Below are 72,089 nucleotides of genomic sequence, written 5' to 3'. Positions count from 1 at the left end.
AGTAGCCAGCTGTTGGCTAAAGCAACATCTGTGAACTTCTTGGTACGGACACTCATTCTGTAGTAGCTGATCATCCTGTCTGTTGTACCAGGATGGAGAGTTTCAGACAGACGATCAATGACCAAACCCTTTTCACCTGGTTCCTAGACCTGTGCAATCAGTGCATCCGCACCCTGATATAATTCAAAGTCCAGCATGGTGCCTTCTGCTGAAGTACAAACAAAGTTTTTTATGCCAGCTGGATTGGGCTTCATTTGCAGATATTGTCGAAAACGTAAAATTAACCATTTGCTCATCAATCCTCGTCCTTACTTGGGTTGTCCTTGAAAGCTTGGTCCTTGTGTTGGTTCTTGAGGGTCATTGTTTGAGCCATCAGACTCAACTGCTGAGTGCAACGTCTGGGAGTGCGCAAAATGGCAATGCTATGCTGGATGACGACAATTAGTTTCACCACGGCGACATTTACGTCCTCAGCTGGCCACAGTGGACTGTGGAGTGGGATCTGTAGCCACACTACTACTCTCCTCCTCACTTCTGCTTGCCTGTTGTGGGGATGGTTATCAACATCCTCTATCGGGTCATCAATGTCAGATAAGTCCTCTACCTCTGAGTTGACTACAGTACTAATTCCAGTACTTTTGACAGAGGATTACACTCTGGAAATAATATCATGAGAAAAATCTAATAAAAATCAATGTAAAGTTATATATATATGCATATAAAGTTATGCAATGCAATTTATACTGTTCAAACTATTGTAAATTTATGTTCTGTAACAAATTCTTCCCAAACTATGTTTTCACAGTTACATTTTTGTTAATATTTTTATATTTTCAATGAAGCAAAGTACCATTGTCCACATATGTGGACCCTTAAGTTTATAGTAAATCTTTACTGTTACAAAAATGTGTAAAATGTTCATGCCATATTAATCATACAACACTATTATGCATAACTTAACAAGAATCAACCATTACATTTTATTAGATTTTTTACTTTGAGGACGTTTGGTCTCATGTGTCCGTCTGACTTTTCAGATGTGTTCTCCAGCATCTTGACATTTCTATGTAAAGCTTTTCTTTTCTGACACCACCAGGTGGCAGTGTAAGTGTCCACGTTTGTGTGCAAGAGACCCTTTTCACAACTTCCGTATTTATGACCGGTAATACGCAATCGTCTCGGAAATCTACTTCCTCCGCAGTCAAGGCAATGTAAAAATCTGTATCTGTTCCATCAATTCCCTGTTGATGGTGAAGTTAGATAGAAGTGGATTCAGGCTATCCGGCGAGACTTATAGGGGCGGTTTCCCGGACCAGGATTAGTTTAATCCAGGACTAGGCCTTAGTTTAATTAGGAAATATAACTAGTTTTAACAAACATGCCTTACTAAAAACATTACCTGTGTGCATTTTGAGGTAAAACTAAGGGCACTGATGTATTTTAAGATATGTCAGTGCAAGTTATTTTCAGTTTGGAGAGCTCTTAAAAGTGTTTAAGTCTAGGACTAGTCTAATCCCTGTCCGGGAAACCGCCCCATAATGTGTCGTTTTAGTTAACAGTTCAGTAACAGTTAGACTCGCTCTCTACTTACCTAGAAATTTATGGACAAATTCCTCATGGAAAAAGTTTTCCTCCATTAGTCGTGTCACATCAGCAAATGTAATATTTGGCAAATCCGTTAAGGAAGTTGTGTAGACTCTTTGATCCATTTTAAACTTGCCCGGGTTTATGTTTTTCTAGTGTGTTGACGCTTGACAGGAACTCCGCTTACACGACGATTACGTATTTCCGGTTACTGTGAGAAAGGTCTAGAGGTACCCATTAAAAAGAAATTAAGTATGATGGTAGCCTGGCTAGCACCAGACCAGTCTCATAGAGAATGAGGCGTGGTCTGGGAACCACATGCTCATTTTCTCGTATATTTGAGGCGTGGTTTACGAATGCCCAGAGCCATTTATTGGGCACTACGAATGTCTATCAAATGCGTCTGTACGTAGCTCATACCCAATCGTTTAAATTATACCAGATAACGTATGTAGAGCGACATTAATTCAAGCTGAAAAGCTATGCAACTAAACCGGTAGCTGTATATTAATATTGAAAACCAACACAACTTAGTGGCACTGTGAAACCACAGTACAGACATAATGACAATATGATATTAATATATACCACTTACCATTTATAAGTTAAATAGACTTCGTCGACACGATGCCTAGAAGGTTGGTCCTATAAAACGCTGTGGCTATTTCTTGCCATATCCAAACATCCTTCTCGGATATGAAATTGTTTAACGGCAAAAGTCTTTTTTTTTTAAATAAACTTGCGTTCAAAACTACTTAGAACACTATAAGGCAGCATTAAAAAGTAACTTTGCGTCTGCTGCCGTGTTGGATATACAAAACTACTTCAGTGTGTCACATAGATGTCGTCATTGTCTTGCTGCCCCCTCCCTGTTCTGTGAATGGTTCCCTATTTCAAGGGAAAAATAGGTCCATGTACATAATATATATACAACCATCAACGCCCGGTTCGGTTGTCACACGATGGATGATGATGATAACGAAATGATTTCGTTGACGCACCTATTTTTTATAACGCTAAAGCGACGATGACAAACTAAAAATGTCTCTAAGGTGACAAAAACATGACGAGACGCTTTCGAGTTTTCGTTGACGAGACGAGACGGAACGAAAATGATTATAAGTCTGACGTTCACAATGCATGTCATTTCTGCATATTTTGCGTGAAATCTGTTTTTGGCCAAAAACTATTAGCAATGCTGCCGCTTCCTATCCTTGTTTTGGGTCAACACAGTCTTACTCACGCCCACCACCTGGCTGCCGCCATGCTGTGCACCAGATTTCAAACAACAACACACCTGCGGCTGTATTTGAATTTAAATGGAATAATTTTTAGATATTAATATTGCACTTATGTATATACTTTATATGCATGATATGTATAAGTTCATATTTTCTGGCAAAAATAAAAGTTAATAAATAAAATATCCCCATGATATATACCCTTGAATAAGGCAATTTCAAACTTTGATGAAGTTGAGCCATAGTTCACTGACAAGCAATATCGTGTTCATATCACAAACTAATCACCTGCAATAATGAACGTGATATGGCTTAGCTTGTCTGTGAACTATGGCTCTGCACTCCATCTGAAAGCACCATAATCCCATCTGATATATCGCACATCCCTAGAACTTTACATATGAAAGGGGGGTTCTTCTCAACCACCATCAATGTGCACCATCCACCTAGATGATGCGACGGCAGCCATACTGTGCCAGAACGTCCAACACACCAGCATATTAGTTGAAAGGAGACAAAGTGCTATAGCCAATTAGTATATATGGGGATGATTAGTAGGCCAATGGGAAAATTTAGCCAGGGTGCCAGAGCATAACCCTACTCTTTTTCGAAAGACATCCTGTCTACTTACCTTACTGTACACATGTTGCCAGAAGTTTTAAGAATGACACAAATATTATTTTTCACAAAGTCTGCTGCCTTGGTTTTTATGATGGCAATCTGCATATACGAATACAAAAGGATTGCAATTAATTGCAAAGTCCCTCTGTGCCATGAAAAGAAACTTAATTAAGCACACATTTAAATGCTTTTAAGCCCTGCTGCCACAAAAGGACCAGCTGACATCATGTCAGTGATTGAGAGTGTGAAAATAAGGGAAACATGATAACTAAGTGGCTCAGGGAAAACAACATTGAGATTTTGGGTCCATGGCCAGGAAACTCCACAGACCTTAATCCCATTGAGAACTTGTGGTCAATCCTCAAACGGAGGGTAGACAAACAAAAACCCACAAATTCTGACAAAGTCCAAGCATTGATTATGCAAAAATGAGCTGTCACCAGGATGTGGCCCAGAAGTTGATTGACAGCAGGCCAAGGCAAATTGCAGAGGTGTTGAAAAGAAGGACTATTGACTGCAAATATTGACTAAAAGTCTTTGACACTTTTGAAATGCTTAAAATTATACTTCAGTATACCATAGAAACACTAAAGCAGCAGACTTTGTGAAATTAATATTTGTGTCATTCTCAAAACTTTTGTCCACAGCTCTATATGCATATCAGTTGCATTTCTCCACAGACATTTGTTACAACTTTCTACAATCCCGCAGACAGGGGGAGACAGAAGACAGGCTGCTGGTCAAAACATTTTAAAAGAAGCTACCACAAGATGGCGATCTGAAAATGTGTGTAAGACAAAGAATACAAACCAGACTCTCTTAATACAATAGATCAGAGGTTTTCAACTCTGGCCCTCGAGATCCACTTTCCTGCAGAGTTAAGCTTTAACCCTGATCAAACCATACAGGTCAACACTTTTTTTCCAGGAGTCTCCAATATTTCACACCTATCTCCTGCCCACCTCCTGTTAGTCATTTCTCCCAGGAAACTCACGTAATTTGTACTGCCCTGCCCTACCTCGTTATATAAATAATCCCATCAATATATTGTTCCAAGGTTGTCCAGTTGCCAAATCTTGTATGAAACACATCCTACTCACACAATACAATTGTACACCCATTTTTTACCTCAACCTGGCAACCTACAATTCGGTTGTGCTGTTGATATGTGCACAGGTAGACGGGGAAGCAAGTATCTCTATTAAAAATGGCATCAGAAAGCTCAGGTGGTGCTACGGCGAAAAAACTAAACAAAATATAACTGCAAATTTATAAACAGCTGGAGGAATTAATTTTTTTATTGCGAAGCAGAATCGACAATTCCCACATTTTTGCAAAGTGTGTCCACTGATTTTAGTTTTGGACATGGTGGGAAAAACGACAGAATGCAGCACGATAAATCTCAATCGCACTGTGGAGGCACAGAGCATAGACATTAAAGAAATAACTAGATCACGCGTTGGCTGCTTGATTGTGGGTCAACGGCACCACCATGTTAATGGTGGCAACTTCTCCATTAATCTCATAGAAACTTGCCTCCGTCATGTGCAGTTTGGAGGTGCACAAACCGGCAAACATTTTAAAGAGTTTTGGGGAATACCTTTCTGAACATTATTTCTGGTTGTGCTAGAACATTTTTTCGATAGAGAGTTGGCAACTGGCGGCAGACTATTAATAGCTTAAAGGCATTCCGGAGGATTACCGGAGAATTGGTCCTCCTAGTTGTCAATCAGGAGTGTTGCGGAATTGCATTTTTTAAAAAGTGGAGAAGGCGGTTCTTTTCTAAAATTCAAGAAAATCCTCAGCTACACCTTTAAGATCTTACTTTTTAGCTATGAATGTTGATACCCCTGCTGAAAAAACTATAAAACCATTACAGAAAATTTGAATGGTTTTCATTAAAATACCAATAGGAACCATTAGCTTTTATCATTAAAACTACTACACTGCAGTGTGTTATGGGCCATATTCCATTAGAACCAATACATAGAACCAATAGAACCAATACATACCATTACAGACCAACAAAGACCAATATACTGTAGTGTGTTTTGGGCCATATTCCATTAGAACCAATAAAATTCCTAATAAACCAATAGAATTTCTGTGATGGTGTCTATTGTTTTTTTTTAGCAGGGCCTTTATGAGAATTAACAATGTTTACATTTTTTTTGTTATACAATTGTGACAGTATTGGAGCTAGGCTATATAAAATTTTCCATCTTATGTTACATTCACACGAGGCAAAAGTGTTAACGCTTGACGGAAGGCTTGTCTGAAGCGTGGCCAACAGTCAGTCACAGTGGCAGCAACACGTGCTTCGGTCTTGCATAAACTTAACTGGCTGGCTCGCACTAGGTTATTTGCATAAGGTGATCTGATTGGCTGACGCACGCATTGGCGCTTGAAAAGTTGAGAAATGTTCAACTTTTGCTGCGAGCAACAGACGTGATGCGACATTGACAGATCCACAATTCAGTTCGGGTATGTTGTCACCCATTAAAAGTAAAGGGCTCATTATAGTTGTGAGTAGGTCCTATGGCGTAGCCGCGACAGCATAGGTTCCCCGTCGGTTTTCATTATACTTTTGCATCGTCGTCCGCGTCGACGCAAACACGCACGCAGACCGCTGGTGTCCATGTGTAACCACGGTAGCAGCGCGACAGTCAAAGAAGAAGAAGCTTGGCAAGTTAACCCACAAACGAAGAAGATACAGCAACTTGTTGTGTATCATAGATATGTACACTAGATGTCACATTGGCTGGCAGTTCACTGGACCGAATGCGTCAACTAGAGCAGCCATCTTGAAACAGGGGTACCCCGCATCAGCATCATTGTAGGCAATGGTGTAACGGAAATCAAATCGGCATGAACTCGATTTTCTTGGTTTTCTTTTGGTTTGTTTCAACAGTCAGACATGTATTTAGCATTGAGTCCAGAAAAAAATGTCATTTGAATATTATGAAAATGTCCTTTTTCTAACTATAATGCATAGTGCTAGTAGGCCTAACATCCAGACGCAGCACAAAAGTCTGGCATCATCCATGAATTCGAAGTACAGGCAGAGATAGCAGTTTTACCTAGCTACTTCCTATAACAAGACCCCAAGATGGTGGTGGTTTTGACGCATGCTTAGAACCCAAAGGCGACATCTAGTGTATATATTCAATTCAATTCAATTCAATTTTATTTATATAGCGCTTTTCACAATTTGGTAATTGTATCAAAGCAGCTTTACATAATAGATGTAGTGAAAAGCACAGAAAATCGACAGATAGCATAACATAATACACGATAGCACAAGCAGCTAAATTTGCTGTGGCTATAAATCAACATTATAATCAAACGTATTACTAATGTAACGTATAGAAGTTAAGCCCAAAAAGGCTGCCTCCCCGGGTTGAAAAACCCCCTAGGAGAAAAAAACCCCGGATTTTTTTCCGGGGAAGTAAAAAAAAGTCCTAGGAGGAAAAAACCCTTGGGAGATATATATATATATACACATTGAAACGGAAGGAGATTAAGCGGAGATTAAGCAGGTTCTGCCGGTGGTCTTTGGTCAGGCATCAGCTGGACATCACGTTGAAGAACAGCCAGTAGATCAGAGGTGTGCCGACTTTCACATTTACCGGAACTGGATCTGGATCTGTTTGTCTTATTGTCCTCGTGATCGAGGACGAGACAGGGAGAGAGAAACAAAAATCTTATTAGGGGCCGTTCACATAAAAAGCAAGTGTCACACAGTAATGTGGATTTTAGTCAGCTCGGTTCCGGGCAGGCTTACTATTGCTGGTTAAGTGTATTACATATAGTTGATGATTTTAGAAACAGAGCTCGTTTGACTAAGGCCAGAGGCCCCACTGCCGTCGTTAATACTAACGTACAGTGGCAAGCGGTTCTGTATGACATACTATTTTTAAGGCCAGGGGAAAAGGCCAAAAATTGCAAACCGACCATATTTGGCAATTAAGACTCAATCGACAACCAATGCAAAGTTTCAGCATATTACTAAAGAGTATTAATGACATTTACCATGTTTTGGAATGTTGACGAAAAAAAGGTTTTAATTTATTCATTAATTTATTTATTTATTAGGTTGTACAAGCTAGCTATTGGGAAATAAGTGTATTACATATAGGTGATGATTTTAGAAACAGAAACAGAACTCGTTTGACTAAGCCCAGAGGCCCCACTGCCGTCGTTAATACTAACGTACAGTGGCAAACGGTTCTGTATGACATACTATTTTAAGGCCATGGGAAAAAGGCCAAAATTGCAAACCGACCATATTTGGCAATTAAGACTCAATCGACAACCAATTCAAAGTTTCAGCATATTACTAAAGAGTATTAATGACATTTATCATGCTTTGGAGTGTTGACGAAAGAAAGGTTTTAATTTATTCATTAATTTATTTATTTATTAGGTTGTACAAGCTAGCTATTGGGAGATAAGTACTATTGCTAAAACAAACTATGCGAATGCCTTGTTAAAGAGAAAAGTTTTAAGTCTAGATTTAAAGTTATCTACCGTCTCTGATTTTCGGACGTCGGTTGGTAAATCATTCCATAGCTTAGGGGCTAAGTAGGAAAAGGATCTGCCACCTTTAGACACTTTTGATATTTTAGGGATTATTAAGAGGCCAGAATTTTGTGACCGCAATGCACGTGATGGATTGTATTCTGATAATAATTTTCTAAGATATGAGGGTGCTAGGCCATTTAAGGCTTTGTAGGTGATTAGTAATATTTTAAATTGTATACGATATTTAACTGGTAGCCAGTGTAAAGATGCCAGAATTGGGCTTATGCGGTCATACTTCTTAGATCGAGTAAGAACTCTCGCAGAAGCGTTTTGAACTAGCTGAAGCTTGTTTACCTGATTTGCATGGCATCCTCCAAGTAACGAGTTACAATAGTCTATTCTAGAGGTCATAAAAGCGTGGATAAGCTTCTCTGCATCTGATGCAGACAACATATGGCGTATTTTTGAGATATTTCTAAGGTGGAAGAATGCTGTGCGGCAGACATTGGAGATATGGCTGTCGAAGGATAAATTTCTGTCGAACATCACACCTAAATTCTTAACCGTGGAGGTTGGCACCACAGTGCAGCCATCTATGGGCAACTTGTAGTCTGTCATATTATATTTGTAGCGATTCGGTTCAATAACAAGTATCTCTGTCTTATTGGAGTTTAGCATAAGAAAGTTATGTGCCATCCAGTCACTTATATCACTGATGCAGTCTGATAGCTTAGAAAAATTGTGTGTTCCGCTAGGATGTGAGGAGATGTAAAGCTGTGTGTCATCGGCGTAGCAGTGAAACTGTATGTTATGATTCCTAATAATATCTCCCAGAGGTAACATATATAACGAGAACAGGATAGGACCTAAAACTGATCCCTGCGGTACGCCGTATTTAACCAGGGAGTGATGTGACTCCTCCTCGTTTACATAAACAAAGTGATAGCGATTGGTTAGATACGATCTGAACCAGGCTAGCGCTTGACCACTGATGCCAACATAGTTTTCTAGCCTATTAAGTAAGATTGTGTGATCTATTGTGTCAAAGGCTGCACTAAGGTCTAATAATATAAGGAGTGATATTTCGCCACGATCGGATGTTAGGAGAAGGTCATTTGTAACTCTAAGCAGCGCTGTCTCTGTGCTATGGTGGGGCCTGAATCCTGATTGGAACTTTTCATATGTACTATTATTTGCTAAGAATGTACGTAGCTGGCTTGCCACTACTTTTTCTAATATTTTGGAAAGAAAAGGGTTCTGTATATATCTAGGGTTGTGTATGATTTGAGAAGGCCAGCAATGATGAAAGTAAATAAACATCGACTTTTGTTGCAGTTTGAGTTAAATCACTCCTCAACTTGGCCATTCTTTGTTTTCACAGTCGCAAGTGGAAATACCTATGACGCATTTTTTTTACCTGACGGGAGGGGTTCTGGTGGACCAATCACAGCACTTGCGGTCCACATAGAACTGACGCCCTTTTAAAATTTTTGCGAGGTGCACGTCAGGCTACTGTACGCAGAGCTATGCACAGGCTACAATAATAATAATAATAATAATAATAATATTTTTTATTTATATAGCGCCTTTCAACACCCAAGGTGGCTTTACAAGGATAGTACAGGATAATCATATACAAACATGAAAGTCAATAATATTAGCAGTCACTTACAAGAATAATGTAAAGGACAGAGAAAAAAAAGTATTATAGACTATGAGCAGAGGAATAAAATTCAGAGAAATAATGTGTTTTTAGGAGATTTTTGAAGGAGAGAGGGTGGTTGCTTGACGAATATCTTGAGGAAGGGAGTTCTACAACCTGGGAGCCGCAACACAAAAAGCTCTTGCTCCCATAGTCACTAAATTGATCTTTGGAGTGACTAACAGTCCTGCACTAGAAGAGCGTAAGCAGCGAACTGGAGCATAAGGCTGGAGTAAGTTGGATAAATATGTAGGGCCAAGACTATGGAGAGCTTTGTAGGTCAGAATTAGTACCTTAAAGTTTATAAGGAGGGAGACAGGAAGCCAAATAAGATGATGTAGGATTGGAGTGATATGTTCATACTTTCTAGTATGTGTAATCAGACGAGCAGCAGAGTTTTGAACGTATTGTAATCTCTTGATATTTTTTGCAGAAAGGCCATAAAGTAGTGAGTTATAATAATCTAGTTGGGATGTGACAAAGGCATGTATTAATGTTTCTGAATCCTGCTGACTAAGTGATGGTCGAATGTGAGATATATTGCGTAGGTGAAAAAAAGCTGTCTTTACCACTTTACTAATGTGGTCATTAAATGAAAGAGTGGAATCAATGAGAACACCAAGATTGCGAACAGTCGTAGAAGGTATTATTAGGTCACCATCCAAATCTATCTGCTGACCGGAGAACCTAGAGACAACTGATTTAGAGCAAATCAGTATAATTTCAGTTTTTTCCGAGTTAAATTTAAGGAAATTTCCTGCAAGCCAATGCTTGAGTTCCTTGATGCAGGTTGTTAATGCAGGTGGTGGAAACACTGACGTGGGAGGTATGCTGAAATAAATCTGAATGTCATCAGCATAGCAGTGAAAGTTAAACCCATATTGTTTGATAATTTGTCCAATTGGTAACATGTAAATGGTGAAGAGAAGAGGGCCCAAAACAGAGCCTTGAGGTACATCCCAATTGCTGTAAGCCGTGACAGGAGTACCTCGTGATTTACAGTGTCAAAAGCTGAGCTGAGGTCTAATAGAAGGAGAGTGCTGAGAGAACCAGTGTCGGAAGCTATGAGGAGATCATTAAGAACCTTAACCAGGGCCATTTCAGTACTGTGCAGAGGCCGAAGCCAGACTGAAAGGGCTCATAAAGGTTATGTGCCGTCAGATGGGCCTGCAATTGAGAAGCAACAACCTTTTCCAGTATTTTAGATAGAAAAGACAGGTTTGAAATTGGCCTGTAGCTGCTTAGAGAAAGAGGATCAAGACCATGTTTTTTAAGAACAGGGGTGACAGCAGCAATCTTAAGCTTAGATGGAACAATACCAGAGGACAGTGATGTATTAATGAAATGAGTGATAGGTTGTGATAAAGCAGTCAGGGAATTTTTTAGTAAAGAGGTAGGTGCTACGGATAGCCTAGACCATAGCTACGGCGTAGAACTTACGCACGACTATAAATCGGGCTTAAATGGGAAGCATTGACGCTTTTGCCCCACGTGAATGTATCGTTACTGTATAGTGTGCTCACTGTGCTGGTTAGGGTTTCCTAAAGTGAAACATATGAGGAGGCATTGGGAGGTTACTGAAAGTAGAGAAGGGTTTTTTCTCAAATACTCCTCAAATAATTCTTATGTTGTTAGTTGTTGTTTTACATTTAATTGAATTGAATATATGCTATATTATATTTGTGATATAATATGCAGCCTGTCACTCTCATTTATTATCTGAAATAACAACAGACCACAGATTTTTTTAGATAAGCATAATCTGCACAGAACTGATGATTAGGTGCGTATTGGTTAAAAATCTTTCCGGCACAACATACCATATGCGTTATCAACTTTCAGCATCAAATAGCTTAAATGCAGAAGTAGATTGCTGGTACACTGAAAAAAGTGAAAATAGTGCGAGTTGACGATACTTTGATTGCTCCTCTGATTGCAAATGCTTCCTGTTAATCTACATTAAAATAATCAAATCCTTCATCACGCTTAATAACAGACTGTAATTGAAATAGAAAATTTTGACATTTACAAAGTCTGAATATACTGTTACAGTATGCTTGTGCATATGCAAGGGCCTCAGACACAGACAGTTTGGATATTGTGTTATCTGATAGTTATTGTGTGAGTTTAGGTGCATTTTCAATGAAAAAATATAAATTCAATTACAAAGCATCTTTGGAATATGCAAATATGTGCAAAAAGGAAATGCATTTAAAATATTTCCAAAGCCACTTCTTCAGCATATCAGTGTTTGTTAAAACTGGTGATCAGTTTGTGTTGATTCAAAGTTTCCTTAGATCTTCTGTTATCTAGTGGCACACAGTGACCTTTACTGCCTCACATGAGCAATTGTGGCTTGGAGCTGGATATTAATGTTCAGTAATGCTTAGTTAGACAGGACACTTCCTCTTTCTCAAGCATCTCTGACATATAAAAACCACAGCATGAGCCTTTTAGTAAAATTATGTGGGTAATAATGACCTTTGCCAGCAGTGCTTGATAAGCACTTTAGTAATTTGCAAATTGTTTTAATTTTAGTATTATTGTTATTTTTAAAAATCAGTGTTTAGTTTCAAATGTGCTGCTGTGGATTTGTGTAAAGGTTAATGCAATTAATGTCTTTTTAGGGATTTTATCACCAAACAACTCACCGGCTGAGCAAACCTTGCCATTTTGAGATTAAATCTGCCTTTGTTTAATGAATTTTCACAGCATGTAACCACTACTGCCCCCAATCTGATAAACTAGCTTTGTTTTTCGGGGTCCAATCTGATCAAATTGCTTGTACTGTCATTTCTGCACTTTCGAAAGTCTGTTATAGAGCTTATTCTTTGAAAATTATTCATGATATTTCCATTATTTGCACTGATGCATTGCCTTGCAATAAAAGTGCAGTTTTGCTTTGGAATCTTCCCACTTCGTTTCCACTTAAAGACTTGGGGGGGTTTCTCGGTGAACTCTGAATAACATACAGATAACAGTTACTTTACGAGTTTAATCAGATAAGCAGTGAGGTGGTCTAATATTGGTTGTTAGCTATAAACAACTGTACATTACATTCTAACATTGCATTGTTTAACACTATTTATATGTTTGGCACAGCATTTATGCAGAGAAGAGTTTTTATTAGCAAGTGTGAAAAACATGCTCAACCCATTCCAAAGTGTGAAACGCTGCTTTAGGAGAAGTGTGAACCTTTACAGAGTAAAATGACAAAGAAATGTTGCCAGTAATGTTCTTATATTATTTTTTTAAGTGTTTGTGAGCATGTAAACCTTTTTCTGTTTTTTCCTTCAGATTTTGGTTCCCAGAAAGCTTCGCATGAGGCTGTTTTGTTTTTCTATAAAGATAAAGACTTGTTGGATGTAAATAATCAATTTAAATCTACAGTAAGTTACTTGCAAACAACTGCCAGTAATACTGTAATATCTAAATCAATTTTTAACAGTGTAGATAAGATGTGCCCATTAATGATATTTTTTATATTTAAACCGGCGATCATTTATTTATTCGCAATAGCTGTTTCCTGCTTAAAGCTTATTTTCATATTCCTTGTAAGAGGGCACATATGTGGTTTGTAAGACCACTGAAACCAATCCGACTCATAATAATATGGTTAAAGTTGCCAAGAACCCATCTGCGATAAGCGTTACTTTTGGGAAATGACGATGGTGTTTTTCCAACATTGTTAGCAAAATCCTAATTGTGTTTTTTTATAACGGTCGTCTGACAGTAAACCCCACTGTTGAGACTTGAGTTTCCATCATGTAAGTATAACGGTTGTGGTGGGGTTTCTGGGGACTAGATCCTAAGGACCACCAATAACTACTATGATATAGCCCTCTCTGTTTTTGTCGGCAAACCAAGCATATTCGTCCAATGTGAGCCAACTGCCCTACTGAGAAGACCAGCTTAAACCGATGGTAGATATCTGGACTTCTTGCTGAAGCAACAGTTTGACAACATCCGTAGAAAAACTGACGTGAAGAAATAGCCAGGGAGCCGTGTTAAGGCCATGGTTTATAGGGCAATGCTGCCGTCTACTGGCCTCTTGATTTTGACCTTGTGACTAAAGTTCAAAGGCTATATTGGCCACACCCAGCCCATTGAAAGCCATGACTTGCACTGGCCGACAGTAAAACGATGCCTAGTTTAGCCTTTTGTAAGGGCCAAGCCATTTTTAACAGTTGTTCTATTATTAAAGGAATGACAATCGGGATTGAGACAAGCAAGTTATTGAGGGAGAGCAAGTGTTAATGTAAGATACCTTTAAATCACACATGTCTTGAATCCAATGGAAGATCACCGAAAGGATAAGAGGAGTGACAGGGCGACAGGGTAAGAAGAGAGAGGATCAGGCCTGGAACTTTATGTTACGTGTTATAATGAAAGTTACATTAAGGATTATGTCGCCCTGTAGCCCAAGACTGGTTACCCACTGAATGGCTGAGCCTGGTCAGTACTTGGATGGGAGACCTCCGGGGGAAACTACGATACTGCTGGCAGAGGTTTTAGTGAGACCAGCAGGGGGTATAATAATGGGCACACTATATTGTCAGGGCACCGTGCTTCAGATGAGACGTTAAAGAAAGGTCCTGATTCTCTGTGGTCATTAAAAATTCATATCCATCTGCCCATTGGCCTACTAATCATCCCCATATATACTAATTGGCTTTATCACTCTGCCCTTTTTCAATAGGGCTCTATTTATTAAAATGAATGCATTAGTAAACATTATGTTTCTACAGCTTTTATTCATCTTTGTTAAAGCTTTTTAATACAAATGAAGTTGTTTATTGTTTATCTATGTTAGCTCATTGCATATTATTGTTTGATAGATCCAGTTTTGATTTTGAAAATGACTTCAATTAAGAATAACTTATCCAACTAAATGCAGTTGCAGTATATTTTTAATGCTAGTTCCTGTTAACTAAAGTAGGTCACTTTAACCTTAAGTGTACTGTAAGGTGTTGCCACGTAAGCTAGGTGTTGCCACACTCTAGCAGTGAACTGAACAAATGTGAAAGTTGTTAACGGTTATGTCCGTTTTATGGGTTTTAAGTTTATGTGTCCCACCCCACTTTTTAGATTGTTAGGCCTTTTCATAAAATAAATACATAATCTGGATGATCTATTTTTTAAGGCAGCACAGAAAATGAGGGAATCTGAAAGCTGGAAATCTGTGGCATTGATACTCACCAGATTTTAACCCATCAGAGTATATACCAGCCAGTTACCCACAATCTAACATGTATGCTTTATTTACTTCTATCCACATCTGGAGACTCTGAGATCACAAACAGATTTGCTGTAGAATGGAACTTTATCTTGGAAAAAAGATATATTAATAATAAAAAACAAAAATTGAGAAGCGGGAACACAAAAAATAAGGTTGAAATCTCATTGGTTGAAATTCTAAACTATGAAATATATTTGTGTGCAATTATTATAATTGTGGCACACATACTTAGAGTTACAAATTAACTCCTTTTAGCATCTGATCGCGGTGCAATCTCGCTCCTTATATTACTGGACCTTAAAGCAGCTTTTAACATAATAGATCATACAACTCTACTAGTTACACTAAAAAATTATGTTTGCATTAGTTGTCTTATTTAACTAACCGCTATGTTGTTTATGTGAATGAGGAAAGTTTTGTTACGCTCAGGTTAAATATGGCGTGCCACAGGGATCAGTTCTAGGCCCTATCTTCTTTATGTTATACATGCATCCTCTAGGAGACATTATCAGGAAATGTATCAGAAATGTATCATTGTTTTAATGTAAAATGTTTTCATTATTATGCCGATAATACCCAGCTTTACATTTCCTCAGAACCTGGGGAAACCCACCGTTTTGTTAGGCTAACAGACTGTCTCAACAATATAAAGGGTGGAAGGCAAACTATTTCCTTCTCCTTAACTGAAATAAGAGAGATGTACTGAATAGCTACAAACAAAATATGGCAGAATACAACCTCAGGGCAACATTATGTTGACCCTTGGACAACATTTCAATCAACCAATCAGATTTCAGAAATAAATCAGAAATAAACTTGTTTTTTCAGAAATAAGTTTACATTTTGTTTTAAGTTTAACCTTACAACCAGGATTAGCTGTTTCTAGAGCATTGTTTTTCACTTATCGTGTTCATTTTGAGGTTCCCATGAGGAAACAAGCTTATAAATCAAACAGAATGATGTTTCTTGAAAATCTAAGGTATCAGAAAGTAAGAATTAGGGGTAAGGGGAAGGGAATAGAATATACAGTTTGTGTGGTATAAAATGCATTACGTCTATGGAATGTCCCCACAAAACATGGAAACCAGAATGTGTGTGTGTGTGTGTGTGTGTGTGCGTGTCTGTGTGTGTGTGTCTATATTTATTTTTTCATGAGTAACTAGTAACTCGCTACTTGAGTATTATTTTCATTGCATACTTTTTTACTTTTACTCAAGTAGAAGTAAAAGTTTTGAAAATGTACTTGAGTTATTATTTATTTAGTTACTTGTACTTTTAATTAAGTAAAGTTTTTGGCTATTCTTTCCTCTGTTAAAATCTTCATCAGTCCAGGCTGACAAACACATTTTCAGTTATTTAATTTGGAGAAACCTATCAGTGACTTGATAGGATATTGATAGGGATATTGATGTAGGGATTTTCATGACTCAAGACATGTTTTTCTGTGTTATTATTAGTTGTAGTTAAGGTGATTGAGTGCTGTATTTCAGTGTTTTTCTTCTTTGTGTATATATATTTTATTAAAGACCCTGTTATTCTCAGTCCTTCCTATAGGCCATGAGTTGTTGTTTTTTTGGGGGGGGGTGCCCTATGGTTCAGAGCAACTGCCCCTCAAAATTCCTGTGCACGTCCCTGGTGTGCTGGTTAGGGTTTCCTAAAGTGAAACATATGAGGAGGCATTGGGAGGTTACTGAAAGTAGAGAAGGGTTTTTTCTCAAATAATACTCAAATAATCCTTATGTTGTTAATTGTTGTTTTACATATATGTTATATTATATTTGTGATATAATTTTAGTGCTATAAAAACAAATGCAGCCTGTCACTCCTCATTTTTTTGGATTTATCTGAAATAACAACAGACCACAGATTGTTTAGATAAACATAATCTGCACAGAACTGATGATTAGGTGCGGCTTGGTTAAAAATCTTTTCGCCACAACATGCTGCCATATGCGTTATCAACTTTCAGCATCAAATAGCATAGATGCAGAAATAGATTGCTGGTCCACTGAAAGAAGTGAAAATAGTGTGAGTTGAATATACTTTGATTGCTCCTCTGATTGCAAATGCCTACTTTTATTTACATTAAAATAATCAAATTCTTCATCAAGCTTAATGTTTATTTAAAATAAAGTTTAATACCGTTATTTTTTTCGTTCTTTGACAAGATTTCTGTGCAATACTTGGTGAAGTTCACTTCCGGTCAGCTTTGACTCATCGGAGAAATGAGAAGCTTGCCACCAGCAAGTAGCCTACTCAAGCCCAAGTCTCTAATGCTCATAAGAGGTAAATATTGTAGGCTACCAAGTTTCTCCAGATGTTTGTTTTTTAATACTAATTATTGATGTAACAGATCGCACTTCATCCGTGATCCGTACAGATCACGACCCACGGTTCGGCTCGCGTGCGATTCGCAGATTAATACGCAAATTTAAATAGGGTGAAAGCTGATCATTTGCACGTTTCAAAGGCTTGCAAATGTTAACACTTAAGTGATTTTAAACAATTTCACCGCAAAAAGATGCTAAAGTGAGCAATTTTCTGTATGCACAGACGCACTTGCGGTTGAATGTGTCCAGTCCAACTCCAATCAATCGTGATTATCCCTATGCCCTTGCCCTTCAAAGATCAGAACTCTTGATGTATAAACTTGAGAGAGAGTTGCTCTACGGTGTCTCACACTGTAGTAAAATACATTACATAAAGCACTGAAAAACAAATTTTCACTTTATGTGGAGGGACTGTTTATGCTGCATCTTCTTCCTGAAGCCCCGTTTGGAATTCGTCCTCTATCTGTGTGTGTGTGCGTGTGTTTAAGTGCACTCAAAAGTGCATACACGGAGAGACGCGTTTCAAAAAGCAAGCGAATAATCTTTCTGTTCTTGACAGGACACATACAAACAAAATTATCTCGAAATACCAGAGTATTCTTTTTCTAATAAAAACATTTGTTTAAGATGTTTTCCAGTAAACGATATGGCAGAAATTGTCCTTGTCTTAATTCATGTATAATGCTGAAACAAATGTAGTCATGTCAGAATTACAGTAATGCTGCTTACATAATGTAGACTTTGTTAATGTTTGATGACAAGATAGAGACTTTAGGCCTCTATCACACTCCTACTCGAGCGATATTGATTAGATATTATTTGGTAGATCATTTTCATTATCTTGTATGTCATCTATGTTTATATCAGTCTATGCTGCATATGACCTTTGATTGTAGTAGAATTGTAACACCTAAAATGGGGGGCATATTAATCATTACAACTGTGGGGGACCTGCCCTCCCACTTTTGGAAATTTCTAGATTCACCTCCCTCAACTTCCTCAACTTTTTGAGAAATAATAGCTATTACTATTCAGTAGGACTCTATCTGTTAAAATGAATGCATTAGTAAACATTATGTTTCTACAGCTTTTATTCATCTTTGTTTAAGCTTGTTAATACAAATGAAGTTGTTTATTATTTATTTATGTTAGCTCATTGCACATAATTGTTTGATAGATCTAGTTTTGATTTAGAAAATGACTTCAATTAAGAATAACTTATCCAAATAAATGCAGTTGCAGTATATTTTTAATGCTAGTTCCTGTTAACTAAAGTAGGTCACGTTAACCTTAAGTGTACTGTAAGGTATTGCAACGTAAGCTAGATGTTGCTACGTTCTGTTGTGAAAGTTGTCAACAGCTATGTCCGTTTTATGGGTTTTAATATGTTGCTCTGACACTTGGCAAAATCTCTCACTTGGCAAAATCAGTTCAAGCGTAGATGGCTGATGGCTGCGCTGTTTTATCTTCCACAATCTAGAACCTAGGTGTTAGGTGCCTGATAGCAATCTATCATATACTATTCACATTTCCAATGTTTGTTGCACAGCATTCTTTCATCCTAAAAATATATTTTTTAAATGTGCCACATGCTGTCTTCTTTAGATTTAGAGAAGTTTATCCAAGCATATATGACCTCAAGAATTGACTATTGTAACTTATTGCTGGAGGTGTCATGCAAATCAAGTAAATAAGCTTTAGCTGGTTTAAAATGCAGCAGCAAGAGTGCTCACCACATCAAAGAAGTATGATCTTAAATCTTCAAGAGCCTCCGTTACTTTGTGAGTTACTTTCAGAGTATAATTCATCAAAGGCCAATTCTGGTCACTTAAAGTTGTATGTAATTAAAACTGGCTCATTTTTAGATAATAAAAACAATACAGTTCATTATGTAAGGCAGGGTGGGGAACCCTGGTCCTTGAGGGCCACTGTCCTACAGGGTTTAGTTCCAAATTTCCTATTGAAAAAGAATAACATCTCATCTGTATCAAAAATCAATGATTGGCCCAAAGCAGTCAGCGTGTTCTGAGCAATATGATCTCACAGAAAGTCGTGTTATAGGCAAAAAAAAATTTTTTTGTGTCCATAGCACAAAATTCAGCTTTTTTCTTGCCTTGAGCTAGCCTGGCTAACACCAGACCAATCTCATAGAGAATGAGACGTGGTCTGGGAACAACATGCTAATTTTCTCGTATTTGAGGCGTGGTTTACAAAAGCCCAGAGCCGTTTATTGGGCGCTACGAATGTCTATCAAATGCATCTGTACGTAGCTAATAGCCAATCGTTTCAATTATACCAGATGACATATGTAGAGCGACATCAATTCAAATGTAAAAGACTTTTATCTGTTCTTGTGCACACAGCTGAAAGCTTTGCAACTAAACTGCTAGCTGTATACTGATATTGAAAAGCAACACAATTTAGTGGCACTGTGACAACCACAGTACAGGCATAATGGCAATATGATATTAATAAATACCACTAACCATTTATAAGTTAAATGTTCTTCGTCGACGACGATGCCTAGCAGATTGATCCTAGAAAACTCTGTGGCTATCATGTCTTGCCATATCCAAACATCCTTCTTGGATATGAAATTGTTTAACGGCGAAAGCTGCTCTTTATTTAAATAAACTTGCATTCAAAACTACTTCAAACACTATCTAAGGCTGCATCGAAAAGTAACTTCGCATCTGATGACATGTTGGATAAACAAAACTGGCTTCAGTGTGTCGCATAGACATCGTCAACATCTTGCTGCCCCCTCCCGGTTCTGTGATTGGTTCCCTATTTCAGGGAAAAAATGGCCCATAGTTTCAATGCTAGACTTGCAGCGTGAATAAATTTGGGGAAACCCAGGGTAGCTTTTAGCATGAATGTATTTTTCGTGTCACTCGCACGATTTTCTATAAATATGTTTTCGTGTCCGTGGCACTACTTTCTTTTTCGTGTCATTTTATGTATCGTTTGATTTGGGGTTTAGGTTAGGATGTACTTTTATGTATTGGTTTCTACATTGGCTTTTCTTCGGCTTGTAAAACTATTCTTGCCTGAAGTTGGGGTTTGGGTCAGGATGTCTAAAAATGTATCATAAATTGATTCTAACCCCAACCCCAAGCAACAATGGTAAGAAAATAAGAAAAAACTATGCAGAAAACAATACATAAAATGAGGCGAAAAAGAAAGTTGTGCAATGGACACGAAAAACTATAGAAATTTGTGCAAGTGACACGAAAAAAGAGATTCGATAAAAGCTCAATGGATATGAATAAATTATGAATATGAATCAAATTTTGCGTGACTATAACACGACTTTCCGTGAGATCAATCTGGTTCTGACGTCGTCCGTTCTAAATTCCAGTAATCCTGTTTTTTGTTCACACAGTAAATTACTGGTAATCTTACAACCTCTCTTACTGGTAAATTGGTTATTGTTTATACTTCATGTAAAGCTCCTTTGGAACCATGAACCATGTTAAGAAGCACTCCATACATGCAATTGAATTGTATCATCTACCTAGAAGACCTTGAAGCATAGTTTGAGACTGCAAATGCTTACTGGAGGATTTGTGGGTGATGACTCTCCAGTGGTCACTTCCTGTGGTATGCAAAGAGCCTGTCCAAAGAGGCTGAAGGGGCTGAAAGAGTAAGTGATGTTTCCACTCACCTTTGTGGGAGGTGAAAGTTTTGGGGGCTATACCAAAGATCTAATGGACAACGAAACAGTTTAACTGAACCAATAGTAACAAGAGTAAAACTAGCTATATTGTTTACTTTTCTAACATCTGTAAAAATATCCTACTTTCAACTACAGCAGACACTGATACAATAAATACTTTGTTGGACAAGAAACTGAATGAATAAATGCTAAAGGCACATTTCTATTTCATGTTTTAACCCCTCGAACATTCTGCAGGAAGGAAGTGTGAGAATTGTAAAAGCACACAGTGTACTGTAACAGCTAGACTTGCACGGAGCACATTTATAAATCTTGAGGTGTGCTTTAGCAAAGACTGCAGTGAAGCCAACCTAGGGGTCTTTGCAGAAATGACGAGGAATGAAACCATAACCCTGCAAAGTTGCCTTTTGCGGTCTGTAGAGGATATACAAAACAGCTGACAACACAGTCCTAAATCAGTCACCTTGATAAAGAACGAAAATGCATTTAGAATGCATCAAGTTAAGGTGTAAGTGATATCTTTATTACATTATTTTACTTTATTAAGTTAAACTCAAGAATGTGGCAAGTCAGATCAAATGTTTATATAAATAACCATGGAAATATTCCACCAACAATCGGTATAATTTTGCCTACAACCTGCCCACTATAAGATGCAAATAATAGCCGTGCTATTGGAAAGATCTCACCACAAAATATTGCTTTACAAGAGTGTGAGACATCCTCTGCTTGTTCACTTTCAGTTGTGCTATCAATAACATTAAATTAATTAAACATTTATCCATGTATTAATATTACTTATCAGTCAATGTGACCATTATTCACATTAGTATACAGTCAACAGTATACAGTTTTAGTTTTTAAAGAAAATAAATACCTACATTTAACCATCCTGATTCAGCAGCATATTAGTGTTCGTTCAATCTTAAATCTCTTTTGCAAAACTTTTCTCCTCTTTTTACAAAACAAGAACTTATTGAACACAGGCAACAGATACATTCTGATCGAAATCAAATATGATTCGACAATGCCAAGCAAACAGGTCCCACTGCATCGAATGCATGGATGCTGAGGTTATCTTAGGATAGATAAGACCCTACTATAACCTCTTGACCTAAACTAAAGTTCTTCCCAAGCATCAGTAGATCTTAAAAAGGCCAAAAAAATTATTCTCAACATTTTTGCTGAGCAATTGTGGGTGTGAAACATTAACGAATAGCCAGTCTGACTCTTGGAGACGTTGAAGAGAGCTCAGATGACTTCCTGTCATCCGTTTCTGCTTGCTCGACGGCATACAGAAGCCCTCTTGGTGGTCCTCCATGATGGTTCGATTTTGCCCGTGTCTTAGCCTACTAACCGTGTGGGTGTGAGAGTCTTTGTGGCTGCATGTGTATAACAAAAACTCCACGCGGGAGTAAACAAAGTAGTAACCAGTCTCATTGATTTGAAGACCGCCGTTGATGTACTGGATGCCATTTGTGAACGCCCCACCAAGTTTAGTTTCCCATTTCAGAGTTCCGGATGATGAGCGCTGGTCTGCACGGCCTGTTGTTAAAAAAGAATCCAGGTCAGATACAAAAAAGTGTTTGAAATAATTCCCAGCTGAAAAAAATACAGGAAGGACTTTCAAGTACAGGAAGTAACCTGTGCCAGCACTACAGCAATATATCAGCAAAGGTTACATCAGGTTTTTTAAAGGGCATTTGTGTAAATCTTTGGATGTTTGTTGGCCAAACTTACCGATTAAATGTGCGGCTGTATTTTCTTTCATCTTGATCAACTCAGCAGGTAGGCCTGTTAAACAGAACAGCATTGCTATTCAGCTTATCCCAGAAAAAGATTTAGCTCATGACAATACTAATAAATGCTATGCTATATAATAAAGTGGTTTACTCACCAACTTGCTTCTGTTGAGCGATGCTTTCACCTTGTGCAGGCATTTCCTGACATTAAAGGTGAGAAAATATAGGGTCACGTCAAACTTATAGTCACATGGTCACCATATATAGTGTATGCACACAACAGAACATACAGAAATTTGTCTATAATATAGATGCTGTAAATTTACATCTACACTCTCAGATAAAGGTACATGGAGGTACAAAAGTGGTCACTGGGTCAGTAGCACACACTGGTACCCTAAAGGAACATATCTGAACCTAAATAATATATATTATTAGGACCTTTTCAGAAGGTACCAGTGACAAAAATGTACAACTTTTTAACCTTTTTTTTTTAGTGTAGTAAACTTTTAGCTGTTTGACTGCTCTGGTTGAATTAGAGGATATCCTGTAGCTTTTGACCAGTAACCACATTTTTTTTTCTGTCGCAGTTTTGTCCTACTCAGTCATGTGCATATGTCAAAATGGAAAGTGAAAAAAATATACTGAAGAGATTCATATGACAACACTTAGGAAATGTCTGACTGCTTTTCATGTGGGGTATGAGTAACCAAATTATGTATTTATATTAAGGCTTCAATATCACTAGTTGTTTAGTCACCACAAAAAGTGTTTTGCTACACAAAAATATAAAAAAAAATAATAATTGAATGACAGAAATTAGTGTCATCTTTGGGAAAAAAATTCCAAACAGGATTTTTGCAATGATATCCAACTGATCCTAAAGTAATTTTTAATAGATATGTTAGTTCCTCTTAAAATGAAATATAATAAATGTTTTTAAATCTTGTTTAATATTAAAATACATAACATAAAACTATTTTAACACAATGTTTTGTTTAAAAAGTTCCCTTGTGATATTTAAATGCATTTAGGTTTCATATATTGAAACAGTATTTTCATACATATGTAGAAAGTTAATACATTTTGGGGCAGTTTTCCAGACACGATTAAGTCTAATCCAGAGGCTTAGTTTTGTAAGTAAGTTTTTGCTTGGGACAAAACAATGACACTAATATACATTAAAATGTGTACATGCAAGATGTCTTTAAATTAAGGCAGCTCAAACATGCATTTTATTCTGGGACGAGGATAAGCCCTGTCCGAGAAACCGCCCCATAATGCACAACCCAGTCATTCTTACCTGTGTAAGTCTCTCCACTTGATTCTGTAACCTCAGGATCTGGTAGGCTCCGAGCCCCAAGGCCGCAAAAACCAACAGAAGTATCATAACCAATACCCAAGTCATTCCTTTGTTCATTATTCCCCTTCTCTTCATCTTGGCTCGAGCAGGAGGGAACGTCCAGCAGGGCACCAGGGGTGGATTTCCCTGCCCAAGCACCTGCTCATGATAATACTGATGTTCTCTGGGATGACCTCCACCAGAATCCACCAGGAACATTGGAGGAGATGAATGGCCGTATCTGTTGCCGCTCATATCTGCAAGGCTCAGAGTCGTGTGTGATGGTGTCAAGACGAAGATGGGTTTGTCTTGAGAAGACTGGCTGCAGAAGAGTTTTTTAAAAGGTCCTGCAGTGTGGTTTATCTTCCACCACCCACACACATATATAGTCACACACACTTCGTGTCTCACTCACTCATTCAATCACTACCCTGATTCTTTCCTTTAACGCTGACATATAAAGAAAGATATAAAGTAGTGAACAGGTGCAGTGAATGTAGCTTTATGAATTTTTATGCATTTTTTCATCACGATGTGCATGCATTTGTGGTAAACTACAGCTTACGGTCTTGTAATTCTCTACAGGGGGAGTGATGATGACATCATAGGCAGGAAACTTGCAATACCACCTAAAACATTTTAGCCTAAAGATAAACATCTTAAAAGTTTATTTTGGAATTTTGTGTGTGTGTGTTGTTCCAACCCTGTATTTTTTCAAAAAAAAAAAAAAAAAAACAGAAAAGATATATGTATTGATGAGGAAGACAATTATCAGTTAATAATGATTGGTTTTTACTGTACCTCACACAAAACTATGTTATGACCAGGGCCAAACGGAATCCGCGCCCGCAGATTTAGTGCCCATCATTGACAAGCACACAGTGTTGTAGTACTCGAGACTCGGACTCAGTCTTTGACTCGGTCTCGAGACCATATTTTAATGGTCTTGGGCTTGTCATGGACTCTTGAGCATTTTGACTCGGCCTCGACTCGTACTCGAATACATTTGAAATCTGACTTATTTAAAAAGTCCCTTTTAAAATATATATTACTGTTTCTTTAAACTGATGTAAGATTGACATGAACAGTGATTGGTGATTTTTTTGCGCACATCAGACTGGCGCAATGTCAGACGGTCAGACCTGAGGAGGTTTTTGCACTGCCATGACTTTTACCTCATGGCATTGCAATAAAACGCACCCGTTCAGTGAGATTTAGTTTGTAAGCGGCATTGATATGTATATATATATATATATATATATTAAAAAGAAATTATTTTAGATGCAATTTTGTAATATTTATATCTTAAATTCTCTAATATCTTCTAAAAACATTTAAAATCATTCCACAGAATTCTGCGAATTTTTCCAAAAAAATTCTACAGAAAAAGCAAAAAAGTCAGCAGATTCCGTCTGGCCCTGGTTATGACTTATATGAATCTTGCACATACACATGGTGCATAAATTTAATTGTAATTTTTCAAGTCCTTTTAAAAAAATTTTACATGTAGCAATGAAAAAATAAAGGAATTTTCATGAAAAGAGTGCCTTTGTGAATTAAACCCTAGAGCACCTTTATCCACTTTACACCTATGATGCCCTCACTATTATTGGGCATTGTTTGGTGCCATTTTCCTTTTTGGAGCCTGGCATTATAAAACATATTTATTTTCATTCAAAACTTTGTCTTTAAATTAACGCAGCTAAAGCATGCATTGTAGTCTGGGACTAGGATAAAACCTGCCCTGGTTTGTTCTGTTCAGAACAGTTGAACCTTTATCTAATAAGCCATCCATTAGTACAGTACAAAAAACCTTTCAGAGGTCAGTGCGGTGTATCATCTGCATATGAGGCGACAAATCGCATGTGACCTACTAAAAGTTCTTCAGAAGGGCCACAGCCTCTTTTATAAAAGACCACCGGCATCCTGTCTGCAGTCCAGAAGCTGCCAGTTTTGACTAGAATAGAAAGTTAACAGATTTAGTTAGTTTCAAACAGGTAACTTCCTGTAGCTCAACTGCTAGAGCAGTGGTTCTCAAACCAGTTTTATGACATTTTATAAAATACATTCATTTAGCATGCATTCTATGTAATTAAACCTAGAAAAATAAGGCTACTAGCCAACAGCACTACTTTGTATAACTTAATATGTTTGGTTTGATTAAAATGTAAAATTTTAGAATAGTTTTTTGTCCTAAATTTTCTTTGGGGGGGGGGCACGAAGAAGTGCACCATACACAAGGGGGGCCGCACGTGGAAAAAGTTTGAGAACCACTGTGCTAGAGCATTGCATCACTAGCACAAAGGTTATAGGTTTGATTTCCAGGAAACACACGCAACTTGAATGCGTCGTAAGTTGCTTTGGATAAAAGTATTTCGGAAGTGAAAAAACACAACTTTCCCAGACAGCGCCAGAGTCAGCAGCTCTGGGACGTATACAGTGCAGATCCGGCTTGGGGACGTCTATTATTTGGTTTAGTATCAAAGCCACATCCTCAAACGCAGCAAATGTATAGTGCATCATTTTTGCTAACTGAACAGGATAGGGTTAATATACCCTTAAACCTATTTGGGCCTTATTAGATATCTGCTGACTGTACAGTATTTCTATTCTATCGGATGCTTGCTTTGTATAAAAAGCTGCTAAATGTAAAAAAAAACCTATGTCTCAGATGAAGCTCGACCGCAACCAAATTAAACCAAACACATGCCAAGTCTTAACCAATCAGGTTCAATAATAATCATACGTAAAACATTTAATGCAAAACTGTCCCATGGATGTTATGTTCCTACTTGAAAGCGTTTCAGTCAAGTGTTTATAAACAGTGATGCAGCAGAAAATAGTTTCAGTAAATACCACTAAAGAACAGAAGTTGCCACATGAAACAGTCTGTCAAAGTGTATGCGTGTGTGCATGCGATCTCGGTCCTGCACCCTGCATTCTCAGGGTCTGCATGAGAATGACAAAGGCTGTGAGAGTGAGGTGAGGAATGTGGTTAAAACCAAGCGAGGCAGGAAAAGGCATTACCTTAACCCCCTCACCCTACAGCAATACCCTCTCATATGTCATCAGACGGCAGGCGTTCCTGGAAAAGTCTGCTTTTTTGGTTAGTGGCTTGCCCTCGCTTTTATAAACCCACTGTTCGTTCTCTTTAATCTGCAACCTGAAATCATTAATGGACATGCAACTGATCACAAAGAATTTAAGTGGATTGTGATAAATGCGCAATATGTTTAAATACAGTTTATGCATTTTATTTAACTCACCCGAGGTATGCATTTTATTAGTATTTAATTTCCTGGGAATTAAATCCAGAATTAATTTTTTTTACCACTTGAGCTATAGGAACATATCTGCATATCTATTTCCCATATCAGTCATTTTTCCCAGTATGTTTCTCTTGCGTTACACATGCAGCCTATCATTTTATAAACGCCCCGACAACAGAAACTCGCAGTGCAATCGTGAGCAAAAGCAAGAGTTGGCCAAGTTGTGATTTCTCTGATGTCTTAGCATCCAACGTCTGGAGCAATGATGCAGCTAAAAACAAAAATTTATAGTGTACGTGCTTGCATGAATGCCAGTAATTGCTAACGATTATGCATATATTTTGTGTTAAAATTTGTTTCCATGTCTGATTCCTGTCCAAAACGTTATTCTAATGATAATAAAGTAACAGGTTAAGTAAACAGGTTTACTTAAATGTACATACATTATAACAATTACTTAGAAAATAAACTTTACGTATATTGTAATGACAACGCTATCTCATGGAAATTCGTACGTCTTTTACTAGGTGGCTAATTCGCATAAATTTGTACAACCATATTCGTACATTTTTGTACGAGTTGCCTTGACCCCTTTGACATTCGTGGTTATGGGTGGGGTTCCGTTATTGTTCTTTAATGATAATTGTACGTTTTGCGCGATTAAAGTGAAATTTATAGTCATATGTGGGTTCTACATCATAGCTACGTGATAGATCATGCGCATCTCCGTGTAGCCTGATGTGCACCTCACACAATTTTAACAACGCGTCCATTCTACGCGGACTGCAAGCGCTGTGATTGGTCCACTACTAGATTCCTTACAGTCAAATAAAAAAACTGTCTCGCATTTCTTCATAAGCATCTGGAGGGATACTTTTTGATATACTCAAAACATTTTTGGTTTACTTATTTAATTTTACTTGTTGATATGTTTTATCGTTGTTTAAAATGTTAACATACATAAATAAACCAAGCTAATATAAAAATCTGTAATAAATAAATATTACAATAGAGACTTTTCATAGAATGTGCTTTGGAGGGCACCATGTTTGAGACCACTGACCACTGACCTATGCAGAACTGTAATGAGCCCTTAATGTCATACTAACTTATAAAATTTAGCCAACTCGTAAAATATGTGAGATCAAGCTGGTAATGACTAGTCAGATGAAACTCACGCTAGGCTCAATCATTAGTGGACCATTGTGGGAAAATTTAAAGAAAGATACCGCAAACAAAGCATTTAAGTCATTACATTGTTGTTGAGTTCATTGATGAGTACAAAACCAAAAAACTTTTATTCTGAATGCCTCAAGGGAAATATTTGCCTTATTGTCATGGTGACGTCTTTGGTTGCATCTGATGACAGGTTTCCTTGCCTATCTCTTCACAGGTATGGGAAACCCTGTCTATTGTGTGAGCAAATGCAGCCAAAGGTGCTAGAAGTGACACACGCTTACACATCTCATCCACCACTGTTGCCTGGTAACAACAGTCAGCTCTTGCTCAGTTTCCCAGAAGAGGTGCCTGCTAAGCAGTTTTTGTCGTTGATATCGAGTCATGAGGGGTTTTGGGGTCGAAACGTGGGCAGCAGCGGAGCCCCAGTTCTCTTACCAAACTATTGGAAAAATTGTATATCGTTTTGTATGCAAAGACAACTATCGCGCTCTCTCTCTCTCTGACTCAGCATCTCTGCAAAATTTAAGGTTTTAAACGGTCGCAGACAGTCATTTTTAGCAGGGTATTGTGGTAAGTGCATTAATACATTTACCCTACATCAGTCGTTCAAACTTTTTCAGCATGCGCCACCCTTTGTGGGTGGTGCATCGCTCTGTGGTCCCCGTAAAGAAAATGTTTGACATAAAATTTGAATGTAACATAACTTATTAAATTGTACAACATATTGCTGTTGGTTAGTAGCCTTATTTTTCTAAGGTTTAATTACACAAAAATATGAAAAATTTATTTATTTGATAAAATCTCATAAAACTGGCCCCCACCCGGCACCATCTTGCGGGCCCCCAATTTGAGAACTACTGCCCTACATACCAAATATGTATGTCAATCTGAAACTTTAGAGTTTTAAACTATAAAAAAGTTGAGACTCTGAAACACCTATACATAACTAAATGTTTTTAATGGTTCTTATTTATAACTTTTGAGTCCAAATGTTTAACCCAATGCTAGGTAAATATGGGAAAAACACATGTTCGGCTATAAATAAAGCTATGCTGGGTTGTTGTTAACCCAACCATGAGTTGAAACAACCCTGCATAGGTTTATTTATTAAATCAAAATGTGTTCTGTCCAATATTTACCCAGCATTTAACCCTGGTAAAAAAAAAAAGAAAGTGGACCATATTAATATTCTAGCCTTTTTATTGACAGCTAGATAATGAAAATATTGAAACTTTTCCTGTGTATCTAAAGCTGTATAATCATTTACATTTTTAAAAGAACGAGAGAAAAAAACGTATTTATTTATTCATCTAAGGTTAACTGCTCCTACCTCTTATTTACTGTATGACACTGCATTAAATAATCAGTCATTTCCCATTCAAAACTCTAACCACACCTCAAACATTTCCTCTCTTGCGAGACGCTCAAATTTGAATTTAAAACTAGGTTAACACAAACTGAGCAGACCGTGACACACCTGATTCACCGCTTTCATGTTTCATCTGAAAATGTTTTAGTTTCAAGTTTCGCTTTCATGCACAGAATCTGAAACATTTTAAATTACATTTTGAATATCAAATGCTAATTTTGTCAGTAGTGCCGTGTATTTCACAGAACATGAAAACATTTTTACATGAAAATATGTATGCTTTAAACCTCTTCGTCTGAGGAGGACGAATAGCAGCCGAGTCCAAGTACGTGTTCAGTTTTCCTCTGTGCTGATTCAGCATCAGAAGACTGATGGGTTTTTTCTGCTGCCGCTGTCTGTGCTAGTGGGAGGCTGTGAAGATTGGGCAGACCTGTGAGCAGCACTCGTGTCAGTCTACCGGTGTCCTGCTGCTGCCCTGGCAAAGGCACCCGCGAACTAGCCACCGCTATCCCCAGCCGGGTCTGATCAAAGCACAGTGGGAGGTCCTGGTCTGGAGGATCTGAGGGTTGGGTGGTGATCAGAGTCGATGGGGAGGTTGTAAGGGCTTTTTGTGTTCCTCCTGCTTCTGGGTTGGTGTCTCCAGTAACATCATCTTCTGCTCTGCTCACAGTGCTTGGTCCATTGATGCATGTTCGTTTGCCTAAGTAACCAAGACAGACGGTTTATATAGTAGCTTAATACCACAATAGCTTAACGTTTTACATACACAGATGAATGCTCAGTAAGGGTTTATAATCCAAACATCATGTTTGCAATCAGCAAAAAATTTATAAAAGTTTTATATAAAAAAAGAATAAAGTTTTAAACCCAAAGCGTTAAACAGAACCATTAAAAAAACATTTAAGTGTGTCTAAAAGTTTTAGACAAACCTTAGAGTTTTTGGATTGACATATGTACAAGTCAGGTGTGTGGGAAAATGTAAATGTTTATACCACACCCTGATTAAAATGATTGCAGCCAATCAAAAATGTTTTGGCAGAGATGCTGAGTCAGAGAGAGAAAGAGTGACTATATGATAGTTTGGTAAAAGAATGCAGCTAATAGCTAACAACAGTGTGATTAACTGTTAAATGCAGGTCCAAAAATATCAAATTTAAGTGATTTTGTGCATAAAACACACACGTAATTCAAGAAAAAATGTCTTACCCCATTGGCAGATGTTTTTGCTTGTATTAAGCACAAATCCCTTAACTTTGATATTTTTGTCTAAAACTATAGAATTATTTTCTTAGGTCATTTTTCACATCAAAACACTCTCAATTTAAAAAAAAATTTCAATATTTGCACTGAAAACAAGACAAAAATGTATGTGTGTATACCTTATATCATTGTTTGTATGGATCTGCAAGTGACTTGTTATACACATAGGTTGCAGACGTTGCATTTCTTAACACCTTCTGATTTAAGTAGCAAAGCACAAACAGCACTGTGTGGTGCCACACCCATCAGCCCGCACATCCACATGTGATGCGCGTGGCTGTTGTAGCTTTGCGCGCAGCTTGTCACCCCACTTCGGGAAGCTTTTCCTTCTGGTTTATAGACGGATATTGTTTGAGTGATATGTTACAGATATACTGCCACCTGTGACCTGCTTTACCGGAGGTGAATTTAGCAAACATCAAATACGGCCAGAGGGATTTTTTATAGAAAGACTTAAAATACGGGAGAAATACAGGAAGTTATTTAAACGGGATAATGGCGGGATAGAATGGTAAAATACGGGAGAATCCCAGGAAAAACGTTTGGGACGTTTGACTGGTATGGCGGTGAGAAGTTTTTTAGTCTACTATTTGTTGTCGAGTCATATAGACAATAAAAAAATTATAGCCTACATGTATTTAGGCCAAAAGATAGAAATTCAACATGTTGAATATTTACGATCAGAAATCTTGTTGTGTGGGGGGAACCCAGAGGACAAACACACACACACGCTGTAGATTGTCACACGAAATGAAACTAACTCTGTTAACATGGGTGCTGTCATGATAGCATAGCGGCGCTCCACACACACTATAGAAATAAACACGTTAAATTGTTAATTTTGTTTTCATCATGTTTGTGGTCTCTCGCATTTTAAAAATCTTTTTGTGTGAACCCGGCTTTACATGCGTACGCACACTTTAAAGACGAAATCTACGCAAAGTTTTATACATGAGGCCTCAGTCTCTTTTGTCCACTTTCGACTGCTTCTTCACACATTAGATCAATAGGCAGAGAACAGGCGGATTGAACGGATTTCTTATGTGGTGTAGACGCTCATATGGAGGCTGTTTACAATTAGCAGTAAGATGCCTTTTCATCGATCGGATCACAAGTGGATGACGTACATGCCAGGTGTAAATGGTGTTCAAAACGTTTTGAGCTCGTACACTTTCGACCACTTTCAATCACATTCAGAGGTAGTCGACACCCCTTTCGATCGGATTGCTTTTGTAGTGTAAACGCACATGTGGTTGAATGTGTTCTAACAGCCACACCCGACCGCCTTCCCTCCGCCCATTTATCCAATCTGAGGTACTAAACACAAGTTTTAAGTTCTTTCTGACTACTAGCGTGAACACACGGTAAACAGCGCTATTTTTAGCCTTTCATTGATAAAACTAAAGCGGCTGATCTCCGTAGTTTCGTTTTGAAAGCGTGTGAAAGTTGCGCGATCCTATTTCATCAATTGCGCTGAAAATTCAGAGAAAGCTCTTACATACACACATACAAAACTCTGTGCAGCATGTTTACTTGCTAAACAAGCAGCGGACTCCGACATAATATTAGTTCACGTCCATATAAACTCTTCATTACTCCCGCTCGCATTTGAATGACAGCAGAGAGACTCGCCCACCGTCTCACAGACCACCCCCTCACAGTATTCAGGACAGAAGCGGTCGAAAGTGGACAAAAGAGACGGATTTAAATACCAGGTGTAAACGTAATGTGTCTCTCTCGTCCACTTGTGATCCAATCGATGAAAACACATCTTAATACCAAGTGTAAACAGCCCCATGGTTGAATGCTCAAACACATTCAACCATATGAGCGTCTACACCACAAAAGCAATCCGGTCAAATGCGTTTTCGACGACTTCTGGATGTGGTCGAAAGTGGACAAGCTCAAAAGTTTTACACCACATTTACACCTTTATTTAGTGTAGTCCACTTGTGATCCGATCCACCAAAATGCATCTTAATACCAGATGTAAACAGCCCTTTAAAGAGACAATAGCAGCATCATCACAGGAAAGACTTGTAATATAAAAGCATGAACTAACAGCTGTTTTCATTGTTGATCGGCTCCTGTCTCTTTTTGGTGTATGATCTGGGTTCCCAGGGAGTGTGTTTGCAGGTGGGATCCAGGGAGCGCAGTTTTTTCAGGTAGCGTTTGTATTCTCTCTGCAGGTCCTCAATGTGCTGATGGAACTCATCGATCTTTCTCTCCGGGTAGTGAGACAACTGAGACTGCTGTGAAATGAAGATGAACAAAACAACACAAGACTGAAATCACAGTATATTGTTAAACTAGTTTAGCTATTTGTTAATTTTCCAGGAGAGATCTTTTACACGGCCACGCTATGCTTACATTCAACATGACAATGTTTTTCAAAAAGATGTGTGTTTACACTGATCCATGAACACAACTAAAAATGCTGTATTATGTGTGCCAGGCCCTAGATGGCGATGTTACTTTGTAAATAAACACTACAAGCCAGTGCATATACACATTTTTCTACATAAAAGTTACAAACAATCAAGACGGCAAAGCATCAGGCAGTTGGGGTTGGGTATCGACAATCGGATTCATTTTAGAACCGGTTCCAAAACAAAAAAGGTCCTGGCAGATAGATAGAACCGGAGAATCTATATGCCGTGACCCATTACGATTCTTTTTATCGATTCCTGACTTTTTCAGTCATTCTTGCACGGCAAACAGTAGTGAGCGTTTTACAGTTGAATCTGCCAGGACCTAAAGTTACGACGAATCTTCTCTCATTACCAGTGTTGGGCAAGTTACTGAAAATAAGTAATTAGTTACATTTACTAGTTACTTCTTTTAAAAGTCATTGAATTACTCTACCAGTTACTGTATATCAAAAGTAATTAATTACTAGGGAAAGTAACTTAAGTTACTTTTATGTCTGCTTTTTAAATGTAAATATGAACAGTACTGAACAGTCAAACGATTAAATGATAGGCTGTGGGCCACAGTGGGCGTCAATCTTTTGTTAGTTTGGTTATGTACTGCATTATTTTAGTAAAGTTTCTTATATGGATGGGCTATTTTATATCACATACTGTAGGAGCCTATTTTGCTTTAGATTCAGCCTTTGAATATTTTCATTAGAAATTATCTTAATATGTAAGCTTACTTTATTTATGTGTATTAGACCATTTCGACAAATATTATGTGTGTTTACATTGAAAATAAATATTGTTTAAAAATTGTGTACTGTCTCTTTAAGAACTTGGGGACTGTGAAGCTTGCGGTAGTGCGCTCTTTGGAATACAGTGGAGTCGCACAATTTTCTTTACCGCATCTGTGATATTTAAGATTTAAGATCATATATTGTTTGTAAATTTTTATGTTTGATTTAAATGATTAACAAGATTAAAAGAACATATTTAAACAGAAAATGGAGTATGTGGATTGTTTTGTCGGACGGACACAGAGCGAGTGGATTGTTTTGTCGGATACAGAGCGAGTGAAACCAAAACTGAAACTAAATGCACACTCCCACATACTATGGAGTTTTATCACGGGTGTACAGAACAGGGTGCATATGAAGAATTTGTTTCCAAAACGCAATAAACGCCATTTTTGAAAAAAAAATGAGTTACTGCAAAAATCAGTATTATATCAGGTCAGTATTTAAAAGTAAATTCTTAATTTTACGCAAAATACAATATCCGTGTTATTCTGTCATCTTTTCTTCCTTTTTCCCAAAACGCAATAAACGCCACTCCTCCATTTCTACGGAATGCAATAAATCCGCTCCACAAATTACAGCGCACCACTCCACGCAATCCCACCTCATCTACTTTGTACTTCGTGATCAACAAACAAACAAAAACGAAATAATATTTTAATAGCATTGATAAACCTGTGGTTTTCTGTGACAGGAAAGAAACGTAATCCATCAACATCTAATAATTTAACCGAGAGGCACTCGGGAGACGATCGCTTGTTCTCCCGACATCATCTAGGTTCTCCCGTGCTAACACATTGACCCCAGGGATCTTATGAAAAACTTTCCATAATTTTACTCAGTCAACGAGAATCACAGCTGATTGCTGTGAAAAATGTTAAGCAACGACGTCAAGTATAACCGCAGCAATGACAGTGTTCCTAATATGACAAAGTAAGTGTTTTGATTAATGTCATTAATGATTATTTTTTTAATCAATGTGTAAAACTGTTCAACTAAATGAATATAACATGGCAAAAATGAATGCACATTTATACTCCTCATATGAGGAGTCTTATTTGAAATCGCTCTTGCACTACTCTGATGTCGCACAAACACACACGGCAAGTTCTGCTTGTATGTGTACACAGGGTTGCTGCAGGTTTCACCAAGTCAAATTTAAGACTTTTTAAGACCATTATGAGTGAAATTTAAGACCAACACGACACAATGATCTCAGAAATTCTCAACACATTATTTATTTTTCTTTTTATTATATCATTTGTTTTTGTTTTTTGACAAATAAAATCCACTAATATGGGAAGATCAGTATGGTCAGCTGCTGATATGTGCCTTGTTAACATGTTTTAGACTTTCTCCACCCATACGTTATATGCATGAATATGCACTATACCGCCATAACATTTATTGCTAGAACCCTGGTACAGTATGTACATTGAGCATCGCTGTTCAGCTGTCTTGTTTGGGGACAGACTTCACATTTTTTTTAGATACATTTGCTAATATAGGCTATATAATAAAAAAAAATGGATGAATTTGTCTGTCTTTTATCAGACTTACCAATTGTTAGAATTTCTATTTGTGCTTGTCAGTTATAAACTAGGTCAAATTTAATTGCTAGCACAAACTTGAAAGATTTGGGTGGGGCAGAGGGCCACTCCTGCAAAAACCTTATTGGCCCTCACTCCATCTCACTCCAAACTTCTGCTAAAACTTGAGAGCCGTGCAATTTGTATAATTCATTCTGGCACTTGTAATTTTAGATGTAATTTTAGATGAATTGTCACAGTTAAAATTAAAAGCCAACAAGTTATAGACTAAATGTGGAAAGAATAAAATGTAAAAAAAATTCTAGAAAATATTTGTTCTTTTTTTCTCTCTCTAAAAATATTGGAATCGGACCGGGAATTGATAAGAACCGGATTCGATAAGCGGAATTGTTATCGTAATCGCTAAAATTAAAACGATACCCAACCCTACTAAGAAGCTGCAACTTTGCATTAAACTCAGTATTTTAAGCAGCACAAACACAGTCCTGTAGGCTGACATTGTTTACTAACGTTGCTGTGTAAAATGTGTACTATATAATGTATAAGTTACAATGTTAACTATAGGTCGGCTGCCAAACCTCCCTTCACATAACAGTGATCCATTATCGCCATTCTACCCTCGTATTTAGAAATCCATAACATTTGTTATTTCGACATGGTATTTGTTCCAGAGTTTAGTTTAGCCACTAGACCGGGCGTTAAGTGCCGCCCATAAGTGTAACCGCTACAAGGCACATGCGTCCAATGAAACCATCTATAGGCTAAATTAACACAAGCGCATAAAGCCACCATCATAACCGGGGTGCAGATTTGGTTTGGACATTGGGGGGGTTAAACGGGCCTGTTATTTTTTTTATTTAAAGGAACACTAAAGACCTATTTGAAGGAACTTATTTAATGTGTACTAAGACCGATGGAAAATTAAAAGTTGCGATTTTCTAGGCCGATATGGCTTGGAACTATACTCTCATTCGGGCGTAATTATCAAGGACTTTGCTGCCATGATATTACGCAGTGCCCAAAAATAGTCCCATTGGTAACTTTCAATAGCAGAGGACTATTTTTGGGCACAGCGTAATATTATTGCGCCTACTGCAGCCATGATACGGCAGCAAAGTCCTTGATTACTATGCAAGTTTTAATTTTCTGTCGGTCTTAGTACATGATGTAACTACAGAAGTTTTAAATAGAAAAAATATTTTTTGAGTGTCACTTAAATCATTCATTTAGACAATTTGTTCAAAAGTCAGATTAATTTAGGAAGGAAAAAAACACAGATGTGAATAATTTGGTATTGTTAACTAGAACAGAACAGAACAGAACAGTGCTTTGCTTATTTTTGGTGCTACCCATGCTCTCCTGTTTAAACAGGAGCAAAGATCACACGTTGTGTTGGTGTCTGGTGAAAGTGCAACGCATTGGTTGGGCGTTACCAAATGGTTCAATGAAATGGGGGATATTTTTGTCTTATTTATATGATGAAGTCGTATTTGATTTGGAACTAATGTATTGTTACAAAATACATTAATTTAGCATATTTTAAATTGATCTACTGTTGTTTTGATGTTAAAATATTGCCGGGGGTTGTTACTGATGGATTTGAATATTGAGAGGTAATTTACCTCCCCCATCACCCCATAAACAATGCTCCTGGATACCACAGATTTGTGTTTTCGTAATTTAAATGAACACAACAAGGCACTTTTTTCAAAAGCGTACATCCATCTGCAGTTTGCATTTTCAGGACCTCAAAATGCCGTTGTCATGCAAGTGAACAGCCAAACCACATAAAAACTGTGTAAACAGCCCCTAAAAAAATCTGAGGTGCCATAAGAGATCAAAGACTGTGGGCTGAGGTGTTTGTAAATAGAGGGGTGTGACAATTGTCCAGTACAGTGAGGGTAAACTGTGGATTTCTGTTCAACAGAAGTCAATTTAATTGTCTCAAGTTATAGTTCAGTTAGATAATCAAGGAAAGGATTAAAGAGAATGTAATATGTCATATTGCCATCATTGGTATAAGTAACAAAAAGGGTGGTCATTGACAGGAATCACCACGCTATAACATTTCTTTAGTCATTTCAGCATTCCCACAAAACAAACCACTGTCGTGAAACCACCTTTACAAATGCAGGTGGAAACATCACTATTAGTTGGAAATCAACAGGTAAACCTTGCCTAGCTATTTATTGCGAGAAATGTGAATGTTGCAAGATCAATATCAAATGGGTGTGATATCAAATGTGATGACATACGTAATATGCAGTGTCATGCGATTGTTTAGGCATCCCTGGTCATTATTTCTGTCACTGACCTGATTTACAAACGGTGTGCCATTCTTACTTGCCATAAGCTTCTGGTTATATCAGATTCTTGGGCCGTCATACATGCACTGCTTTATGAGGTCTGTCTACAGATTTTTGATCATGTTCAGTACATGACTGTGTGAGGGCCATGCCAAAACCTTCAGCTTGTTATCCTGTCTTTTCATCACAATTTTTTACAGATTTACAGATAGTGTGGTAGTGTTTCAGAATTTGCTAGTATTTAGCTGAATTCATTATTTCATGTGAGATGTTATCTGTGCCCCTGACTGCAAATATATGCCCAAAGCATGACTGTCATGGAGATATGTCCTTTCTAGGGCTGGGTATCGATTCAGATGTTCCAGATCGATTCGATTTCTTCTTCTTCCTTTATTTCTTAACGCCATTCCAGCATCTAAGGCTATATTCATGGCGAGAACCAGGTAATCCATACACAAGTTTATTTAGACTAGTTGATTTATACACAAATTGGGGGAGGGACAATTTGGTATCTCCAATTTGCCTAACTTGCGTGTTTTTAGCCTGTGGGAGAAAACTGGAGTACCCGGAGTAAACCCATGCTGACCAGGGAGACGTGCAGAAACTCCACACAGAAAGGCCACCTGCCCTAGCCGGGGCTCGAACCGGGAACATTCTTGCTGTGAGGCAACAAGGCTACCCACTGAGCCACAACAAAAACGTCTTCTTCTGCACCTGCGGGTCACTTTAGGGCCATATCCGATTCACACACAAGACTGATGGCAGTCAGAACAACAGCGCAAAAAATTGGATTTCAGCAAAAAATCTGAACTGAGCATTGCAGTGTGAACTATTTGTAACCAAGTTGAGATACGTCTTACTACTTCACTATGGGGCAGTTTCCCAGACAGGGTTTAGGTTAGTCTAAGCCTTAGTTATTTCATGACATTTAAGTAGTTTTTACAAACATATCTAAAAAACCACATTACTGATGTACATTTTGAGACAAAACAATGACAATGATGAATGTTAAGATATGTCAGTTCAAGATGTTTTTTAAATTAAGGCAGCTCAAGCATGAACTTTTGTCTGGGACTAGGTTAATGCTGCCTTCATGTGCTATCGTAATTATGGTAAATACCAAAATCCCACTTGGAAAATGCACATGAACACCCCTCATGTGGTATTTTCCACTGGGCAACTCGTAAAATATTTTGATGCCCGAGTTGCCGAGATGAGATTACCTTTGACCTTTTCAAAATGGCGGAGACCAGCAGCAATGTCGTGAATGATAAGCATTGTACACTTTTAAACGCTTTTTGCTACTGTTAGCGGATAGTTTTTTGTAGCCTATACAATGTTGTGTCATTGACAATTGTAATATAATAGGTTAACACTCAGTGTCAGTTTTAAAAATACCGTTATGGTTTGGTTTTACCTACCCAGAGCAAATGCTAGCTAGCAGTCAAAATACCAGTTCACAAATGGAAAATACACTTGAACGCAGCAAACTGGTAAATTCTAGTTCACAAATGGAAAATGCACTTGAACACAACACGCTGGTAAATACCAGTTCACAAATGGAAAATATCATCTTTCCCATAGCACGTGAAGGCAGCATATGACCTGTCCGGGAAACAGCCCCAATATGTTCGTGTGCATGATACCTGCAGATAGTACTCTATCTCCTTCTTAATGCTTGGAATCCATTTCTTCACGGCTGCCACTGAATTTAACGTCGCCTGCACATGAAAGCATCGATTAGCAAAGTGATTGTTTCTAAGTGTCTTGCTAAAATAACCAGAGCTTTTTGGTTATTTTGAATAAATGTATTTCTTACGAGTTTTGGCCTTGAAACGTGGACATCTTTAATGCGACCCTCTAGAAAAAGAAACATGGGTAAATTATTCCACACGCTGATTCTGTGCAAACGAACACACGAGTGGCAGCATCATTGCTAAAAAGCTAAGCGGATATTTAAACAATCTTGTTTCATACTTTGCACATTAGCGTTTATTCACTTGTTTCAAATAACCTGCGACCATGTCTCCTACCCTCTCTTTCTTTCTGTAGCCACAATCGATTTAATTTTCCAAGCTGCTTCTCTTCGTTTCTCGCCATTCCAGGTAGCGTTTCCGGCAACACGGAGTCACGTGATAAAGGCGGTCACGTGACGAGGTGTTAGGCCTGTTCGACTTAATGCGCCGATGCAAGAATCGACAGCCACATGACGTCAAAGTACAGCGAGAGCGATTCGCGAGAGCATACGAAGGAGTTTGCTTTTAATCGCTCTCGCGGAACTTTGACGTCATCCGGCTGTCGGTTCTTGCGGCGCCACATGAGGTCGAACAGCTTATTCTCAACGCACGTTTATTCTTTAACCTCATATAAGCGCTGAAAGATTTGATATTAATATTTATATATTTATATAGACCAGTTATTCTAATCTATAGTATTTTTTCGTTCACCAAACCTTAGAAATGTATTTCCCGTGTAGAAATATTTTTTTAACCTATGGTTTACTTGAAGGTGCTCAAATGTTGTGTTTTACTGACACCTATCGACAAAACTGTTCTTTGCTATTTATTAGAATACAGTTTAAGTTACATTATTCTTCTTCTACAATAAAGTATTTAAAGACAATATTATTACTTCTCATAGGTTTAAAAAAGTATAAAAATTATAAAAAGTTAAAATTATGCAAATAGGAAAATTATTGTTTATTGTCCAACAAATAGAAATTAGCAAAAGTCTCTGTTAAACATTTACCTTATACTAAAATGAACATCACAATGCCAGTTGTTTTAATCATGTTTGTTATCATCATTTTACAAGGAACATTTTTTTCTTCAGCAGGGTACTTATGCTCTGGTGGGCTTGTGTACCTTCTGCCTCTGCCACCTGAAGGGCGTTTTTATTCACGTTATTAGTTGCCTGTAAATTTGCTCGCTCGCCATGTGTCCAGTTCACCAGTTTTTGCACTGTTTCCACATGTCCGGCACGGCAAGCACAGTGCAGCGCCGTGTCTTTATTGTTATCCAGGGTGTTGATCTTGGCGCCCTTCTCGAGCAGTAGCTCCACCAGCAGGTCTTGTCCATGTTCTGCAGCTAAATGTAGAGGAGTCCTCCTCCACACATTCTTATCATTCACATTCTTGCTCTTAGCAGATGCAAGAAGAACAGCTGCAGTTTTTACTTTCCCCTTGCTAGCAGCGTAATGCAGTGGAGAACATCCATCCATATCCTTAGCTCCAACTTTAGCCTTACCAGCCAGCAGCACTGAAACTGCTTTAGTGTGACCCTCCATCGAAGCCAGGTGTAGTGGGGACTTTTTTTCTTTATCAGGTGCATTGGCATCACACCCCGCAGTGAGTAACAGCTGTATGATGCCGGCATCACCTTGTGTAGCTGCCCAGTGCATGGCTGTTCTTCCCTGTTTGTCTTTAACGTGGATGTCCGCCTTGCCCTCCAGAAGTTGGGAGACAGCTTGGCTGTGACCGCTGTGGCATGCAAGGTGCAGGGCAGTGAGCCCATCCTGGGTGACGGAGTTAATTTCAGCCCCCTTACGCAACAATAGCACCATCAAAGCTGGCTGGTTATGTAATGCGCTTAGATGTAGAGGGGTCTGATCTTTAGGGCCAGTGATGTTGGGGTCTATGCCCTTATCCAGCAGCATCTGGGGTAAATCAGATACATTTTGATTTTGTTTACTTTTTATTGACCTCTTAATTGTAAAATGATAGTATTATTGTCATTATAGCAAAATATCAGATGCATATGTCACAAAATAAATATTTGTTTATACTGTAAGTGATCACCTATTCATTTATTAGTGGATAACCATTTTATTTACCTGTGCAACTTGCATACTGCCACTCTGAATGGCCAGGTGAAGAGCAGATATCTGGTTTGGCAGTCTATCATCCAGTCTAGCTTTTTTTGCGACCAGCACTTTAAAGACCTCTGTGTTTCCCAGCTCTGCAGCCAGCAACATAGGTGTATATCCAAGCTCATTACAACAATTAATATCTGCACCATGATCAACGAGTGCAGCCACAACTTCGTCCAAGTTCCTCTGTACTGCTTTGAAAAGAGCAGAGTTGACTTCATTTTGAGACATGGACTTCTGCATGTACTGCAAAAACGAAGACAGGAAAGACTTTCGGTTCAGCTCAAACGCGGCATCCACAATCACAGAATCCACCTGAGCTCCGGCTTTAAGCAGAACTGCAGCGGTTTTCTCATTTCCATGGTGTACAGCGTGATGGAGAGCTGTTTTTCTTTGGCCATCTTTGGTATCGACCAAAGCACCATTTCGCAGAAGAACCTCTGCCAGTGTAGCATCATCCTGTATGGCAGCCATGTGTAAAACTGTTGTCTGGTTCTTAAAATTTCTGTTCTCCTCAAGCACCAGAGCTTTGACTGTACTGTCATGTCCATTGTGGGCAGCTAGATGCAAGGGAGTCTTTGATGCTTTGTCTGTATCATGGATATCAGCCCCGGCCTTTGCAAGAGCCACAGCAGCGTTAGTGTGGCCCCTCTCTGATGCTCTGTGCAGGGCAGTACGGCCCTCCCTGTCTTTTAAATTCAGTTTAGCCCCCTGTCTGAGCAAAAAGTATATGATGGCCTCCTTACCGTGTTCAGCAGCAAGATGCAATAGGGGACCGGACAGGTGAGGTGGACGATTGATATCCATACCTTTGATAAGGTCCTGCAAAAGATGTATATCACCGGTGGATACAGCTTTAAGGATGGCATCATCGTCACTTTCAGGTTTAGGGATTTGTTTCGTTTTTTCCAAAGAAGAAGCCTCATTTGTTATACTCTTTGGTGGGCTTTTTTCGGGGTGATGTTCCCTGATTGATTTTGGGTGTTTGACGAGGCCTTGTTTGTCTTTTTCTAGCAGATATCCAATTAGCTGTCTCCTTGCATCTCTAATGCCCTCATTAACTCCGCCTACGTAAGTTCTCACGTGCTGATAAAGGACAGGTTCCACTTTTTTTAGACAAGGGTAGAAGAAGATGCGACAGGCACGCTCTCCTCTCGAGATCAAGATGTTTAACATTTTGGTGTTCTTCTCCTCTTGTGCTGTGACGCTGGACATCAGGGTTCGGCTGTCGGGTTGAAGAACTCCGTTTGCAATGAGAAGGTTCAGCAAATCCTCTGTGTTGGAAATTCCACTGACCAGCTCATTTTTCTTCATCCGAATCACTTCAATCGCATATGGATTGGTAAAGCTGGTTGATCCCATCATGTCAACCTCTGCATGTCCGGCTTCGGAAATAATAAAGTTCTGGAGGAAGCTGTGAGCATTTGTAAACTGAAATGGAAAGACCTTGCGCATTCACTTTGTCACTTATCACTATAAACAAATAGTTTCTTAGCAACCAGATATAAAGTGAACCATAGGAAAACTCAGTGTAGAAATCTTTAAAATGCCACCAAGAAATAAATATTTGAACTTTTATTAAATGTTAAATCATAAAATAATGAAATGCTTAAAGATGTTTAAATGGATTTATTTCAAGAGTTTTGTGGATTGCAAATGCCTGCTCAGTTTTTGTTTGGATTTCCTTCCTTATCTACTTTTGCGAGGAATCAGCTATACATGACAACTGTAACCATGACAGAAATCATTCCCTTTGTTAAGAAAAAAAACCCTGTTCTCATAATGAGCATATTGTCAGGTGAAACATGTTATAATACCTTTAGCACAGATGCTAACAAGCTATGTTTGCAGCTATTCTTAAAGGTTTTTGTGGTTTTAATTTGTGGTTTAATTTAATTGGCCATCATAAAATATCTTACAAATATTACAAAATATATATAAATATTGAAAACTGCATTTATAAAAAACCTGTAAACCAATAAGCTTATCACTATGTAGCATTGTGTTAGTTTAACTGTTAATAGTGACAAGTAAGTTACTGTTCATTTTAGTTAATACAATGTTTGTAGTTTAATCAAATTAAAACAGTTTTACTTCACGTTACTAATGGGCCTAATCATTTGACAATGCCCATGTCAAATAATTAATTCCCTCATTCCCAAAACCAATAGAAAACACTGAAGGTCTGAAAGTATTACGGAGATTAGTCTGAGGAGTTCCTCTTCCCGTAACACACGCCCACTTGTTCAAATGACGTAAATCTTCCGACTACTCTCTTACCTAATATGGATAGGTAGGTGCCGATTTTCCGGTATGATGTCATCTCTTCCCAAGTTTGGGCAGTGGACTCAGAGGATCTGATAGATTATAAATATTAATATGTGTTGGTGACCTGAATATGATATGAGACTTTTACTTGCCTCGTTTGTATATAAAGGCACTGATATTCACATTAATGTTGAATATCAGTTAATGTTCTATTTTTTTTTTTACTGTCGGTTACACATGATGATATCTTTTGTGTGTTTATAATCATAATGTATAATGTATATTTATTTTATTTATTAACTAATGTGACATTTACTAAATTGCTTATTATTAAGCTTGACTTATTTCGTTAATGCAAATGTTGATATATTTTAACTTATTAAATAAAGCAATATTCTTCAGTTAGGGGTTAACTCATGCAGTAGTGAACATTCTGAATACCAGCCAGTGTCCTGTTTAGATTCAAACAACTGTTAAGAGTGACCACAAAAATCGCTTCGTGGTCTGCTGGGTTGTTGTCTCTATTTTAGCAGGGAGGTGGCGCCCTCCATTGGTATAAACAGGTATAGAATCTTATAATTGGCCTTTATTTAAAATTCCCATATCGTAGGGAGACATACATCTTAAGACTTGAGAACATTTATTGCTGAAACAATGACGGCCTAAATATGCAAGAACTTGGTTTTAACACTGTACTGTTGAATAACCTGGTATTTGTTTAGTTATTATCATGTGGCGCTTTCCTGTTTTCAAAAGTATGACAATATAAGGCATTGGACTTGTAAACTCTAATGAAGAATGAGAGTTTGCGTGGGCTTGATTAACATTTTTATAGTTGAAAACTTATTCTATTTATAATAGGCTACATACTAGATCCCAGCTATTATAGGTAAAAAATCAGTTATTCAGTTTTTGAACATTTGCTTATTTAAACCCATGTGTGAACTTTACTTTGCAAAACAAGTACTTTTCAAAACATGTCAGCACATGTTTGTCTTGAACACGCGCACACACAACCAATCTCTTCTGTTAAGACAACAACGACATTGTTTTCGTTTCACATACTTTATTACAGTTCATAAATATTGATTAGTTTCTGATGTTCTCAGAAAACAAACATAAAAAATTATATTGTACTTTACTTACAAATGGTAAACTTAAGTACTCCTGGTTGATCTTATTTACAAATAACAATGAGTGAAACCTCATTAATGAACTTTTTTTTAAAAAAGGAAACTGCTGAAGTTTGACTATAACTCAAAGGAAAAAAGCAATTTCATTCAGTTTAAGAACAAAAAGTACAATGTAACTCATAAGGTCAGGCAGCTTTTATCAAATGTATAAAGGACACGACTTCCTGCTCGGTATGCGCCAGACATTTATATCCCTATTGTAGTCATGTCCCCGGTTTTTCTTCAATAATACTGAGTGCTCCGTCAAGCTTAGGTCCATGCACCATCTGGTCAAAGTGAACAAAGTCTCTTTTCTTATCAGAAAGTAAAAGATGTAACAGAGTGAGTCTCATGCCCTCTGTCTCTATTAGACCGAGTTTGTGAAGTTTTGTACTCCTCAAAAGTCCAGTCAGCGCATCCTTTTACGCGCCAGAGCGCAAGGCACTCGGCCGGACAGTCCCGGTCCCAGTGGGCTAATGCCAGCAGTCATGCTTGCTCGAAGCCCATGAAGTTTGTCCTTTGCGTCTATTTAAGTAAACTCAAAAGTCTTTTCGTTCTTCTCAGAACGTTTGCAGCTGTTGTGTCAACATAAGTTGGCAGCCGCTGTTGACGTGGTTCATGACTTTCTGCTTGAGCTGTGCCACTTGTTCGCGCAGCATGTTGGCAGTGGATGCCAGCTCCGAGTTCTGCGACTTCAGGTTCTTGACTTTATCTTCCAGCCGGGAGATCCGCTCAAGTTTCCTCTTCCGGCATTTGGAGGCGGCGATCCGGTTCCTCATGCGCTTTCTCTCGGCTTTAATGCGCTCCTGGCTCTCCATGTCAATGGGAGAAAGAGGAGGGGTCTCTCCGGGCATCTCGGGCACCGTCTGTGGTTCCTCTTTCAGCGCCTGAAGTCTCTGGTGCTGGACGGGCAGTTGCGTGCTCAAGGTGTGCTGTGGCGGTGCTGTCGTGTAGCTCATAGCAGGGTTGGGGGCGCTGAAACTCGGCGCTGCCGAGGGCGCGCTGCTGATAGCAGGGTTGAACGTGTTCAGGTCAGCGTACACCGGGGGTTCCGACCGCATGGCTGAGCTGTAAACCGCACCACCTGCCATGGACGACACGGGTGCCATCGTGTTGTTAATGGTGGTCTGGGGAGCGGAGGTGACGTTCGGCAAGTGTTGGTGATGCAGTTCGGCCAGTGCCCTCACGAACCCTTCAGCGAAACCCTCTTGCTCGTCCGTCACATTCTTGGGACACAGAAACTGAGTCGGAGTCGGCGTTGTGGTTATCAAGCCGTTACTGGACTGGATAATGAGCCTCTCCAACTCCGGCGAAGCCAACTTGAGCAGTCCCACGTCGGGAGAGGTGAGGATCTCGTTGGCTTTGGCCCGCAGGTGGGGCTTCAGGTTGCCGGCTGGGTCGGTCAGATTCAGCGTCATGCTGTGTTTCATAGCTTTGTGGTTGTATCCAAATGTAGCGCTGTCATGTTGAGAGAAAGCGCTGTTTACAGAGTCATCGTAGAAAGTAGTTTCCATCTTGGTAGACATAGAAGAGAAAACGAAACTTTCTGTTCAAAAGTCTTTCACGGTTTCAAGCAATAAACCGCTCTCCGCTCGCACCTCAGAAAACAAGTAGCGCGGGGTCTCAGACAAAAGCAAGAAGATTCACAAAGTTTAGAGTTCGCTCGTGAACTCCCTGTCCCGTCAGAAACTTACTGCGTAAAGTTATCGCCAACGTCCAAAACTCGGCTCCGCGAACATTAAAATCTCCTCAGCCAAAGCTGTTGTACTCTTTCAAGATGTCAGAACATAAACAGCGCTGAGACGAAACTTGCTATTTTAATTCAACCAAGCCTTAAGCTTAGATGTTTCACTGTAGCGAGATCTGTATACTCTGAGCTTCTCCAGCGTGGAGGCAAACCTTATCTGCTACCACTGCCCCACTAAAAATAGCAATGATGTCATGCATACAGTCTCTTATTGGCTGGAGGCGATTTACTGGGCGTTCCACAATTTTCAGATAAGGCGCGTTGCCTAGACGACCACCCAGAAGATTCTTCTCGCGGTGGCTGATGGGATGAGGTAATGCTGTAACTCGAAGAAGCGGTGCATTGTGGGATTACGTATTGTTTTTGAATATCTGGTTACCCGCTTAGCTGTTTGAGACTGTGGCAGTGACGGGATACAAAGGAACCGAGTAATGTACAATAATAATGTATGTTTATAACCTAAACTTTACATTTTGTTGAAACTAACAACTTTTAAGTTTTGACGGTTTTTAGTAGAAAGTGTATGAGAGCAGTAGGATTGACAATTTTATTGTTTAGCTTCTAAAATCTTTTAATAAAATACGATATTTTGGAGACTGTTTAAACAAAATTTTACGAGTTTGATCAAACAAATTATAGTTATTTGGACAACACTTTTGTGGCGCGAAGAAGCAGGACTGTTTTATGGTAAAGTGACTGTAGTGATTTCCTTTCAGCCAATGGTTTTGAAAAGGGGGCGTATCATATGGTGGAGTGACAGCATGCCAAAAGGTCCATCAGCCGTCTCCGTGACAGTCCCAAGGGATCCTCTTAAAACTACATATACTCAAATAAAACGTCACTCGTTAACTCGCAGCCGCAAAATAATCGCATTGATTGATTTTGTGTATTTAATAAGGAGTGACATGGATGTCAAGAATGTTTTGGGAAGAATGTTGTATGCCATTATGTCAAATATATCCACAGGACAGACAACATCGTTTTTAGTGGTTATCAGGACTTTACTCCGGTCCCCTGCACATTTCATTTTATTGCGACAGCTCGAGCACTGCACGTAAACATAACATTGAGTGCCACTGAATACATAATATAAGTTTAATAGATAATAACTGTGAACTTTTATCGCTATGACGTCCACTAACGTTCATTTGACCACGTTATTTTGTTAACCCAAAATAAACACGAAATAAACTTAAAAACATTATTTTAGAAGTTTTGTTGTCCTATTTTTGTTTTTATTTTTTTTAATGTTAAATTAGCCCTTGAAAATAAAACTTGTAAAAATACATATTTAGCATTTTATAATATTGTTGTTATAAATGACAAATTCTACAATAACTTTAATGAACGCATTCAAAATAAGTAATAAACATAAACATTGCTCAAACAAACAACATGTAAACTGTTGGATGTGGCTTTTGGATGTATATAAATATTAACTGTATCCTTTGTAGTTTTTTATTGGATTTTTTAAAATCTGATATCATTCATAGTTCTGCACAAAGGTCAGATGAGGGTTTTTATTGTAATTTAAAGGTCACGGCCATGTTCAAGTGTTGTGCATCCTCTTTCTGATCACCACAGATGTCTGCATCACTGATGGAGGCAGCAGGGGATGTCCAAAGTTATAACATAGAGGAATCAACTTAATTCTGGTACTTGACAGAAACTTGTTTGGGCAGCACAACCCAGACCAAATGTAAAAATGGCAACTTGCCCCGAGAAACCGGTTTCACACCTCAGTCGCTTCCCATTTTTAGCTCTCTTTATTCACGTGTCTTCTTTCTTACTGGTACACAATGTTTCATATTTATTGATGTTACGAAATCCAGGTGTACATTTCCGTTTATGTCTTTTGTTTTTGATACTCCAAAGTGATAGTTTACACACACACACACACACATCTATATATACATACATATATATATATATACATATATATACATATATATACATATATATACATATATATACATATATATATACATATATATATATATACATATATATATACATATATATACATATATATACATATATATATATATATATATATATATATATATATATATATATATATATATATATATATATATATATATATATACATATACATATACATATACATATATATATATATAAAATATATACACACACATACCAGTTTTAACACCAGTTATATATTTTAATGTCTGAGCCACCCAAGTAGAGGCTGGACCGCGGACACCCATGGAATAACAATTATTAAAACATCAATGTGTATACAATAATCTTTAATATGGCTGTTAGGCTAATATCAGATATCCATGGGCTAAGCAGGGTGTGTTTTCTTTGACATGTGGCCTGTAGTTAGTAGCAGTAACTTAGCTTCTTACCGCCCAGTCATCTCAGCAGTGGTCCATCCATCTGTGAGGAGGGTCTTGTGTAAGCTTTACCCTATTACCAGCCTCATAGACATAGTTGGAGTAATTGCCATCCTCCACATGCTGAAACGGTGAAAACTGAACACTGTACTAAATTCATACAAACATACAGCTGTAATTTGCTGTGGTGTTAATCAAGTTTTTATTTTTGTTAAAGGGCGTGTTTGCTCCGTAATCAAAACACAGCCGTATTTTCCATTACCTGTAAAATGGAAAAATTTGTTCCACCAAAACTGGTCCGTCCACATTAGTACAACATTCAGTTGCAGTTTTGCTCACCGAATCAGTGAATACATCAAAAAGCATTATGTTCATTGTCTATTGTCTTAAAAATAATTTACACAACTGTCAGTCCTTTGATATTTATCTTCTAATAAATCGAAAAAAGATAAGAGAAAGGTTTATTGGTTTCTCTCTGGTGGATACTTTATTTAGAAACGTAGTACGTTATTTTGACTTTAAAAAAAAATTGCATTAGTATGCTTAATGTCAGTTTGTAAATCATATTATAAGATCAGCATAGCTGGAGAGGATATGAGAGTGAGGAACAGCTGTCTGGTCATCGCCGCTGCCCTTTTACACCCAACCCTCTTTTAATGCCAGTCTGTCTAATCCCTCATAAAAGCCCATTGTGGTCCCAGGCCTGTCACTTTGTGTCTGTAATTAGTGTTCTGTAGTTCATTGCCCTCGAGCCCATGGTCAGAAATCACTAGGGTCCTAATGGAGGGAGGGTCAAAGGTCGTAGAGTAATCCTGTCATATCCGAGACTATTGTCAGGGCTCCACAGCCATCGTAACTGCTGTCTCCTGCCTCAGAGTCAGAGTAAATCAGAACACTGGCGCTAGCTGGATGTACTAAAAGAGTACAGAGGACAGGCAGCCCACATGTGGGGGTCGTAGGGCTTTTTGTGCAAGCGAAGATGAGCTTTTTATGGACCATGGAGTTAGTTGCTCGGTAATCACTTTGTGCTTAATTTTTGTAATGCTTACCTTATTATTGCTCGAATTTATGTTTGGTTGTTTATTCTACATTGATTGTGGTTATAAAAAGCATTATGTTAGAGTTAAACTCTTAAAATTTACAAACCCTCATGCCATTCTAGGTGTTAATGACTTCCTTTTTGCAGCCAAACACATAGTTATATTAAATAATTATTAAATATGTTTTAAAAAATATAGGTATCACAACATACACACGCGTCTTTTAAATACATATAGAAAGTAGTTTGCTATTCTTGTTTTTAATGTAAAAATCTTGTTTACGTTATAAGTGGACCTCAGGGAACATTATGAAATTTAAAAAAGGTTGCAGTTCATGACACATTCATCCCTGCCAGCCGCTGAGTGCCCACCAAATAGTTGGCAGCAGTATGAGACACTAGCTGAGCTAATGTGGTATTATGATAACATCTCCTCCTGCCATGTGCGGAAGGCGAGAATGTGGTTTGTATGGTTTGGTTGTTGTTTTGTGATGTCCAGGTTTTTGTGGCTTCTCTTGAAAGGCTTGTCTGAGTGTATCATTCTTTATTTACACAGTGCTTAATCTATACTTCGGCCTTTATGTATTCAGATTTTTTACCAAAAAGTAAACTTTTGCCATCATTTACACAACAAAACATTAAAAGTTATTTTACAAGAAATGTGTTTCGGGACCAGGCTAGGGGTGGAATGGTACACATATTTGTACTGAACCGTTTCATTACAGGACTTCCGGTTCAGTGCACATGTTTACCGAATGCATTCTTTAACAGTCGCTGATGGCGAATGTGTTTTTTCATTCCACTGCACCACTTTTCCATTGCTTTTATATGTAATCAAGCGTTTGACAGACATGTTTGATGGTTACACGTGTGTCCCTCATCTTTTGCAGCGTTTCGCAGACAAGTGCTGAGTTTTAAGATGCCGCATTGCCGCGTCAAGTTTAAAGGGGACATATTATGAAAATCTGACTTTTACCATGTTTAAGTGCTATAATTGGGTCCCCGTGCTTCTATCAACCTATAAAATGTGAAAAAGATCAACCCAGTAACTTAGTTATGGTAAACCATTCTCTGCAAGTATGTGAAAAATAATAGGTCATTAAAATTTGGCTCCCCTTGTGATGTCAGAAGGGGATAATACCGCCCCTTAATCTGCACTATCCAACCAAGCCACTGCCATTTAGTGCAGAGATCAGCTCATTTGCATTTAAAAGGACATACCCAAAACGGCGCATTCTTGCTCACACCTACAAATGGCAATTTTAACATGTTATAATAAATTATCTATATGATATTCTGAGCTAGAACTTCACATTTGTACTCTAGGGACAACAAAGATTCATTTGACATCTTAAAAAAGTCTTGTGAAATGTCCCCTTTAAAGAATTTCAACTTTTGCAGGCAGTGCAGCTTGTCAGGTCCAAAACAGTGGACCAATCAGGAAACCCTGTAGGCAGGACAAATGCTGCAAGGTTTTGTTTACACTAGCAAGTTAACATGGAAATTTCTGCTATTCCCTCTATTTTTATTTATTCAATTTTGTTTTATTAAAACCATTTAAAAATGGTCAGGAGGGCCTTATCAATCTGAAATCACTGTTAGTCTGAGTCGTTTATATCATGCATTTGAATTAACAACACTCGTCAAACATAATCATTATACATATTCTTTATTATCAAGAAAATACCTGAAAAGGTTTAAATAACAGCAATATAAATATATCCTTAAGCCATTTCCCCGAGATGCGTTTGTATGGTTATTCTTCTGCGGCCCATATTGAATTTCTGCATGAGCGCCCTCTGGCTTTTGGATGTAGCGGCATTTCACCCTAAGGCCCTGTCCCAAATGGCGCACTTCATGTGGACTTGCGGTCTCGTAGCCTTAAATTGTGCGTACTCGCTTAGTCTACGAGTCCGTAGGGTGTCCCATCTGTCATTTTTACGCGCCGAAGTGTGCTCATCAGCGCCCCCTTTGAACCCTTGATGCGGTCTTTGGCGAAGCCGCACTGAAGCAGGCTTTGTGTACTCTACCAACCCAGAAATACTTGCGAAAGAGAAATCAGACCAATCAGACGACGGAAGGGAGGAGTTCACACTGATGGGCAACTTCTCTTCCTATTTCCGGCGTGACGCTCAAGTCTGTCCTAATATACAACAGGTGCACCCTCTTGGACTCGCGTCAAGGGTCCCTAGGGTCTGCACTGCATGATGTCATCAAAGTGTGGACCTCAATTCGGAGTGTGCCATTTGGGGCAGGGCCTAATTCCCTTGGGAAGCATAGCAAGCATCATCCGATCGATTTATCGACATCCCTAATTTAAAATAGGTAAATTGTTTTTACTATATGTAAACTGTTGATGTAATGTTGATAATAAACAAAAAGTAATTCTATGCTTTGCATATCTTCCCCCTAACTGAACCGAACCATGATTTAAAAACCAAGTACACACGGAACCGTGAATTTTTTTGGACTGTTAACTTACACCCCTACATCAGGCACTGTCAAATTCCAGAAGTGACAAACGAACACCATAAAAATACCATAGCTATAGTCTTCATGCATATATTCTAGTCCTTAATAGGTTTGTGGGCGGAGCAGACTAAAATATACATTGCATTTGCGCACTTTTAATTTAGCTTTTTATCAAAACCAAGTGGCATTGCCATTCGGCTCAACTTCTCTTTGTGTTTCACAGAAGAAATTAGATCATGTAGGTTAGGGACAGTGAGTAAACTATGACTTGGTTTTCATTTTCGAGTGAACTATTCCTTAAATGGTCATTTCATGTCCGAATAAGATTCTTTGTTGTTATTCTAATACTTTTCGTCTCAGCAACCCAACTGAATAAAGCCAACACATGTGGTGGGGGTGTGACCCATGCCATTGTGTTTGTACAGAATATTGACTCTCTACCTCTCTCTCCATTACTGTTTGCCACCTACACTATTCTCACTGTTCTTCTTCCCATCATCAGAGACTATAGTCAGGCAAAGTCTGATAAGATTTAAAGCTGTGTTTGTCTTTTTAGTCATATTTCGTTATCTCTCTCTTTCACGCGCGCACAAATGCACTCGCTCTGATATACAATCTCTGCACGTCTATCACTTACTACAACTACAGGACAGGAAATCCGTTGCCTTGAAAACAGTTTTAGTGGAGCTCTATTGTGTTGGTTTGTTCTTTCCAGAAAAGCCCAGTGCCCACGTGAGAGGAGTGAACTTCCTGAGCGCTCTCCATCACGCAGTACGAACACAACCACCAACCCCCATCCCTTTTTTTTTTTACACAATAACGCATACACTTGCCTCAAACTTGTATTGGCACCCTTTCAAACGCATAGTTTGGGAGCCTTAGTGCGCAAAAGCGTGGTCGTCGCTTGCGAAATGTCAAGGTTTACGCAGAAACATCACGTTGAATTGAAAAACGACTCTCTTCAGGCAAATAAAAACTGGGTAAATTCTCTGGAGTGTTTTTGGGCTCATGGCTTTGCAAGGGAGATTGCCGCTTGTAGGTGGAAACCTTATGACGCATGGCTCAGTTTCTTTTGCTTGGCTGGGTGTCAAAATGATTACCAATAACACAAAGGCTTTCCCCTCCAAGAACTGCTGTTGTTTCAGCTGTTGACAGAGAAAAAATAGCCAGGTTCCTCTTCGGGTTGTTTTCTCAGCCAGCTGTGTCCTTGTGGATTGTATCTTTTTATCTTTAGCCTTTATCAACAACTCAAAAATAATAACAGGAAAGCAGTTGTTAAAATATTGTAGCAAAGTTTGATCTTAAGATATATTTGCTGTTCTAGCTCACTCAGTCAAGTTGTTTATGATTGGGAAAGTGCAGTGTGCTCTGTTATGGTATTGGCGGGCTTCTTCTCTTTAGAAAGGTTAGACATAATTAAAAGCACCGATATGGAGAGACGGGACAGCTGTTTCTCAGCATGTTGCACAGAGCTCCGTTCAGTATTTGAGGACGTGCCAACCCAGCTTTCTGCTCTCTGTGTCACGTCTCTATCAAGAAGTGACAGTGGACAGCAGGCAACACGACAACACTATTTGATTTACACTTCCTTTGAGCCGTAACTTTGGTCAAGTTCATTGACCAACCAGCTTGCAATTGTCCATTTTTCGTTTTCTCTGTAAATATGACCCGAGACATAAGAACACAAATACATTTGCCTGTGCAAGATTAGTTTTATGCATTGTTGCACTTTGAAATGTGCTAGAACACCATTCAATTTTATCATCTTGTCTTCTCCATCATTGACTTTGTGACTGATGGACTAATGTCTCCACTGTTGTTTTGACCAAAAGTCACAGAGGATTTATTCAGAGCTTGTCACCAACTCAAAGTAACCACACATTACAACCCCAAAGAGAAACAAACAAACACTGACAGCTCCATGTGTTAATTAAGATTGAAAAGGTGATTGCTTCATTCAGAGGAAGTTCAAATGAAAATAAATGATTTAAGCATACGCTGCGACTAAAATTAGAACTTCAGTTTCCCTTCATTAACCTGTCAAAGAACCGCAATTGTTTATGTTAGACGACAAAGTTTCGCCATTGCACAAGGTGACACGTGTCACCTCCGCCCAGGTAAAACAAACCTTCAAGCTGACCGCAGCCATGACCCTGAACTGATTATAATGACACGGGCTGATGGAAGAAAACATTGCACTTTGGTTATGCCAGATCTGCCTTATTAACATAAACAACACAATGTCCACTATAGTAGTCTAACCATTCAATTTCTTATTTAAACTGGTATGACACTTATAAGGCTTACAATGGGTCTTATTCACAATAATTACGTATTTCGGCAAAATTTTTGAATGCAGAAATCATCAATACGTTGCATTTCATCTAAATTAATGATAAAAATGTAAAACTAACTAAGCTGGGTTGTGTCAGCCCATTGCTGGGTCAAATATGAACATTTTCTAGGATCATTTGAGGCTTAAATCTAGCTTTATGTGCTCAGAAGTGTATCTTTAGAGAAAACACAAGTATACATTTTGATACATTTGTGAATGACTAATGCCTCTGTGGGAGAGGTTTTGTCATACGGTTTGGGTGTGAATTTATTACTATTAATTACTAGGAGCTATGCTCTACAAACTTCCGCATTCTGTAAAAGAGGTTGCATGGATTCCATTTAGGTCTTTCGTATCTGTTACCTTAAAAATAGAGGTTTTAATTATGATGCCATCAGAGGAACTACCAAAGACGAGCATAAACTATGTCTATCCTTGAAATGTAAAAGTTTATTTTTCTTCTCATCCTCATGTTGTTCTAAACCTGTTTGAGTTTCTTTTTTCTTTTAAACACAAAAGATGATATTTCGATAAATGATGGTAACCACACAGTTGACAGCACCCTTTGACCTCCATAGTGTTTGTTTTTCCTACATTGAGTGTTTGTCAATGGGTGCCGTCGATTTACAGTAAGTATTCAATTTTTTGTGTTTGTAAATTAATTTGTTCTAGTTTTATATTAATAGCAATGAAGCAAAACAATTTACTGTATTCATTTTCTTCTCTTTTAAATTATTTTATTTAATAATAAAATTAATACAAATATTTTCAAGGGTTTTTTTTTAGCCACCACACATATGTGACCCTGGACCACAAAACAAGTTATAAGAGTTAATTTAAATCACTGTAAAATTTAGATTTATATACATCATCTGAACGTTGAATAAAGTATTGGACGATATTTGGCGGAGATACAACTGCACTGTAAAAAAAATTCTTTAAAAAAAAATAAACATGTTTTTATTTCAACTTGTTTTTATAAGTTATGTCAATGTTAAAAAAGTATGTTGAATTGAATTGCTAAACCAAGTTGTTTTAACTTCATGCTGCATTTTTTTTACAGTTTGATAATCTGGAATCTGATGGTGCAAAAAATCTAGATATTGAGAAAATTGTTTGTCCAAATAAAGTTCTTAGCAACTGCATTCACTCACAAAAAATAATTCACACCCTTACAAACGTTTGTCAACCAATCAGAATGAAGTAGTTAACAGCCCCATTGTATAAGTAAGGAATAAATGACGACGGGCCATTCAATTATTCGAAAATAATGCACACTCAAGGTGGTAATGCGGCACGACACAAAGCATTATTTTCACATAATTCAAAAGACCATTAGTCAATTATTTAGATTATACCACGGTTACCACAGACATTGCCAAGACATTGCTCTGGTGGTTTTTTTTTTAGACATTTGACAAAAAATAATGCATATAGAACATTTCTCAACCAATCATTAAAAGGTCCCGTGATATAAGTGTTAATAACTCATTGAGGACACACACACCCTTATTTAGAATAATTCAAATACTTTAACAAGAATGTGAACATTATGTGCAGACATACATGTAGTGAATGTGGTGGACGTTTTCAATTAGAGCCTTTATTGAGCAAACAACTAGGAATGCTTGTACGCAAATATTACCGAAGGAGACGTGCTTTCAACTTACTAAATGAGCATAAATGCCTTTTTAATGCTTCCGTGTGAAGTTGATGGTTATGTTGTTTATTTTATTTCAATGTCTTGTGATCCCTAAAGCATAACTTACAAGAAGCCCCTGCAGTCGACTGACCCTTTTAAAACAGACCAATTATAGTGCATTAACGGTGGTGCCATTTTTAGCGAGATCTGAAACCGTATCACTGCATTTAAAGGTCAACATTACCTCAGTGGATTGCTCCTTATTGCGTTTAAAGCTTCGTCTGGCCATGAGTTATTTTATGCCTACTGTTGATCATCTCTTTTTTTGGTAATAAAATTAAAAAATCAAGTGGGCCAGGAGTACATTTCTTTTCATAGTTTATAGACTCCTCGGTGCTGGTTAAATTATGATCTGACATATGAAGTGTCTTAAACATGAACATATGTTCTCCATCATATTTTAGGTCTTGAAATGGATTCTTAAGACTTCTACTTATAATTTTCAATGTCAGTTGGATATTGTAAAAAACAGATTTAAGTGTCACTCCAGCCTTTTACCTCTGATTAATGAGGAAACATAAAAGGTTGAAACATTACGCCAAATCATTTGGTCATTGGCTTGAATCTGAATTTGAGGGGATGCATGCAGTACACCTTGTCAGTTTTATGTCTCTTTATAGCTACTGACAGTGGAGTTACATTATCAATGTCATCTGACAGCAGAACTTTTCATCCATCAGCACGTGCCCTTCTCCATCGGGTCGGAAAAACGTGCAAAACTGCCGTTCATCTCTGTTTGATGACACTTTGGGAGTTATCTCAGCAGGCTTTTTTAATTAATAAAGCCATAAAACAGGCTGTGATTTCCTAAAGTCTCCCAGGAGGAGAGAAGGGGGCGGGCATGAGATCCCTTTCTGAGTTTATTAGCTCTGTCAATTAATTGTCGTTAAAACATTTTGATGAATAGTAGCTCAGACTGACAAGGCCGAATTATGTTTCTCATTGATCGTACTTTGGTTCAGTGGCATTCATTGCACTGTAACTTATGACAATCTCAAGGATATGGGAGGGGAATTAGTCTGTGTGCACACCGCCAATGACTAGCATCTGCAGAGAGATGTAATCTTTTTCAGTAGAAGCTTGAAAATCTTGTGAAATCTCGCCGGATGAGGGCTGTTTTCATCCTAATCCTACCCCCATCCTATAGCTAAAGCCAACATCCTGCAAGATTTGGTTGTAGCTATATCCCTTCCAGCCAGAACCGCTGTTTTTTATCCTAATCCTACCCCGAAACCCAACATCCCGTGAGATTTGGCCGTAGCTGTATTCCCTCTAGCCAGAGCTGCTGTTTTTCATCCTAATCCTACCCCCAAACCTATCCCTAAACCCAACATGTGAGATTTGGTCGTAGCTGTATCCCCTCTAGCCAAAACCTGTTTTCTTCCTAATCCTACCCCAAAACTGATTCCTAAACCCAACATCCCACAAGATTTGGTCGTAGCTGGATCCCCTTTAGCCAGAACCGGTGTTTTCTTCTTAATCCTACCCCCAAACCTATCCTTAAACCCAACATCCCGCAGGATTTGACCGTAACTGTATCCTCTTTAGCCAGTACCGCTGTTTTTCATCCTAATCCTGCCCTCAAACTGATCCCTTAACCCAACATTCTGCGATATTTGGCCATAGATGTATCCACTCTAGCCAGAACCGCTGTTTTTCATCCTAATCCTACCCCAAAACCCAACATCCCGCGAGATTTGGCCGTAGCTGTATTCCCTCTAGCCAGAGCTGCTGTTTTTCATCCTAATCCTACCCCCAAACCTATCCCTAAACCCAACATGTGAGATTTGGTCGTAGCTGTATCCCCTCTAGCCAAAACCTGTTTTCTTCCTAATCCTACCCCAAACTGATCCTTAAACCCAACATCCCGCAGGATTTGACCGTAACTGTATCCTCTTTAGCCAGTACCGCTGTTTTTCATCCTAATCCTACCCTCAAACTGATCCCTAAAGCCAACATTCTGCGATATTTGGCCATAGATGTATCCACTCTAGCCAGAACCGCTGTTTTTCATCCTAATCCTACCCCAAAACCCAACATCCCGCAAGATTTGGCCATAGCTGTATTCCCTCTAGCCAGAACCGCTGTTTTTATTCCTAATCCTACCCCCAAACCTATCCATAAACTCAACATCAGGCGGGATTTGGCCATAGCTGTATCTTCTCTAGCCAGAGCTGCCGTTTTTCATCCTAATCCTACCCCCAAACATATCCCTAAACCCAACATCTCGTGAGATTTGGTCGTAGCTGTATCCCCTCTAGCCAAAACCCATTTTCTTCCTAATCCTACCCCCAAACTGATTCCTAAACCCAACATCCCACAAGATTTGGTCGTAGCTGTATCCCCTTTAGCCAGAACCGGTGTTTTCTTCTTAATCCTACCCCAAAACCTATCCCTAAACCCAACAGCCCGCGGGATTTGACCATAGCTGTATCCTCTTTAGCCAGAACCGCTGTTTTTCATCCTAATCCTACCCTCAAACTGATCCCTAAACCCAACATTCTGCGATATTTGGCCGTAGCTGTATCCCCTCTAGCCAGAACCGCTGTTGTTCATCCTAATCCTACCCTGAAAACCAACATCCCACCGGATTTGGCCGTAGCTGTATACCCTCTAGCCAAAACCACTGTTTTCTTCCTAATCCTACCCCAAAACTTATCCCTAAACCCAACATCCTGCAAGATTTGGCCATATCCCCCTCAAGCCAGAACCAGTGTTTTCTTACTAATTCTTCCCCCAAACCTAACCCTAAACCCAAGATCCTGTGAGATTTAGACGTAACTATACCCTGTCTAGCTAGAACCACTGTTTTCTGCCTAATCCTACCCCCAAACCCAACCCTAAACCCAACATCTTGTGAGAATAGGCCATAGCTGTATCCCCTCTAACCAGAACTGTAATCACTGGCGACAAAAAATTGGGCATGTCCAGCTATGCGAAAAAGTTGAGAAAAGTTCAACTTTATTCAAATAATTATCGACTTTCGGGAGTGACTACCAATGGAAATAAAGCAGTTCAAGTCATCCCTCTGTCGTCAGTTATTAAGGGAAAGGTTACTCATTTGTTTATAGTTGTTACTAGGACAACTAGAATTAGGAATGTCTCCTAATGACCTCATTGAAAGAGATGGGCGACATACAGCGACAAAGTCACTGGCGGTTTGCACATAGCTTTAGATGTCTGGTTAATATGCCAGTCACTGTCCCACCTGTCAAAAGCCAGTCAGTTACTGCCAAAACAGTGGAAATCTCTGGCTGCATTAGAGGTCTAATCTTTGGATCTCTTTTACTACACAGACCTAAGTATACATTCTCCGCAGAGTGCTTAATGTCAGGTCTGAGCGTACATGTCTACGTTCTGGAAAGTCTGTTATGTGTCTCGCTAATTTTGCTTGTGAAGCCGAATGTGTCCACTAGTATTTACGTGAAATCCACCACACCCTTGTGTTTGCAGCGTGTTAAACTTCAACAGGTCTATTTAAAATGCGCGCGCACACACAACAGGTTCTTATGGCCACAATGTAGAGCTTTATGAGGCTGCCAAATGCTCAGATCCAAATTTGACGACCTCTCTGACTGGCCCCTTTCCAATTTGCTGCTTACAGGTGAAGGTTCTTTCAACCTGACCTCCTCCTCCCCTGGTACCATTACCTCTTTCTCTCTCTCTCGCTCTCTCTCTCTCTCTCTCTCTCTCTCTCTCTCTTTAAAAGGTACACCGGACTGGAAAAGTCCAGCTGAGTTCCAGACACTCATTTGAGCCTGAATCTGACATCTGACAGACTAGCGTTCCACCTCCCTCCTGTGTGTAATTCAGAAGGTCTGTTTGATTTTTTTTAACTGCCAGCCTGTTTCAGAGACTTAAACAGAGGTGTGTGTGTGTGGGTGTCTAGTGAAGTGGAATGATCGATAGCTATTACGCAGCAGTGAGTTGCTAAACTCAGATGGGCTGTGCTGTTTGCACAGGTGCCCAACAATGTGTTGCTCTGCACCAAACCTGTTCCACACCATTTAACCTTCGTATGGTGGCAGGTACCTCCTACAGACCCCCATCTCAAAGCCAAAAACGCTCACTCTCTCGTTCTACTCGGACACATTGTGTGTTTCATTTTTTTTTTAATCAAATCAACATATATTTTTATGTAAAAAATGAATTTTGTCTTGTTTTCAATACAAATATCTAAAAATCCAGTATCAGTTTTAAAACTCCAGTGGCATGGCATCTTACGCATAGAAGCCATTGGCACGTGCCGCCATATTTAGTGGCACTTCCGGTTCCCTTTGGCCCTCGTCACTGTGTTCAGTGGCTCGTTAAGTGGCACTTTTGGTTACCATTGGCACATGCCACTCCATTTAGTGGCTCATCCACTGACTGCTTGTAGGCATGTTGCATTGACAGTCACAGATCATGACAGCTCGGAGAGTAACTTACACGTGCTGCTGCTATATGTAAATTGTGACACAAAATTATTTTTTCTGTGTCCTTTTTGACTGTCTGATGTTTTAGGTAATCGATAATGCGTGAAATGAATCGAGAGCTAAAAAGGACATCTTGACACTCATTCAACAAGGGATTATGATGATCATAATATTTTTTTTTCGTTCTCACCTTAATGCTATCAAAGTGTTTGGTGATATGTCTAGTCTAGTAGACTACTTTTTCAGAATTACTTTATTTTTAAAAAGTTAGACAAAAACAGATTTAATAAGGTACACCGCTCACACGACAATGGCTCAGACAAATATCGTGCTTTATTAAATTATGCATTTCCATTATAAATATTTAAATATTATGATCATATAATCCCTTGTTGAATGAGTGTGTAGATGTCCTATTTAGCCCTCGATTCATTTCACGCATTCAGTTAAACACCAGACAGTCAAAAAGGACACACAAAAATTTCATTTTGTGTCACAATCAAATGAACATAGTAAGTCACTCTTGTAGCTGTAATGATCCGTGACTGTCAGTGCCACATGCCTCAATACAACAGACCTAAGTTTTAGTGACCTGTGTCAGTGGATGAGCCACTAAATGGAGTGGCATGTGCCACCGGTAACCGGAAGTGCCACTTGACGAGCCACTAAACATTAAGTTTTTCTTAGGTAATTTTGCCCATCGAGAAAATGCATCTTGATTTAAGAATTTTTAGATATTGGTACCAGGGCTTGACATTAACACCCGCCAAATGCAGGTAGATTTCGGCTGTGGCGGGTAAGACAGCCAATCCCATTAGCTACTTTGGCAGGTTGAATATCACTTTTTAATTGTCGTTTTCTTAAAAGTTATTCGAAATGATAAACAGTTCGCAATGCGACACTGGGAAACTACAACTCCCATGAGCACTCTGCACCCAGAGCAGAGACCGTTTGTAAGATGCGCGCGCGATCAGCGGAGCATTACGGACCAATTGCGCCACCTTCCAGAGAGCGCGCGAGAGCTGATGGATTTGTGAATGCACAAGAGGACGCAGTCTGAGCGCATACACACTTCGGGAAAGATAAAACAATTTGCATGGAAGTGATTGAAGAGATATAAATTGCGTGCAGACTCTCAGGGCAAAAGCGGAGAGAAATTCGCTGCATACTTGAATGCACACAAAATCAAAGGAAACCTGCCAGCTGAGAGGTTCGCGCATCATTTTAATGTAGGCTACTTTGGGCAACAATGTTCTCTCGACATTTGTCATTAAAAGTCTTAAATCACTTTTAACAGAAACCATGATCGAGCTTTTAAAATACAATCTGCGTAAACAAGTTGACAGTAATATTCATGTACATTTCTTGACAGTATTTACTGCTGTTGTTAATAAATATTTAAAGTGGTTGTCGAGGGTTCTTTGTTTATCTTTTCAGTTAATCTTCTACACCCCTGCTCCACTTTTTATATATCCATTCAATGTTAATCTATTTATGCCTTACTAGCATGTTTTTCATGCACATTAATATATGATATGATCTATACAGATATACCTGGTATATAAATGTTGTCCTAATTTGGGTGGTCAGACTGCATTTGAAATTCAATATGCATTTAATTTAGCTAAACCAAGTAAATTTGCTTGAGTTAAAGTTATTTTAGGATGCCAAAGTCAAGTTTAATCAAATAAAATGTATTTTACCAGCAACAAAAATGTGGCCAGTGAAAATGCTGAGTGGCTAGTAACTTTGAAAAACAACTTTGGGTGGTGAGCAAAAAAGTTAATGTCAAGTCCTGATTGGTACCGAAAACAAGAAAAAAATGCTAAGCAGTGTAATTTACAAAAACAAGTTGAAATAGTTTACACTGCAAAAAATACTTTCTTATCTGGTATTTTTGTCTTGTTTTCAGTACAAAGATGATTTTTTTGTCTAAAACCTAGACTAAAAAAAATATGCAAATGGGAAAAAATCTTGGAATAAATTTACTTTTTTCTTAAACACTTAATTCAAGAAAAATGTAAGAAATCTTTTTTTACCCATTGGCAGATTTTTTTTCTTGTTTTGCTTTTTTGCATGCTCGTTTTGCTTTTTTTGCAGTGTAAACTATTTCAACTTCATTTTTTAAGTTATGTCAACTTATCACAAGTCATAACTACAATATACATATAAAATAGTAAGTCGTTTTAACTTATGCTACATTGTTTTTTAAAGTGTAACAGGCTTTAAAAATGAGGGGTATGTGCTTGACCTAGAAAGCCAGAGTTTTGGTAAGGTCTCTCTGATGTACAGGATGCATCCTTGGGCCAGTAGGTAACTGAGATGAAGACACTAGTAGGCATTTGATGTTTTAAATATCAGGACTGTGTCAAATAGTATCGGGTGGAATTTTCCATTGACCTTAAAATAGGGTAATTCTGTATTAGGGTGTTTTTACACTAAACTCAAGACATTTTGTGGTTGATTCAATCGCTCCAAATATTCGCTCCCAAATTGCCAAAATGGGATGTTTTTATCACGTTGGTTTTACAACCAGAACTTTACATGCATGTTTGTTTTTGTCTGTTGCAGATGCATTGGAGGAAATGCACAGAATGTGGGCTGGAAGAAATTAAGCTAAATTGCTTTCATATCTGCTGGTAACCATATTGGAGTACACATAACTTTTACCCAGAACTGAAGGAATCGCAACTGACAAACCAAATTCTGCTTTCAAACACACCCAGGTTCATAACAAAAGCGTGAAAAGTGAATAATAAAAAAATCTTTGTTCTTTTTGCTCCACTTTAGTTTCAGTCTACTTTCCGTCCATGCTCTTTTAATTTTCCATAAACCCAATCAACTTGAATATCAGTATATGCTGTTATTGTAATATACCTGCAAAGCAAAACAAATTTTGGTTGGATTTATGCAAATGTAGAACCTGGAGTTCTTTGCATTTCAAATGTGCATTATAAGCGAACCACACTGCTTAAAGTAAACCATCATCAGATGGTTTTAGTAAGGCTTGCTTTATAGAGACATTTAAGCCAGAATTCTTGTAAACTGATATACTGTACCAAGCTGGGTATCTTTAAGAACCATGTTTAACTTTACTAAGGTGTTTTTATACAAAATGACTTACTGTAACTTAACACAGGGACAGCCCCGTTTGAACAATCCTGGGTTATGTGTTTTACTCGGAGGTTAGTTTGTGCCTTACGAAACCTACAACCTTTCAGTTACCAACCATTAGGATCTGAAAGGTAAAAACTGTGCGGTACTACACATCCTCATGTTGATGTTTTCTGTCTCATTTGCCAATGGGGAATTTGTTGTGCCATCATCCTAATAACAAATGGTCAAAGCTGTCATTATAGAAACTAAACTATTTTACGCGGGTATAATTTTTCACAAGAAATTATGCGATTATTCCTCTCACATTGCTTATAAATGCTAGTCTTTTTCACAGATGATTATTGCCACTTGAGTGATCTGATAAGACAACCATCCACTATCCATAACATGCATATACACACACACACTTGTGGCCATTTAACGAATCCTCTGACTCACTTATAGACGGTGGGCCGAGGGGAGATTTCGTGTTATCAGACGATCTCTTGTGATGGATAACGCAGTTTTTTTTATGTAACCGCTACGCTTTTCAACAAAGCAAATAAAAATTGTTGCCACTTACACACCTTGCACATTACTATAATATCGGTAACTTTCTCCAGGTTATTTTCCCGGCGAATAGAGCAAGCAGCTACGTTTGGGGTCCGAAGTTCATGACGTATTTGTTGCGTTCATCCAATAGCGTGCGTGGAAAAGTGATGACGCATGTCAACAAACTGGCGAGTTTCGCTGGAAAGATTGAACTTGTTAACTAATTTTAGCCACTAATGCAGTTTTAATATTCAGTTTGAAACAAAATGTGAATGTAGAGGTAACGTTGCCCATTCTTACCGTTTTTATTTTATGTAACCATCTTTGTCATGTCCTGTCATTTTTTTGTAATCTTTAATAAATACACCGTTCTATTTTTTTACACCATTCTGATATCTGTTATCGCTTGGAAACACAACGTCATAAAGCAAGACAGACAATTATTTTCCCTGCTTTGTCATGTTTACTGGAAAGAAATGTCAAAAAATGAAGTGCTGCATGCATGTATTTGAGGATAGTGGACCCACCATTCCCTTCACAGGCACAAGTTGGCAGAAATTGATTTAATCAGTGATTCTGTGGAAAGACCTTGAATGCAGAGAAAGCAGTACACAAGAATAATACAGGCATATAAGTAACAAAGCCAGGAACCGACAAACAAGTTAATCAAACTAGCTAACACAAGCTACCACAGGCAGTGCTACAGCCATTTCACAAATATCACAAAGATAAAAAGTGCACAAAGGAGAAGAGAGGAAGTTTTTATTGAAGAAACTGCAAAGGAAGGTTGATAGTATATTGTATAGACATGCAGTGAAGAAAGTAGCATGGTTTACAGTAGTATAAATTAAATATGCAATGTTTAAGCAGTAGCCTTTAAATAGCAGAGCAAAAATGCATCAAAGACAAATGGTTTAAGATTATTATAACAGTTACATAGAAAATCGCATGTACAGTGTATATACATACACATGTGCAGTGTAGTAAAAGTATAAGAGTAGTACAAATGTAGATGCAGTGTATTAACAGTAATATAATAAAAACAACCTACAAAATTTTCCTTTTCAATTATGGCATGATTGGCATCGTTATTATCAACAAAACCAGACACCTGGGGTCTCATTTATAAATCCTTACTAAAAGTCTACGTATGCACAAAAGCCAAAAATGGCATACGGCAAAAAATATTAAGACAAAACAAAGCACTGTTCCCTTTATAAATCACAGATCACCTGCAATTGTTCATACATGAATCATTCTCAGGTCCCACCCTGCAAGCCCATTCTCCCATTAAGTTCGGTTTTGTATAGATCACAACCTTTGTGTGGGAACTGGCGTATGCACAAAACGGGGCTGGAAATGTGCGTACACCAGTTCCCACACAAAGGTTGTGTTCTATAAAAGAAAAAACTTAATGAGAGATGGGCTTGCAGGGTGGGACCTGAGGATGATTCATGTATGAACACTTGCAGGTGATCTGTGATTTATAAAGGGAACAGTGCTTTGTTTTATAGGTCTTAATATTTTTTTGCGTATGCCATTTTTGGCTTTTGTGTGTACGTAGACTTTTAGTAAGGATCCTACGCACAGTTTTATAAATGAGACCCCTAAACGATGTGAAATTGGTTTATTACCCATCTTAAGGGAACAGGTGGAAACAATATATGTAGCATGAGTTTTTCACTGCTGAAAGTTACAAATCATTTTTCTTCAATCAGTGATGTGCAGAACCTAAACCTATTGTTTTGCACTTTTTTAGTGGTAGAGGCAGAGGATAGCGAGGCAACGCCAGTAAAAACACAGGCTCTGAGGTCTTAAGCCCATGGTCTTTACACATCCAAGCAGGCCCCACACATTGCATTATCTGCAAACATAAGAAGTATAAGGTTCAGAAAAACAGCAGTAAAGGGGTTAAAATAAAATTAACAGTATAAAACTAGGTATCACTTCACCTGCCCTTACAAAAATTAACCATTGTTTTTCTACGGTTAAAAAAATGGTTACTGTAGTAAAACCATGGTAATCACAAAATAACTATTGTTTTGACAACTATGGTTTTATAGTTAAATCGTGGTTAGTGTAGTAAAACCATAGTTTTGCTGATAGTAATCAATACAACAAAATACATTGTTTACTACACTTTTACCACAATAAAACCATGGTTAATTTTCGTAAGGGTGCTATCGAGATTATACCCGGTACCTCACCACACAAAAACACAAGAACATTAACACACATATGCAAATGGGTAACGTTACAAGCACTTCGGCAAAACAGTCATTGAGGAGAGGCTGTTAACAACGTGAACTTTGACTGTCAAAGCTAAATTTACTTTTTTAAAAAACTGTGGAAGAAACAGAGGGAGTAAACATTGCAGCTTATAAAAACTATAATACTGTGAAAAGCATAAATTATATAAAAATGTACATTTTCGCTGCTCTAGTTGTCTACACACCCAGCAGCTGTCGAAGTGTGGCTTGCCCACCGGTCATTTTAAAGCGCAGTGGGCGCAAACTTTATGAAATATTACTAGAACATTCGGCTGGGGTGTGTCTCTCTTAAACGGAGATGTAAGAGAAATGAAGACGACACATATACATATTTTGTGTATGACCGATCGGCGGTAAAAGTTAATATGCACGGAACATCATTGTTGTACGGAACAGTTAACGTTAGTCTACGCCTACGTAAAACAACACTAACGAGACGCATACATACGTTTGAACAAACCAATGTACACAACAAACATTTTAAATAGATATCAATTAAATCAAATGAATACTTACAATCACACAAAGAATGTCCTTGGCGATGGTCAATTCCGCTGCAGCTCGTGTCTGAATCCGTGTAACAGCTGTTCTACTAACCCACGTCTGATTGGTTAATAATAATCCTTTGTCAGTATCTTGGCGCTCTATTGGTTCGACTGATATAGTAGGCAACCACGTTTGCCTGCATATTTACGGGGACATTTTATCATTTCGGGGGAAAATGTGCAATAAATGCGAGTGGCAACACTTTTCATATCGTTGAGAATAAAACAACCGTCCAAACTTTACAAATTCAGGTTCTCCCTCCATGGGGATCATCCATTTCGAAAAGTAAAGCAGATACGGAGCCTCGGCCCACCGTCTATTATTGCTGTGTGTCCACTTATGTAATTGATTTTGGTTTAGATGGTTGGTACAAAAGACCACCATCATATCTTACTCTGACACTAAGTATTCAATGATTACAGCTAATCATGCCTCTCTTCTGTCTAATGTGTACGGCCCTGGTTTGCCTTCGATCTGGTCAAGTACTGATGAATAAATAATGACATAATTAGCCCAAATGGCATGGTGCACAATGTTTGGTTCGTCATCTGCTATCGCTGATGGTTGACTAAGACGATCGGATGTAAGTCGTTGTAAATGTCACATTTTATTTGACCCTTTATTTTCTAAATGATTCCTTTTCGTTCTTAATTTAGCTTTTAATTGTGATTCCTTTTCACAATGTCAAACTTATACCATTGCAGCACTTTTGGCAGTGGACCAAAGCAGAAAACTTGCTTTTAAGAACTTGGACACCAGTGTACCAGGCCAAGTGCATTAAAACAACCCCCCACTCCACCTCACAAGCCACTATCTGATGTTCTTTGGTCTCTGTGGAGCAAAGCCCAGTATTGATCTGTGATCAGATTTCATGCCCGTTGTATGATGCATCTGTTTTTGACGTACATAAACACATAGAGTGGCAGTAGTACCTCTTGTGTGACATTTCTCTTCTTCTCTTTGTTTTCTCTATATCAATCTGTCCATCTCTAGTTTTTCTTTTCTGTACCTTTTCCACTTTTATACCATTAAGCTAATGCTATCTATTAGAAGTAAATACTGGTTAAGTTCAAACATGAAAAATAAATGTTGTCTGTTGCTGACAAGTAAGATTTGAAAGGTTTAAGGGATAGGTCACCCAAAAAAATTCTGTCATAATTTTGTCATCCTTATGTTGCTGTAAACCTGTATGAATTTATTTTTTCTTATGACACAAAAGGCTATATTTTGATAAATGGTTGTAAGCACACAGCTAATTGTACCCACTGACTTCCATAGTAGGAAAAACGAATACAATGGAATTCAATGGGAACCGTCGACTGTGTGCTTACCATCATAAATGTCTTTTTTATCATAACAATACTTCCATAATATTTGTTTTTCCTACTATGGAAGTCAATGGTCACTGTGTGCTTCCATCATTTATCACAATATCTTCTTTTGTGTTCATCGGTAAAAAGAAATTCATACAGGTTTAAAACAAAATGCAGATGAAAAAATGAAAGAATTTTAATTTTTGGATGAACTATCCTTTTAAATTCATGGCTTTATATGATTTGTCCTAGGGACATGAGTTATATGGACTTCTTATATGCTTTCAATGTGCTTTTATGAGCTTGCCAGTACCTGGTCATCATTCACTTGTTCCAGGTCAATGTAAAGCATACAATTGTTAAAGTCTCTTTAAGTGTGATGGTTTTATTTAGTTAAGTTAAGGTTAATATTGCACATTATTGCAAAATCATAGCATTAGCTTATTGAATCTGAAATGATTGGCTTGAAATTAATTTATGGTTTATTTATGGCTCTTAGACACTCTGAAACACTGTTTGGTGTCTTTGTGTGTCTCTGTTCTCCAGGCAAAGGAGAGAGAGAGAGAGAGAGAGAGGGATTAATAATTGAGTGACTGATGTTTGCTCAGTTCTCTTTGCCATTTCTGGTCACTGGTTTCACCTAAGAGACGTTGTCAATCAACATTTGTCACCGGAGCACGCCATCGGTGAAATTCGAGAAAGAGAACAAGAAAAGAAACACTGATGTGAGTCTCGAAACCTTGCACAATCCAACATATCACGTTGTGTGTATGCGTGTAAGAAACAGCAGTTTCAATGTTAAGTTTCATTATCAAACTGCTGGTCTGTGTACTGGTTGCCATGCTGACTGAAACAACAAATATTTGGAGCTATGTAGCACCTTCTAACAAAATTCCGAACTCAAATGATTTGGAACGTTCTCTCTGTCTTTCTCTTCACCCCCCGTTCCTCTGCCCTCCCTTCTTTTATTCTGCTCAGCAGAATAGTGCCTTTGTCTCTTGGAAGTGAACTTGAAAACAGTGTTGAGGTGAGGAGTGCTTTTATACAGCACACACTTACTGGCTGTGGATGTGCCTATAAACAGTGAAAGAGCTCTCAATCTGGTACAATGATCTGCTTTCACCCTCTAAAGAACAATCGTCCATCTGTGTTCTGCCCGTCTTTGTGTAGGTAACGGGCATAAACCAATTGACATACATTTTTTTGTGTTGACATTGACATTTTTGCATTTTCATGAAACGTTGTCATGGTAACTCACTGTAAACTCAAATGCTGTCTTTACTTAAACAATCAAATAAATTTAACTCAAAGTTTGTGTTTTGGACAACATGATCTCACGGAAAGTCGTGTTATAGTCACGCAAAATTTGATTAATTTATTTGTGTCCATGGCACAAAATTATTTTTTTTCGTGCCTTGAGCACAAATGTCTTTTTCGTGACACTAGCACAAATTTCTATAAATTTATAAGTTTCTTGTATCTGTGGCATGACTGTCATTTTATGTATTGTTTTCTCATTTGTTTTTCATATTTTTAAATCATTGTCACTTGGGGATGGGGTTAGATTTGGGATTTGGATGTAATTTTATCTATTGGTTTCTACATATTTTTCTTCTACTTTTAAAACTATTCTCGCCTGGAGTTGGGGTTGGAGTTGGGATTTGTGTTAGGATATCTAAAAATGTACCAGAAAGTGATTCTAACCCCAACCCCAAGCGAAAATGGTAAGAAAATAGGAAAAAACTAAGAGATAACAATACATAAAATGAAACGAAAAAGAAAGTCGTGCCACGAACACAAGAAACTATTTATAGAAAAATAATCTGTAAGTTAGCTGAAGTTATCATACTGAGTTACGTTTACTCAAGTTTTCATTTCATTTTTGTGTATAAGTTAATTCTGCAAAGCTGTTTTTTGCTAACTCAAAAATTATTAGTTAATTTACTTGAGAATTTTGAAGTAATCAGTTTCTCAAGAAAACTCAACTTATGACTTTTTACATTGCAATAGTTTTTAGCAAAATAGTTATTTTTTACTATCGTAAAACTGTAGTAACTAGGTACTGTTTTAGCCATCATTGGCATAAAACATCAAGCAGGTAGAAAGCTTTTTACACTGTTTGATGGAGAGATCATATTTGTTTATTGCCAAGTCTTACCAAACACCTAACTTTAAGTATTGACGGAATAGCTTAACAGAAAAAGAAAAATTCCCATAATTTACATACTCTTTGACTTCTTTTCTACAGCTGAACACATGATAATTATATTAAATAATTTACTGCCTCTTTCTGTCATTGTAATGCATTTAAATTGAATTTGGTTAAACCATTTTGAAACTCCAAAAAGCACATATATCCTTCATTAAAGTAATCCAAATGACTTAAGTGAGTTAATATATGTCTGCTGAAGTAAAACAATTCATATGTGAAAAAACAAAATGATCTCATAATTCGGTCATATTTTACGAGTTGGTTAATTCGTATGAACAAGTCTAACTTAGTATTTTTTTGTCTTGTTTTTGGTATAAATATCTGAAAATTCTTACATTGAGATACATTTACTTGGTAAGCAACAAGTCAAAATATCTGCCAGTGCAGTAAGAAAAATCCACTAGAATTAAGTTTATTTTTCTAACTGCACTGGCAGATATTTTGACTTAATAGAGTAAGATGTTTTTTTAAGATGATTTAAAATCTTAAGCCACTTGCTTACCAAGTAAATGTATCTCAATTTAAGAATTTTCAGATATTTATAACAGAAAACAAGACAAAAACACTGA

At 38.1% G+C, this 72,089-nt stretch overlaps 4 protein-coding genes across 4 annotated transcripts; all 4 read right to left on the bottom strand.

The window, feature by feature from the left end:
• Positions 1-21,434: 21,434 nt before the first annotated feature.
• Positions 21,435-25,368, bottom strand: faslg (Fas ligand (TNF superfamily, member 6)). The gene is made up of 4 exons (XM_065257371.2): positions 23,966-25,368; positions 22,818-22,863; positions 22,661-22,714; positions 21,435-22,465 (listed from the first exon to the last, which is right to left on the bottom strand). Exons 1-4 carry the CDS (start codon positions 24,257-24,259, stop codon positions 22,059-22,061), a joined length of 801 nt encoding a protein of 266 aa, XP_065113443.1. The 5' UTR covers positions 24,260-25,368; the 3' UTR covers positions 21,435-22,058.
• A 151-nt stretch (positions 25,369-25,519) lies between these two features.
• On the bottom strand, positions 25,520-40,271 carry LOC135739097 (uncharacterized). Its single transcript, XM_065257372.2, has 5 exons — positions 40,185-40,271; positions 39,971-40,011; positions 39,798-39,872; positions 33,144-33,333; positions 25,520-30,521 (listed from the first exon to the last, which is right to left on the bottom strand). Exons 1-5 carry the CDS (start codon positions 40,249-40,251, stop codon positions 30,103-30,105), a joined length of 792 nt encoding a protein of 263 aa, XP_065113444.1. The 5' UTR covers positions 40,252-40,271; the 3' UTR covers positions 25,520-30,102.
• A 682-nt stretch (positions 40,272-40,953) lies between these two features.
• Positions 40,954-43,389, bottom strand: caiap (CARD- and ANK-containing Inflammasome Adaptor Protein). The gene is made up of 2 exons (XM_065256744.2): positions 41,983-43,389; positions 40,954-41,805 (listed from the first exon to the last, which is right to left on the bottom strand). Exons 1-2 carry the CDS (start codon positions 43,381-43,383, stop codon positions 40,954-40,956), a joined length of 2,253 nt encoding a protein of 750 aa, XP_065112816.1. The 5' UTR covers positions 43,384-43,389.
• A 1,943-nt stretch (positions 43,390-45,332) lies between these two features.
• On the bottom strand, positions 45,333-47,350 carry jun (Jun proto-oncogene, AP-1 transcription factor subunit). Its single transcript, XM_065257370.1, has one exon. It carries the CDS (start codon positions 46,982-46,984, stop codon positions 46,019-46,021), a length of 966 nt encoding a protein of 321 aa, XP_065113442.1. The 5' UTR covers positions 46,985-47,350; the 3' UTR covers positions 45,333-46,018.
• Between the last annotated feature and the right edge of the window lie 24,739 nt (positions 47,351-72,089).

The sequence above is a fragment of the Paramisgurnus dabryanus genome, chromosome 12 (genome assembly GCF_030506205.2).
Source record: "Paramisgurnus dabryanus chromosome 12, PD_genome_1.1, whole genome shotgun sequence".
In the NCBI taxonomy this organism is placed as follows: Eukaryota; Metazoa; Chordata; class Actinopteri; order Cypriniformes; family Cobitidae; genus Paramisgurnus; species Paramisgurnus dabryanus.
This window is presented reverse-complemented; position numbering and strand designations above follow the sequence as displayed.

Excerpts from the sequence above, each read along its gene's own strand:
- jun (XM_065257370.1), bottom strand. The coding sequence starts at position 46,984 with ATGTCTACCAAGATGGAAACTACTTTCTACGATGACTCTGTAAACAGC.
- LOC135739097 (XM_065257372.2), bottom strand. The coding sequence starts at position 40,251 with ATGGCGAGAAACGAAGAGAAGCAGCTTGGAAAATTAAATCGATTGTGG. Across the intron at positions 40,012-40,184 it reads GCTACAGAAAGAAAGAGAGG|AGGGTCGCATTAAAGATGTC; the intron begins GTAGGAGACATG and ends TTCTTTTTCTAG. Across the intron at positions 39,873-39,970 it reads ACGTTTCAAGGCCAAAACTC|GCGACGTTAAATTCAGTGGC; the intron begins GTAAGAAATACA and ends TTTCATGTGCAG.
- caiap (XM_065256744.2), bottom strand. The coding sequence starts at position 43,383 with ATGATGGGATCAACCAGCTTTACCAATCCATATGCGATTGAAGTGATT. Across the intron at positions 41,806-41,982 it reads GCAGTATGCAAGTTGCACAG|ATGCTGCTGGATAAGGGCAT; the intron begins GTAAATAAAATG and ends GATTTACCCCAG.
- faslg (XM_065257371.2), bottom strand. The coding sequence starts at position 24,259 with ATGAGCGGCAACAGATACGGCCATTCATCTCCTCCAATGTTCCTGGTG. Across the intron at positions 22,864-23,965 it reads AAGTGGAGAGACTTACACAG|GAAATGCCTGCACAAGGTGA; the intron begins GTAAGAATGACT and ends CTTTAATGTCAG. Across the intron at positions 22,715-22,817 it reads CGCTCAACAGAAGCAAGTTG|GCCTACCTGCTGAGTTGATC; the intron begins GTGAGTAAACCA and ends TCTGTTTAACAG.